Raw genomic sequence first — 72089 nt, 5'->3', positions numbered from 1 at the left:
TATACTGACATCACACAGCAGGCGGACCTCTAGAATTAACTCCTCCGAAATTCGACCGCCGCGGCCGGTATCGAACCCGCATGTGTCGCGTCAGCAGCCGAGCGCCATAGGCATTAAGCTACCGCAACGGCTTAATCCTAATGTGAATATCTAAATGGTTAGTTAGCTAAACATAATGAGAAGGCCGGGAAATTATTGGGAAGTACACACCAACACAAAACCTATCAGCGCAGAAAAATAGCAGTCGTCCTTAGGATGACTTCCCATGAATGAAAAAACGCTTAGTCGCTAGCATGGTGGTCTGGAGATGAGAGATTCTAAATATAATCGAGCCGAATTATAAAAAAACTTGATGGTTGCGTCTATTGCCTTTGTTGTGCATTGCCCTCAAAACCAAACAAAATTACCTAGTGAAACGTTGACATAAAGCGCAAATTCATTCTGAAAAATTGACACAGAAGGCATGCTGACGTCGCAGATGAACTTTTGGCTGTTTTCTCTAGATGTTCACAAAATCTTAATTTTAATCTTTTGTTTCCGCAATATGAATACATAAAGTATTTAGACTTAAAGTTCGATTTTAATCAGCATGATAATGTTTCCTTGGCTTTTCAGCCGAGATCGAAGAAAGCTTTTGTGCCGTTCGACTAATCCCATTCAAAGCTCGGAAAACAGGCCTTGGCATGTTCATGTTTTAGGACTGCGCTTTTGAAATCATTCCATCACAAAGTGCATCTCAGTTATCATCTTAAACTTGAGCGACTCGAAAAAGCGGGCTTGCCGAGCTCCCTGTTAAGATCTGTGGGCGAATCGCCGCTCGATAGCTTCGCCAGACGGCGTAAACAGACACCTTTTCTCATGAGCTACCTAGTCGAAATAAGTTTATGTGGTCCTACCATATCTTCAAAAAATTTCCCACAATCTTAACAAGATCTCTGGTAGATATAGCGTTGATGTGGTCATGTCTGCGCCCTGCAAGCTCTCAAAACTCTTCAATTTTGTGGGGAAGCCGGCTTCAACGCATGTAGTTGGCAGCATGAGGCATTAGAAGAAGTATGTCTCATGCGCAAGTGGGGTGGTTTATAAGATTCCCCTCACCTATGGTCGATTTTATATAGGCCAAATTGGCAGTTGATTAAACATTCGTTTGCAAGAGCATGCGCGTTCCTTGAGTACGCCCGGAGGCCCTGCCCTGACCGTTCACTGTCGCAGTTTTAAAGGCTACTATCCTAAGCTGCAGTGCACATAGATCATAGGAAAAAGAAATGGGCAGTTGGAACGGGAAATTGTAGAGGCTGTTGTCATAATGGAATCAGAGTCAGATAAGTGTGTCAGCACGTCTTTTGTGACCATCTTTGAGAAAGAATTAGCGTTTCCGCCAGCCTTTCAGTAGGTTATTTTTGTTTGGTTTTGCGCAGGTTAGTTTCGTCATCTTTGATTGGTTTTTCTTCCTGCCCCGTATCGATTGCTTTCGTCATGGCTGGCATTGAACTGTTTTCTCATGCTTCATCTTCATTTTAGGATTGCTTGTCAAGTTACGTGCGTTAATGCTCCAGATAAGCTCGCCAGTTTTCTTCAATAAATGTTCAGTTGTCGGTACCGCCCTGTGTTGTCGCCTGCCTTATCCCGTCCTGTTTGCGGTGTTGCTCCTCACGACCTCCTTATCCTATCGTGTAAAATAGCCATTATAGACACGTCACTTGATGGTACGCAGGATTAGCTGCTGGGCTGCAAGAATGCACTACAACGAAACTGGGAGCGCACTACCCTCAATATTGTCAACGCTCGTCCGGAGCCATAATCGCATCTTTTCAGACGATATTAAGCAGTTGGCTGTTGAGAGTGGGCCCCAAATGAAAAAAAAAACGAAAAGCACTTACCACTTTGGTAGGCGTGTATTTGAGTTGTTTTCTCTGTATGTCTTCAGCCGCTTGTCGCAAAGGACCAGCCTCTGCCGCTTCTCTTGGTGGTGCAGCCCATCGGTACATAGTGAAGGAGCTTTTGCACTGAACATGATCAAGCTGCGGGCAGACCATGTTGGATGAATGGGCAGATCACGGTGACATTCAGCGACACAACAGCGGCGAGCCGAGACAATGTAGCAGTGTCGAGTTTGTGTCGGAGCGTCGGATGGAGTCACGCGTCGGTTTCCGTGCAAAATTTGGGAGCGCCGGTAGCCCCGTTACCAGAAATTTAAAATCGAAACTAATGCGCGAATTGGCCGAGGAGCAGAAGTTACACCGGCGCTTGTCGTAAAAATCGTGAGTCCAGCGGCAATTACGTTGACGCTTGCGGCGGACTTTCCTTACTTTAGCCTTAATGCAACACTCGTCTGAACAGAGCCATGGCGTTTATTGCGTTTATGCTTACTATCCTTCCGAACGATCCGTGCGTAGCTCAGGTGCGTTGCTCAGCGCGATTCCTGCGCGATCGTACACGGGCTGCTCATAATCGTTCCGCATCTAACTTTTGATGATCGCGCTTAACAGTCTCTTAAAATCGCTCTTAGGTCTCTGTGGAAACAATTCCTCCTCACCGTGCCTAATATAAGACCTCATGGGGCCCCTATCGGTAGTTAGTGCACGACATTCTTGCTTAAAGATCTCATAAGCTGAAAATAATAGCACTCTCATAGCCAAGCAGGAATCCAAAGCTATCCTGACTAGCTGCATGAAGTCCTCCTCGTTTATCAAAGAAGAACTAAGCTTGCATAGTGCCCACTGCGGCTGAAACTTGGCAGGGCCACAGTCTTCAAACCTGTCAATGACCATGGTATGATCGGAGAAAAAAAAAGGCATAAGATCACACCAAATGCGCTTTTTAAGGACATCTAAGGAAACATAATTTCTATGCAGACATGAATGAGAGACGTGAATGGGTGTATATTTTTGTTAGAACACGTGTAAGGGGGCGGGGATGGTAGTAAAGGCGGTGAAAAGCACGGTCCCCGCATGCAGATTTAACACGAAAGATCAATTAATACAATTAATCGATGGGAACTACACTTGAAAAAGTACACATATTATATTTTTATACCAGACTCTGGTGCTGCTACCAACTATTCTCATTAGCCGTTACAGAGTACTGCACGCTATTCTTTCGGTGCTTTTTATTCCCAGATACGCCTTCAATAGACATAAGCCATAGACATAATCAATAGACATAAGACATAAGCCGCTCTTCCTTTGTTTAGAGTTTCTAGATTTCCTTTCCCAAATCAGTCCTAGGTGATGTTGGCAACTAAATTCAAAAACGCTTTACATCACTGAAGAAGTTACGATGTTATCGAAGTCAGCTATCGAATGCGCGCTGTAAGCACATATCCCGACGAATGTGCTCTCAGATATGAGCAAAAAAGAAGGAACGTATATTTCGCAGACGATTACTTTAAAACGTGCTGTGTATGTATCGGTCAGCCTAACCATCTCGGATGGCAAAGGATAAAATCTAATTCAATCTAAGTGTGTTATTGGGCCCTGGCAGTTGTTGGGCCCAGGTAGTGACTTTGCAGATAACAGTGATTCATGGCTAACCGCAAAGCAGGACCGGCTGTCCCTTCATTTCGGATAGGACTTCAGAGACGTCGTAGCACGGCTGAATATGGGCCGCCCCATGTGTAGTGCACTGCGCGAGCTGCTAAATACAATCACGCTGAAGAAACTGCTGCTGCTCGACGACGAGAATGTGGATTGGCTGCCACGGCTGCGAAACATTCATCCGGCCCATATAGTGAACAACATCATCTGGGCTGTGAGAGCTTCCGAGACAGAGGCAGACCGCCTACATCGCACTGCATGGATTCGATGCTGGCTCGTGCCCCTCGATGACCAGCGTACTTGGAAGTTCCACCGAGTGACGGAAATACCTACGTTACATGGCTGCAATGAGGCGCTCAACCGCATGACGTCTGCCTTGAAACGGTTCACCGAGGACGGCAGCGAACCATCTTATGCTTGTATTGTGCGCGGCAGTGCCGTTTACGCCTGCATGTTGGCGAAAATCAGGGTGAATCATTCCGAGGAACCACAATCTGTCTACGTGTCCATGTGGACCACACAGCCCCTCTTTGCTGTCAGCTGTGCCAATAGATTTCATCGGTGTATTCTAGAGGTTGTTCAGTTGGCCATCCGCAGCGACGTCATCAAAATCGGGGAAATTCGTGCCAGCCCCGAAATGGCCTTCAAGACAGCACTTAGCATCCTGCGCACCCTGGAAAAGGTTCCCGCGCTAGCTAAGGGAAAAAGGTATCCCACCGCTAATCAGCAGCCTCAGGAAAGTTTGGCGGTGGGCTCCCACGAAGAACAAGTGCCTTCAGTTCCAGGCGCCTCAGGTCAGTGGTACCATCACTTACTTATTACGACTGAAATATTTTTTCACCAAAATTCTTGTACTGTCGCGGCCAATGTCTGGAAGTGTTCTGCTTGACACACACGTAGTTGTGTGAGAGATACGAATGAAAGGTGTAATCTGCAGTGTTAGCTGCAGTGTACTAAAGTTCGCAAAACATATCAGAAAAGAAATGTTTAGTAAGGGTTACGCGGAAAACTCCGGATGTTTTTTTAATCAATTATAATGTTCGTTTCAAGCAAATAACCTTCAAGTCACACTGCTTTATTTTGCAAATTTGCATCGTCTTTCTTGTTGCTAGGCACCAAATGTTGCAGTCGTGTTAGCTGAACTCCATTTTGCCTGATCACCTAGCGTTCAATGAAATGCGTTCAATAGCACTGAGCTTCACTTTCTAAGTTTAGAGCATATTGGCAAGCCAAGTGCGCTGTTCACCTTCTTCAAGTAACGAACAACAGCCATTATGGGTCACTCAGCCATGTTCTGGGCTAGTGGTTTATCTATTTTTGAAGTTTGAAAGAAATTCAACTTGGCGCTAATAAATGCACACAAAAAATACAAAAGAGACAAGGAGACAACGGACAAGCGCCGTTTGTTTTGTATGTGTGAATTTATTTGCGGCAAAAGAATTTTTTCCAAGCTTCAAAAAATTTTGGCTGACTGTTAGCTTTTCTTGAGGTCTCCGGCATAGTATTTTGGGGTCTCAAGTACAATCAAGAAATATACCGGTAGAACAGGGCACCGCCGGTTGCGATGTCGAGGCATATCAGTCTAAACGCGCGAGTGACGTCACGTTTTGATATTGAAAAGGATGCGGAAGAAGAAATAACGGATCATCCCCCATCTGGCGACCGCAGTGCGTCTAGCACATGTGGTTTCAACAACGAACGGAAATCACTGACAAAAAATGGCGAAAACACAAATCGGCTTGTCATGCAAATTCAGTGCTATAGCCTAAACAGACATCGAGCCACTTAGGCGGAATATTTTCATTACATAATGCAAGGGTTTGTGGTAATGCGCACTGTATTGTACTGTTTACCGAACGGAATAAATTACAGCGGGCACTCAAGCGTGGATGCTTGTGCGCTATGTGTGCGAATGTATTATCTCATTGCGAGCTCTGTTGCCTGGTTCATTAAAGATTTATTCGTCCTTAATAAAACACCTACTAATTAGCATAGAATCGTAAGAAAACTTTTGCACTAGGGTAGCCTTTAATCTGTAAGAAATAACACGGTTTTGAGGCCATGCGCTGCTGCTCCCTACAAAATCTTGACGTGCGTAATTGAATTCCGCGCAAATTGTGAAAATATTATATTTTGTAGGAATAGGATAATAAGGCGCATTATCTGAATTTGGGCTGCATTTGTTCGCGCGTATGTGCGTGCAGTCGTCCTTAAAAGTGAGAGACCACAGGAATGGCGGAGGTTGCAATTTTTCACTGTATAAAGGCATGCATGGCACCAGTGTGTGGATAGAAAGCTTAACGTATCTTCCCAGGAATCCATTGCATGTCTTGAAAACAGGGGCTGCATAGATAGAAAACACGGGCACGCACTTATCTCACCTAGCGGCGTCTCGCCACTTTTGCGCAGTTCTGTACTTCCATGAATCCTACTTTGTGGCGTGCGGCCCAGCAGCCCACCATGTTGTGGGCAAAATGCCAGGAGTGTGCACCTGGCAGGCCGTCAACTACGCAAAGCATTTAGGTTTTACGAAGTGTTTACCCAAAGGTCGGTAGGGTAAAGTCCTTAAAGGGAAGGCATTATTTGCACACGCCTTCCGGGTGAAGGCCCTCAAGCCAAAGGCCTTACGAGTAAAAACATTTAGATTAAAGCCATTTTGCGCGTAAGGACCTGAAGTACAAACCGTAACAAGTGCTACTGCACGATATTCGTGCTAGCTGCGCTAAACCGTCAGCAATTTTTTCCTTGTTTTTTGTAAACATCAATGCCTTATCGTTTACTGCTTTGGTCATACCAGAGCATGGTGAAGTCACTGAGGAATTTCATGCCATGGAGGGCCACGGATACAGGCTTTCCTGCTAATGTAATTTATAATGCTATCACAGTAATAACTAGAAAATTTCCCATGGGTGTTCTAAGGCTTCCGAATTTCACTGACGCTCAGCCGTGCTCCAGCCTCGCAAACGTGATCTTTGCAATGGATCGAATTTAGCCTGTCGGTCAATAGGAGAGATGATGCAAATATAGCAAAAATGGCTTGTAAGAGAAAAACGTATAATCATTGGAAAAAGTTTCAGACTACTGCGGTCCTCCTCTCCGCGCTGCCTTACCTGTCAGCATTATGGCTGACTCTACCTGTCGTTTCCCGCTATGCAATGTCATCTTTGTACCGGTGGTCACCTCCGCAACATTGGTGTTAAAAGTGATAATCTTAACTTCTGCGCATTGCTAACGCAAACTTTGAAAGCACTGTGAGCTAACACTCGTGAACAATTGAAAACAAATATTTTCATTACGGGTTGAAGCACTACCATCCAAATGGGGGCGGGTCCCAGAAATAAGACTCCAGCCTTTTTCATGTGCAAAGGCTGTAGCTCGCTTTCGTGCATCATGTGACCGCGGTGAGCCCTGTTTCTTGCCCTCCTGGATCCGGAGAGGCGGGACAATTAATGCCGTATTTTCGGCACTTTTCTAATAATTCTAGAAAAAACTACTGCGGCTCGACTAAGCCCGGTTAACAAGCGGAAGTTTGCTATGCGTGTGTTATGCTGTGCTTCTAAGCCAGGCTAGTTCAACCACTTCTTCCGTCGCCGGAATAGAACTCGTGGCGGAGGCAGAAGCAGCAGCGGCTGTCTTCGAAGCTCTTCGCTGCCGCCTATTGGCATCTTTCGATAGCCGTGGAGCCCGTCTTGGAATACATAATAGCAGGTTTTAAAAAGCATGCTCAACCACCGAAAAGCTTGTGTCCATTAGACAAGCATTAACGCCGAGACAAGACTGTCTAGCAGCATGTTTTTATATAGAGAGTTTCTTACACTAAATGGAGGTTTGGGATTCTACGTCACCTTCGACATTCGCTGGAATATGCTGATATGCATAAGCAGCTTTTTGTCCAACCGTTAATTTTCGTCCAGGTGCCACCCTTCCAAGGAACTTCATTCAAGACAACAGTGTACCTCAGGGGTGCATTTTAAGTATAGCAGTTCCCAATCCCATTCTCAAAACTCCCTTTTCTCGTTCTCTTGTTCTTCTTTATATTTTCTTTCTTTCCTGACGGCAATGGTTAATCTTGTACGGTGTAACTACTGTGAATTGCCGCATATTTTGCTTTAGCAGAGGTGTACATCTGTCGTTGGTATGACTTGCTTTTATGTTCCAGCGGCGTCCCCTCGGCTCTAAGGAGCGTGGCTGGCACCATGGCCGTTGAACACATATTGTTATGTCTACCTCCTTTCAAATGGTCGTCTTATGATAAGAAGGCGCAACGACACAACCTGAATTTAAAAAAAAAATGTTTCCCACACTACCACGGAGTGCATAAGGAACAAATATAAAAGCCAGCAAGATAAATATCTCAATTCTTTGTTTCGAAAGTTCTCACAGATTCCTTGGGTGGAAATACAATGTGGCAGCATTAGCTAGCGGAGACGTTTTCCAAGAATTCCCCTATATCACTCGGATATCAAAGCTTGCAAGCATCGAAGCATCGATGTTGACATCTCTGTCTCTCTAACACCACATAGATCGTTAAATGTAGTACGGGGTGCCACCTCGGGCAACGATTTTCTTCACTTGACAGAAGAACATATGGTCGTTGTACTGTAAGATTGTCGTTAACATATGCGGCCTCAAAATACGCAAAAGAAGGAAATTCCCACGAAACGCTTGGTCCGGATATTTAATTCCTCCATCCAGTCTGAGACAATGGAGCTACGGCAAGCAAAAATCTCTGTCCGACCATACATTCCTAACTCTAGACGCTGCTTCAAACGCCAAAGGTCGCACCCAGTGACGCTGACGCAGGACCGCCCGGGTCTTTGGCAGACGCAGCGAGAGCTGCTTTGCCAACCCCGAAAAAGGGCCCGCCGGCTAACAAATCAAAAATCAGCAAGGCTTCCCTCGTCCTTGAGAAGGCCACACCATCTCTTCCCGCGGGCTCCCCGGGGAACTCACCCGCCTCCATCGATTGAGGCGATGGACTCAAGTCAGAGCCGCCTCCGCCGCTGTGGTGGTCGAGATCTCTTGAGCGAGAAAACTGTCTGCGGCGCAGCTCTGGTTGAACCCGGAGTGGCGCAATGTCTAAGCAGGCCGAGTGGAACTCGCTCAGTCGAATTGCAAAGTCATTCTTTGACCGCTGCGTTTCGCTGGGCGTTGCTTCTTCATCTTTGTCCCTGGTCATGTATTCACTCTCTCCCCCTGATGGTTTCGCCGGTGCGCTGCGCAGCCGGAACCTCAACTATGGCCACGGCTCCACCAAGCTGAACACTCGAAATGCTATCGTAATGTAGGCGCACGACGCGCACACCAGCTGCGTGCTCTGACGTCACTCCGCGCATGCGCACAACTGACGAGGCGTGCGGCGTCTGCTCCGCTGTCGGCGCAGCACTGAGGTGCGCGGGGTGCACACTAGCTGCGGGCTTTGACGTCATTCAGCGCATGCGCGCAGCTGGCGGAATATTGGTCCCAAGGCTCAGCGGGAAGCCACGATGACCTCGCGAAGTGGCTGGCGTTGTGAAGCTGTCCCTACAAAATGGGCCAATAACGAGCCCCGAACTAATAGGGACATAGGTACTGAGTACATCCCTTCAATGTATTCGTGGCGTTACTTATCCACTGGAAGCGCCGTGGAATAATAAAAAGAAACTATAGTGATGCAAGATACCTTTTAGATTTTCTGCCGCCTGTAGCGTTGTGTCTACAGGAGAGCAACGTTGGTCCTGCACATAAAATTGATGATTATGACAAAGTACGCCAGTGTGAATTGAAGCAGTCGGGTAGGCTATGTGGAGACGTTGCTGTTGTTATGCAGAATAGTGCTGTAAGCCGCGAAATCATGCTTCAAACGAAATATGGAACTGTTGCAGTTACCTTTCTTAATTTTAAAACAAATACCTTATGTTCTCTACATCTTCCACAACATCTCACCTTAAAACTGCATGAGCTGGATGAACTTTTTCAGCAATTAACCGAGTTATATCTTTTAGCAGGTTATTTTAATGCCCTCTGTGGTTTTTGGCGAGGAGAACAGATTGACAGCAAAGTTCGAGTTCTAGACAATTTTCTTCTGTGCAACAACGTTTGTTTGCTCAATACAGGAAAACAAATTATTGCTCTCCATACTCAGGAAAAATGAGCTGCGTAAACCTGTATTTTAGCTCTCCCTCCGTTTCTCCCGATTTCAAGTGGGGCGTTCTTGATAACACACAGGGAAGCGATCACCTTCCAGTAGTAATTTATTTGCGAACACCGCCATCAATTATCCCAGGTAAACGACGTCGTTGAAAGCTGCACGTAGACTGGGAGGTGTTTCAGGAAAACGCTGCTCTTGAAAAATTGTTTGCTGGTCATCTCAGCGTTAAAGAATTGAATGAAACGTTTACACCGTTTATCATTACTACGGCGCCCGTGTGCCTCCTCCGTTGTGCGTGCTGTAACCTTTGCTGCTCCTGCAGATATGCAATGACAAATAGCCCGCCACATCGCTCTTGCAATGGCACGCCTAGATATGCATCAGTGCTCGGGATTGGTTGTACGCAACTACAAGGTGTGATATAACAAAGAATGTACACGGGTGAAAAAAGAGCAAATTATGCCAAGGGAATTTTTGCTGGTACTCTTCACAACAGAGCCATATCAAGTTTAGAAAGGCGAGAGCCAATGCACAAAGTATCCATCGCAATGCAGCGAGAGCTTTCTGGAAAAATAGCATATTGTCCATAAACAGTTCAATCACATCCAGAAAAATGTGGGCGCAACTTCGTACATAAGATAAAAACTTGTTCCTTTTCATAAATACTTTACTCACAGTCCTTGATACAGAGAGCAAGAATAAAGGAAAAACCAGACGTGCTATGTGATCATTTCTCAAGTGTTTCAACTTCCCCATCGAACACAAAATCACTTTTCGAATACGAAAATCTGCATGGAAGTGTAGACTTCCCGCAAGTTGTAGCAAATATGAACGACTCAATGATAATTTACAATCTAAAAAATAGGCATAATTCTCTCTGCCGGAAAACAGACAGCTCGTCGCCTTCATAAACTATTTTGCGTAACGCTGGCGCATTTTTTCTAACGTTCTTGGAAGCCTTCTTCAAAACTTTTAAACAAATTTAGGACACTAGGAAAATTTCCGGAAGCTTGGAGTAATGCCAGTTTGGTACCATACCTGAAACCGGTAAAGCAGCCAACACCCCCTAGTAGGTATAGGCAATAGCTTTAAATAGCTGGCTCGCCAAGTATATTGAAATCGTTTTAAATCTGAGGCTAACTTTCGAGCTTGAATCTCGCGAAAGCCTTGCGTGGGCCTAGGTTCGATTCCCTCAAGTAACATTACTTATGAGAAATTGATACTTTACGGGTGTGTTTTAAATACGATTCTCTTTGTAGTGAAATTTAATTCTTTAGCTAAAAGAACCCGAAAATAAGTTAAGCACTCAGCTTACGTTAACGATCTCTAGATAGCCTACACGTCACCAAATATATCAGTATGAAAGAGAGAAGTACAGTTGATCAAAATAAACTGACAACATGGCAGACAGAACCATTCCGACCCCCCCCCCCCCAAGAAAAACATCACTGTCATGTTCTCTCTCAAAGGAGGCGTACAGTACAACCTGTCTTCCTTTTAAAAGAAACAGAATTATCAGTATCAGTACACAAAATTTTGGGCATAATTTTCAATGAAAAGCTCGCATTCCTTTCACAAATTAGGAAAACAGTGAAGAAAGCTTCGCGACCCTTAAATGTTACAAATGTGCTTTGACGAAAACGATGGGCATCCGACAGGAGATGTCTTTTGCTCCATTATCATTCTCTAGTACGATCCTGCCTAGAATATGGAGCATCGTATATGGGTCTCTGAGACCATTACACCTAAAATCTCGACCGCATGCATAACCCTGGTTTACTTGTGTCGATTCAATGCACGGGGTAACTAACGCTAAAGACAAGGGCAGAAGAGAGGTGGACAACGTGAACACTCGACATCTACTGTTTTTATTTCAGACAGACAAATTCAATATATAAGTAAAACTGGTACAATATTTCACACCCTAAAGTGCATTTGCAACGGCACCTTCCGGTTCAGGAAGTGTAATTCTTTGGATGAAAACAATAAGAATGGGGTGCCTACTCACGACTGTCTGCTCTGTAAATGAGAAAGCTTCCAGTAGTTCACGTTCCTTCTATTTTTATCTTTTAAAAAGTGACCCGCGTTTGATTATATATCGGAGTACAATCATCCTCACAAACCTTCCAATGCACCGCCAAGTGTCACGAACCTGATAGTGCCTCGACAGATAGCCTGTGCTCCATTAGCGAAACATACTTACAACCTCCAGTTTGGCCGAAGTAGCAATTCCCGGATGACAACGAATTCTGTAGAACACACTCGTCTTGCAAGTCACACACGGCATTTGATGTTTTATCGGACAAAGGATTTTTTTATTAAGGCAACATTCACAGCCTTGCATAGTGTGCAGAGTTTGCGTGGTGCAGGAAGCATGACTCGGGCCTTGCCTTTATCTGCCAACTTCTTTGGGCAATTTGCCAGCTGGCGGATATATAGAAGTTCCACGCATCTAGCCCGCTCATTAGCTTTTGCCTCAGTCATCGTTGCCTGTTTCCCAGCGTGAGGACCGGCCTTCAGCAACGGATGTCACGAGCTGCCTAGAGAAACCTGCCTTCGTCATGCGATATGTCTGCAGGCAAACACTTTAAATCACCTTGCTAGAGCAGGACTTCTTTAGGGCAGCACGAAGGAATTTCTTGGTGATAACTCTTTGTACTAACTTAGAATGGCTTGAAATAAAATTTAAAAATTACTTTTTACTCCTTCGCTGGACACCTATAGCAAACGCGTGCGTCCATCAGCAGAACCCAAACGTCCATGATGAGTAAGCTGCCATCTTTAGAAAGCTCGTGGATGGAATTGAGAACCCAGGCGCAAGACAAATACATACAAGGTTCGTTCGACTAGAACATCTTTTCTGCCATTCTGAGTAGCTTGTGCAACTAAGATTCCCAAGTAGCGTAGCTTTCCGCTTTAAATACCTTACGTCTCTCAACTGGCGTGAACAAAAAATATCTCACATAAAGTCACTATGTCGAAATAAATGAGGTCATACTTACTCACAGAGCCATGCCCACATGCACATATCTGCTAAAGATCCGTTCCCTGCACAACGCCTCCTTTATCCCACAGTTACAAAGTGGACCTCCAAATTACTGTTAAACAACAAAACCCTGTCAATCAGACCTCTGGTGCTCCGCTTCCCGGATAGTTGCCAAAGCTTAGGGATATTAAATACCCTTCATGGTGTCATCTCAAGGCACGACCCACTGCCCCCATGGTACAGCCTTCCCAGTGTATGACATCACGTTTTCACAATTCCAAAAAGATATCCAACCATCACACCTGCACATACTACAGTAATAGCCGCCGCGGTGGCAGAGTGGCTATGGCGCTCGGCTGCCGGCCCGAAAGACGCGGGTTCGATCCCGGCCGCGGCGGTCGAATTTCGATGGAGGCGAAATTCTAGAGGCCCGTGTGCTGTGCGTTGTCAGTGCACGTAAAAGAACCCCAGGTGGTAGAAATTTCCGGAGCCCTTCACTACGGCGTCTCTCATAGCCTGAGTCGCTTTGGGACGTTAAACCCCCATAAACATCAAACATACTACAGTAATACTAGACACTACAAGAAAAAATATTCGAACTACATAGAATTTTGCACTGATGGCTCAAACAAGGAAGGATATGTCGGAAGCGTGGTTTTAAAAGGAAGCTGACGAAAAATAGTAAGTCAGGCTTCCTAACTGCGCATCCCTCTTTGCTGCCGAATGTTAAGCATTCTCTATAGCTGTAGGCAAAATAGAATTTGAGAGGTCACTGCGGCGACCCGCATTGGGACAATGCGAAAGGAAACGCGTCAAAGCGCACATGATCACACAACGAGATACCGCACCATTCGACGCATAGGAAAGAAACCCGAGGCGACGCGCACGAACGTTGCAGAAGGTTCTTTCTACGCGCCAACGCTCACCCCATCGTGGCGCCACCCTCTCCTCTGACGACAGGGTAACCCTCACTCAAACCCAGTGTCATGAGGTCAAGCGTTACCGTGGCAGACCCGTTGGCAACATCTCCTGTCACTCCAGTAACATATTCGTTTTCAAATTTTGCACAGGTGCTGCTTTCCCGTCCGACTACTATATTACTCTTCAGGCTATTCAACCGTCGAGCGCAACTTGCTTTAATTATTTTATAATCACTCTATATTACTTAAACTTTTTTCACCTAATTTTATCTCGTCAAACGCCATTCAATTCATTTCCAACAACTACACTGTCTATTTTTCCACACAAGTGTTTTCACGGTTTTCTCAACTAACTATATAAACGCTTGCGGTATTCCGAAGGTTTTTCGACATTTTTGTCGCTAATGTATAAACTAATCAACCTACTAACACAATGTCATCTTATCAACTAATCAACCTCTCGACATATAGAATGCCGGGAGAGGGTTGGCTTGCAAGCGCCAAAAATAGAAAATAAACAGAGGGAGGCTGAGAAAAAATAAACAAAAAGAATATAATAGAACTATAGGGAAACTCTCCTGAATAAAACCTAGAAGATTAGTTTGGATCGATTCGAAAAGTATGGGGGGGGAGAGCGGAATCGCCGAATCTACCATGAGTGAACTGTGCCGTTGCTGAAGCCTAGTTGAGTAGCGCCAAACTACCGTAAATTTGTAACCCTCATGTAGTCAATGAAATATTTATATGCAATTTCAAGAAAAAGTTGGCGGGGAATGGCTTAAAGGTGCCATGTCAGCGAGAAGTGATCTATCGTTCTGGGTTGATAGCATAATGGGCACGTGGTTGAGGGTAAGGACGAGATCAATGGTAGTCTCATGTGGTGCTACGGACTTGAAACTTCGTCCTTTGCTCATAAAATAATCCCTGAGCTGAATTTAGACGTCTTTTTTACGTTTATTGTTGTGTATTGACAGCGCAAGAATTAATATTTACAAGGGAACAGCAGCCTCAGTTGACTCATATACGACCACGCTGCTTAGTCTTCAATAGGGCCTCCAGATTTCGGAGATTTCATTATTTTATATGAAATATTTAGGCGCTGGTATATGTTTCGGTGGTGGAGTTTATTTCCAAGAAACAAGGGAGGTTTATTGTGAGGTTCGGCCTTAGATACTTATACGCCACTAAGCCCACCACGAACTATCACGAATAACGCTAGTATTTGTACCCTTGCATGCGATGAGGGAGATCAAGAAAGTTTTTTTTTAAAACAATGCAAGAGAGGAATTTGCGCCAGCCGACGGCGACAGCAAAGTTCGCGCAGTGTCTATATCCCTTTCGTGCCTTCTAGAATATGTCAGCCAGTTGAAAGGCTGCTAAGATTTGTTGGTGAAGTGCCCATTAACGAAAGTACTATCAAAATACTGGGACTTTCTTGCTGTTTTGAACCCTGGCGGCCTCTAAACTTAGTGATTTTAATAGGAATCACTGGGCATGAAAAATTAGCCCTCTTCAGGAAAGATATTAAGTGCCTGGGAACCTTCGAAGATGTGAGAAGTTTTTTTTAATGTGTTTAGGCGCTATGCAGATCCTTGTAGATCATTTAATACAGCAGTGGGTAGTAAGCGCTTAGCGACATTGCGATCATTCAAACATCCCACCTAAAATATGCTCTATATAGGATAAAGTGCGGCGAACGATCCTATTACTTACATTCTCACTGACGCATCAGCTTTGAGGAAAGTGCTGTGAAGACGGCAGAGGTCGTTTGTTTTTGCTTTTTTCCACCTCAAATCGTGACACACTCAAATTTTTGGCGTGATTCCTTGTAGAAATATGCTGCTCGCAAAAAATGTACCCGCAACGCATACGCACAAACTGCGGTCGGTTTCGGGTGTGGCCTTTGACAAAAACATTTTGTCCTCATAACCTTGTTACAGCTGATGCAGAACAATTCGCCTCCAAACAGCCAGCAAACTTCAGTTGCCCCGAGTGCTGGGAAGACTTCAACTCTCAACAGGATCAAGAAAGGCACTACTCACATGTGCATCTTGGAAATATGAAGAAGCAGCACTTCTGCTCCCATTGCCCTTACTGGAGCTTCACCAGGTCAGCCGTGTTTAGTTTTTTACACCTTCCATGATAAATTTTGGGGTGGTAACAATACAAAAAATGCACTTTATATGAAACACATATTTTACATCTTCATCAGAAACCTTCATCAATGCCCAAACTAGCAGCTGTGTAAATGACGAAACAGAAATTTCTTCGCGAATGCATTGCCTGTAGACATCTCAAATTTTTTAATGATCAGAATTTACTTTCGATAACTTTTTTTCTCATGAATGTGGAGCACAAGGTGTAATTTTTAGATCATTTTTGAGAATGTCTGTTGTCGCTGCATGGCTTTCTAACATCACTAGCGTTTAAGTAAGTTATTGCCATAACAAAAATTTTTCAGCCAGTTGCTTGGGGTTCCCTTCATAGTTGGTGTGGCTTTAACGTCCCAAAGAGATTCAGGCTGAGGGATGCCGTAGTGTAGGGTTGCGGAAATTTAGACCACTTGAGGTTGATAAACGTGCACTTCCATCCAACAGTACAGGTGCCCCTGGCGTTTAACCTCCGAAATTCGACCACCGCGGCCAGGATCGAGCCCGCATCTTTCGGGCCAGCAGCGAAGCGCATTAATCATTGAGCCACCGCGGCGGCCTATATATATTTAATATTCATCAACATTATCATCATCATCACCCTGACTTCGCGCATTGGAGGGCATAGGCCTCTCTCGTCTCTGCAATTAAACCTGTCCTTTGACAGTAAGGCACACACGACGCCTGCAAACTTCCTCATTTCATTCGCCCTCCTAGCTTTCTGCAGCCCCCTGATACGCAAGTTTTCTTTTGCAATCCACTCCGCTACACTTAAGGACCAGCGGTTATCTTGCCTTCGCGTGAAATGCCCCTGCCGAAACGCATTTCTTCGTAGTTTCTAATAGGATGCCAATAACGCGTTTTGTTCCCTCACGCGCTCTGTCCGCTTCCGGATGCTTAACGTTACAACTATCTTTTCTCTTTCCATGGGCCCCGCAGGGGGGCGCCTGCAGCTTGGAGGCGTCGCGACGGTGAGTGGCGACACCGCGGGTTCCCGAGCATCCGCAGGGACATCCCCGCAAGGGGATGATGGTGAACTGTGCATCACCACGGACCCGAGCACCCGCGCCTCGCCGTGCGTGGCATCGCCGTGTCCGGGGAAAAGGGGATCCTGGTGGTTGAGCCGATGCCGAGAGTTTGGACCCTTAAGGCCCCTCGGCGGAGGCAACACACCACTTTGGCCCCAGCTTCCTGTAGACGGCACCTCCGGCCTGACCCGAACGGGGGAAATCGGCAGTCGTCTTTTCCTTATCCTCCCCTCCATCTTTTACTTTCCTATCATCTTTCTTACAACTCTCCTGTCTCCTCCTCCTTCCTTGGTTTTTTCCTTTTTCCTGGCGGCTAGGGTTAACCCTGTGTGGCGAACCATCCTGGGTTTCTTCATATTCGGTTATAGCAATGGTGTACAGCTGGCGTGGGCAGGACTTGTTTTCAAGTTCCTGTCCTGTCCCCTAGTTGGGCTCCATGGTGGGCGGCTGGCACCAAGGCCGAAGAACAAAATTTTTTATGGCTTCCTCCCTGCTTATTAATGATCGCCCTCTGAAAAGAGGACGGACCGATGTCACAACACAGTTTTTCAGCAAAAAGAAGACAACTTTTCCGAAGTACCACATCGTCCACAGTAAAGAAACAGAAAAGCCAGCCAGACAAATATCCCCGTTCCTTGTTTCAAGAGTTCTTTCAGAATCCCTGGGCCCTCAGTACAAAGTCACAAAGTTGGCTTGTGGTGACCTCCTCCTCGAACTGCTCGACATAACTCAGATTTCAAAGCTTGCAAACATTGAAACTTTTGGCGATATTCCTGTCTCTGTTACACCACACAGATCATTGAACACAGTACGTGGTGTCATCTCAGATAATGATTTCCTGCACCTAACGTAGGAACAGATGCTTGAAGGACTGAACCCTCAGAATGTTACCAACGTCCACAGAATTACAATCCGCAAAGACAAAGAGATTCCGACAAAACACCTGGTCCTGACGTTTGCCTCATGCACCCTACCCGAGTCAATCGAGGTAGGCTATGCAAAAATCTCCGTTCGCCCTTATATCCCCAACCCTAGACGCTGTTTCAAATGCCAGAAGTTCGGTCACGGCTCCCAGAGCTGCCGCGGCCGCAACACCTGTGCTAAATGTGCCTCCAATGACCACCAATCAGACGGCTGCGACGCCGCGCCACGCTGTGCAAACTGCGAAGGCGAGCACGCTGCTTACTCAAGGTCTTGTCCTGCCTGGAAAAAAGAAAAGGAAATCATTACAATAAAGACAAAGATAATATCACTTTTAAAGAGGCAAGAAAGCGTTATGCAATGTCGCAAGGCACTTTCTCCTTAACACCCCACACAAACTTCGCCGATGTGGTGCGCGGGCGCGGCGCATCACACCGGTCTCAGGCACCTGCCCAGTTCACACCTAGTGAGGCTGAGGCAGGGCCATGCGCGCCCCTGGCAGATGCAGCGAGAGCTGCTATGCCACCCCCAACAACGGGCCGGCCGTTCTCCAAGTCGGCAGCCCGCAAGGCTTCCCCCGTTCGGGAGAAGTCTACCCCCCCCCCTGCCCGCGGGTTCCCCGCGGAACTCCAGCGCCTCCATGGAGGCGATGGATACAAGTCAAAGCTCGCCTCGGTCGCAACGGCGACGGGGCTCTCTTGACCGGAAAAAAGAAAAAACCACGATAACAGGCCCTCAACAAGGAGGGACCTGAGGTCTCAAAACACTCCTCCTTAAAATAATCATGGCGTTCCTTATCCACTGGAACTGCCCTGAAATTTTAAATAACTACAGCGATGCAACAGATCTCCTACGCTCTGTCTCCTGTAGCACTGTGCCTTCAGGAGACCAATTTGGGACCTTTACAAAAAAATATTTTTAAGAATTATAAAGTCTTTCTTCGTGACCGTGAGCAGGCAGATAGGCTCTCTGGAGGTGTTGCTGTCGTTGTTAAGAGCGGTGTTGCAACACGTGAAATCCAGCTGCAGACGAATTATGAAGCCATTGCAGTCACCGTCATTAGCTTTAAAACAATTACCATATGTTCAGTATACCTTCAGCCACACCTCACAGTAACACTTCATGACCTAGAATCACTTTTTAATCAGCTACCAGAGCCATATCTGGTAGTTGGGGATTTTAATGCACACTCCCCTTTCTGGGGGAGTGAACAGACAGACACTAGGGGCCGTATATTAGAAGATTTTATTCTGTGCAATAATGTTTGCCTACTCAATACAGGCAAACCCACATATTGGTCTCCAGCCTCAGGAAAGATGAGTTGCATAGATTTATCTTTTAGCTCTTCTTCCGTTTTTACCGATTTTAAGTGGGATGTTCTCGATAACCCGTACGGAAGCGATCATCTTCCGGTAGTGATTAACTTTTCATCGCCACCATCAGTCATCCCTAGTAAACCACGCCGTTGGAAACTACACCTAGCCGACTGGCAACTATTTAGAGAAAAGGCTAGCCTGGAGAAATTATTTTCAAACAGTCTTAACGTTGACGAACTGAATGAAATTTTTACAAGCTGCATTATTGATGCTGCGTGCCAAGCTATTCCGCAATCGTCAGGAATAGTACGACAAAACAACAAGGTATGGTACACGCAGGAATGCCGGGAAGCAAAAAAGAAGCAAAAAAAAGCTTGGGGAGTTTTTCGAAGATACCCAACTCAAGATAACCTCATCAACTTTAAAAAGACGAGAGCAAAAGCTCGGTACATCCGCCGAAATGCCGAAAGAACATCATGGAGAAGCTACGTATCATGCATAAATAGTTCAGTTACGTCCAAAAAAATGTGGGAACAAGTCCACAAGTTTAACAGAAGCTTTTCTCCTTACACAATTCCTTTCTTAACAGCTCCAGGTACACAGACAAATATAGAGGAACAGGCAGACATCTTGAGAGAACATTTCTCAAACATTTCTAGTTCTTCACACTACACAGAAACATTTTTAAAGCATAAACATGCAGAGGAGAAACATAGACTTCCGACAACGGGCTGCACAAAAGAACCGTACAATGGTTTAATAACACTCCAAGAAATAAACGAAGTTCTCTCGGCCGGAAAAAAGACAGCACCTGGCCCTGACAATATACATTACGAAATGCTAGCACATCTTTCCCAGCCATCTGTGGAGGCGCTCTTGAAGTTTTTTAACCAAGTGTGGGTGCTCGGAAGATTGCCGAAAGCCTGGAAGAAAGCAGTTATTGTACCATTCCTGAAATCTGGAAAACAACCAACATCCCCTACTAGCTACAGGCCGATAGCCCTTACCAGCTGCCTTGCCAAATCATTCGAAAGTGTGCTGAATAAAAGACTAACTTTTCTGATTGAATCTCTTGAGCTTATTGACATCCATCAGTGCGGTTTTAAGAAAGCATGCTCAACAACAGACCACTTAACTCGCCTGGAACATACTGTCCGAGAGGCTTTTATACACAGACAGCACTGTCTTGTCGTCTTTTTTGACCTCGAGAAAGCATACGACACCACCTGGAGGTTCGGCATCCTTCGTGACTTAGCAGATCTTGGCATCCGTGGCAGGATGTTGAACTGCCTGAAGGACTTCCTTTCCGACCGCTCATTTCAAGTGCGCCTAGGATCAACCGTGTCCAGGGGCTTCGTTCAAGAGAACGGGGTTCCTCAGGGGTGTATTTTGAGCGCGACATTGTTTGTTATTAAAGTAAATTCCTTAGCCAAAGTAATACCGAAGGCCATTATGTATTCCGTCTATGTTGACGATCTGCAAATAGCCTGCACATCCTCAAACCTGGTAACATGCGAGAGACAAATACAGCTGACAATGGATAAACTGGTGACCTGGGCAGACGAGAACGGTTTCCGGTTTTCCACACAGAAAACCGTGGCCATCCTTTTCTCTATTAAGCGAGGCTTACAGGCTGACCCATTTATACACCTGAACAAAACACAGCTGCCGGTGAAAAATGAGCACAAATTCCTAGGCGTAACCTTTGAAAAAAAGCTCACTTTCCTGCCTCACATAAATGCACTGAAAAAGAAAGCCTCGCGATCCCTCAACATACTCAAAGTACTGTCACGAAAACATTGGGGTGCCGACAGGACATGCCTTCTAAAAATTTACCGCTCTGTAGTACGCTCTACCCTTGATTATGGATGTATAGTGTATGGGTCAGCGAGACCATCATACCTTAAACGACTAGATACAGTGCATAACTTGGGTTTGCGTCTCTCCACTGGTGCTTACAGGACATCACCCATTAACAGTCTTTATGTAGAAACCAACGAACCGTCACTCGAGGACCGAAGAACCATGCTCACGTGCTCGTACGTTTTAAAAATCCGTTCGCTTCGCAAACACCTATGTTACCCCATAGTCACAAAGTGGCCATCAAGAACACTTTTTAACAACAAACCACAAGCTATCAGGCCACTCCTCCTGCGTTTTGAAGAGATGTGTCAAAACCTCGGAGTACTGGACACATTACCTGCCATTGCTCGAAGACGAGCTCCACTGCCTCCATGGCACAATTTTCCGGCAATCTGTGATTTTACCCTTACGGAGTTCCAAAGAAAAACAAACTCCAAAACAACATATAGTACAGGAATTCCTTGCACTCGAAGAAAAATACAGTAGTTTTACGGACTTTTACACTGACGGTTCAAAAACGAATGTTTACGTAGGAAGCGCAGTGGTGCGAGGAAATTCGGAGACAGCAATGCGACTTACACAGTGCGCATCCATCTTCAGCGCAGAATGTTACGCAGTATGTGTGGCAACAAAAACAATATTCAATGAGAACCTCAAAAACACTATTATTTACACAGACTCTTTAAGTGTACTTACAGCCCTCCACTCTAGAAACGCAACCACTCCCATACTTGGGGACATCATACACAACACTGTAACAGCAACAGCTCGAGGACAAAACATTAAACTCTGCTGGGTCCCGAGCCACGTCGGAATAAAAGGAAATGAGAGAGCAGATTTGTGTGCCGCTCAAGCTCGGGGCAAGGAAATAAAAAAAGTAGATATAGCCTTTAATGACTGCATGAAATTAGTTCAACAGAAATTAAGACAAAAATGGCAGTCGCGTTGGAACAGCGAAGTGAATAATAAACTGCACTTTGTAAAACCAGTTTTGGGTGAATTTAAGTCATGTGTGCACCAGGAACGTTTTAAAGAAGTGGTTTTATGCCGTCTGCGAATAGGCCACACGCACCTCACGCACAACTTCCTGCTAACAAAACAAGATAAACCTGCTTGCGAGGAATGCGGAGAAGAACTTACTGTTAACCTCATTCTATTCTCATGTGTGAAACTAGAAAAACTAAGAAAAAAGTACTTCACTCAATTTTATCATGAATACATTCCTTTTCACCCAACATTGCTCTTAGCTTATAATGCCATTGTTAACATACCCTCCGTTTTTAGCTTTTTAAAAGCAGCGGGCGTCCTCGAAAAACTGTAATTTTTGAACCACTGGTTCCCTTTATTACATGATACACCTCAGCCACTTTCTCATTCCTGAGAAGTAGGCTGAGGCTTTTTATTTGATTGGTTGGGAGCCTCAGGATCCTTGCCTATCCAAGGATAGCCGCTAAGGCTGCCTGACCTTCTTTAAGGCTTTTACCATTAGCGATTTCCAAATTTCTTCTCTTCTTTTACTAGGCAGCACAATGTTTTTAGGTCATCTACGCCATCGGCATTTTTTGATATTCGTAAACATTCTACAGAAAGCCAATTCTACACCTTGAGTTTGGCGCATGATGGCCTTAGCTGCCTATGTGCCATAAAACCCAACACACAACACAACAATCTTTCCATGGCTCGCTGCGTTGTCGATAACGTAAGCTGAACCCTTTCCGTTAGCCTCCACGTTTCTGCCCTTTAGGTGAGTACCGGTGAAATACAATTGTTTTACACTTTTCTCATGAGAGATATTGGTGAACTGTCATTCATATACTGAAATAACCTGCCATTTGCCCTGCATCCCATTTTTCTCCTTCTAGCGCAATTCTTTCTCACGATTTGTATCAGCTGTCTCTATCTCTCCAAAGTAGACGTATTCCGTTACCCCTTCCAGAAGCTTGCTGTCAGTTGTCAACCGCTGTTTCCTGGCCAGACTGTTGAAAATTACTTTGGTTTTCTGCCTGTTACCTTTTAGACCGGTTGTTCAGCTCTGCCTGTGAAGCTCATTGATCATGAATTGCCGTTTACCTCCTGAGTGACTCAGCAAGGCATTGTCATCCGCGAATTTCAGAATATTTAAGCATTTTCTGTTAACTCTTATCCTGAACTGTTCCAAATTCATGCCAAGGAACACCTCTTGTAAACAAGCGGATAATAACATTGCCATGAATGTGTGTCCTTTGCCTGACGCCCTTACTGATTGGAATACTATTGCTTACTTTATTGAGGACTATGGTAGTTGTCCAGTTCCTATATATATCTTGCAGTATTTTGACACAAGGCTCTTCTACACCCTGGTTCAGCAATTTCTGTGTGACTGCTGAGGTTTTCACTTAGTCGAAAGCTACCGCCTAATCAATGAAGGCAATATACATAGGTTGATTACATTGTGGGCATTTCTCGGTCACCTCATTGATAGTGTGAATATGATCTATTGTGGAATATCTTTTACGAAATCCTGCCTGATGATTTGGTGGATTGGAGTCTAAGTTTTCATGACTCTATTAAGAATTGCCTTTTCCCTTTCGTCTCCTTCATATGAATTAAGATAATGTTTCCTTCTTCCAAGCTTCTTGTACGTTCGAGGCTTTAAGGCAATGCGTACAGAGGGCGGCTAATTTTTCTAGCACAATCCCCCCTCCAACTTTCTACAGATCTGCTGCGCCCGATTCAAACCAGCTGCTCTTCGCGGTTGCAATGCTCCTAAGGCTTTTTTTACTCCCTCATTCGTTACTGGCAGGATGACGCATTGCTCTTCGCTGTCATTAACTTTATGAATATATTGGCTACTGTATAGATTTGTGCAGAAGTTCTCGGCTATATTGACTATCTTATTCATATCTCTAATGGGATTGCCCTGCTTGTCCCTTAACGCAAAAACCTAGTTTTTACTTATGCCTACTTTCTTCTTCACTGCTTTTAGGCTACATCCGTCCTATAGAGCATGATCGATTCTCTCCTTATTAAAATTCTTACGTCGGCGACTTTGCCCTTATTTATAAGCCTAAATATCTCTGCTACTTTTATTCTGTCTGAAGGTATAGACGCCCTCAAGCTTTGGCGTTTCTTAATCAGATCTTTCATATCCTGAGATGGCTTGCCGCTATCGTGTCAAAGCCATCCCAATGCCTACCACTGCTGCGCACCCCGTATTGACATCTGTCAGATTATCCTTTATTGGATGAACATTTGGATATTTCTTCCTGATTTGAAGCTGAATATCTGTTCTGCAGCAATATTCCAAATTCCTCTATTTTCCCTCTTACCTCCAACTCGCTAATGGACTTTTTCTTTACTTGCTTCTTCCGTTGCTTCTTCAAGTGTAAGCTTATTCGTGACCTTACAATTCTGCGGTCGCTACAACGCACCTTCCCGCGGACGTCCACATCCTGAACGACGCCAGGTTCAGCGCATAATATGAATTCAATTTCATGTTTAGTCTCGTCTTTAGGGCTCTTCCAGGTCCAATTTCAGTTCTCTCGTTTGGGGAAGACGGTATTCATGATCTGTAAATTATACCTATCTGCGAACTCTACCCATAAATATCCCCTGGTATTCCTTGAAGCTATCTCACAGTCGCCTACCACGTGGTCACAAGACTCTTCTTGCCTGCTGTCACATTGAAGTCGCCCATCAGTACAATTTACTGTCTCCGTACTTTGCTCATTGCCGATTCCACGTCTCAATAGAAACTTTTAACGGTCTGGTCACCATCGCTTGATGTATGCGCGTGGGCCTGCACCACTTTCAGCTTGTACTTCCTATTGAGCCTAATTACCATAGCTGCCACCCTTTCCAGCATACTATCCTAGAATTCTTGTGCGTTGCCAGCTAGAGCTATAATGAATACTCCCTTTCCTGTTTTCCTTAAATATTAGCTGTCGGTGTGTATTTATTTCGGCATGATTCCTAATGCGAGTTAATAGAGTCCATGCGGTTCATAATTAATAAATATCAATAGATTTAGTATACTGAGCTCGGCGATGAACTGAAACATGGAGATTATCGCAATAAGTACAAGGTGATTCTCCACACTCAAAGCATAATCCAGAAGATTGCGTTTTTTGCTGGAAGAGATGCTAAACTTCTACTGATATGCGTAATGTTAGCTGCTTTGCTCTCCCCGCAATATGCACTACACGGGATTCCTAAACTCGTTTTGATTTCTCTATTTGGTCTCGCAACAGCGCAAAGACCTCTTTTTAATCCTCTCCAATAGTTGTCGTCCACGTAAGTAAATGGACAACAGCGCCAAGCAGGGCAGCGGCTGCGGGCCTCATCACAGCGCTTTTAAGTCCTGCCACTCGCTAGGTGACGGGGTGCGCTGAGTGACGACGAGTTTAGCTTTCGTAACGAGTGCCTGCCAGGATTTATAAATTTCTAGTTTAAAATCCGGCTCCTCTGCTGCTGAAGGCTGGGGCAAACAGGAGAGGGCATCACCTGTTGTCGAGCGCATCGCGCTGTAGAGGAGTAAGCGGGTGGTGCAAGGCATCAAACCGCAGCACTGCATGTGAATGAACGGGGATCCGTTAAGTTTTTGTAGTGTATTTATAGTGCTCTGGAGCTGAAAAATTTGTGCCTATCGCCTGCAACCACCGCTGCTCGATTTTATGCAGCGCAGCCATGGTGCCGTGACGCGCACTTTCACAAGACGGTGCGATAAGTTAGAGTCGGCGAGCTTTGCTGCGGGAGCTGATTGTCTTCCCATATAGTCCTCTCCACTTTGGCTCTGCAATAGGTTTCATATTCTAATCAGGGAGTCCTTTAAACTTCTTTTTTTGGATGCTATAATAGGCACTTTCTTATGAAATTTTCATTTCAATTCATTACCTTTTCTGCAGTACCTTCAATAAGCAAGCATTACCAAAACCACATGAATAAACTGGACGCCTCTTAGACAAATTTATGAGCACTGGATAGCATGTTGCCTAAAGCTGGCTTAGAGAACTGATGCTGATGCGTACTGCGTCTCCGCATGAAAGATCTCTAGGAAGTTTGGCCGGCATCAACTGTTTACCACAAGACTTTAAGCGCCCTGGCTATACACTGAAAGCCTCCAAGTGTAATGTTTTTTTTTTTTTTGGGGGAGGGGGGGATGGGTTGGAAGAAACTGTACCATGAACTATTTTTAACCGTCGTCGTTTATCTCCGGAGCTTCTAGTTTTATATAATTCCTTATAGCTTGAATGTTTTCGTTCAAAAAGAAGCATTTACTCGGCCATTTATTTCTTGGTCCCCTTTTACTTCCTTACTTTAGGGACAGTTTCCCGCTTCGTTCCAGTCAGCGAACTGATCCGCATACCTTAATTATCAAAATGGTCATAAACAGAACCTCGTTGCAAGTAAGACTGATATCTAAGCAGAAAAGTACTATGCTAGCAACTAATCATATGCTCTATGTTATGCTGGGGTTTTCATTTGCCGAACTCATACTTTTTTCCCAAATTTCAGCCCGACACTGTTATCACGTCGCTGCGCGGTCTTAAGCTTTGAACATCATAGTGAAGTTTAAGTGTTCAAGAGCATGTACTCAGCATAAAGGAAGTACTATGTAATCCCTCGGCTGCACATTTTCATTGCCAAATTATTAAAGTGAATTAAAGAGCATTAGTTTATTTCATCAAAAACACAATAAAATGAATTTTTTTCGATAAGAGTATTTCTCTCTTGTGTAGACACATGCAACTTCAGCAGTTCATGACGCCGTAAAGAACACTTCAGTTGGAAAACCGGCACTCGCATCTTTTCCACTTTCTGATTGCGCTTTTGCAGGTCACTACTGGAGATGCACATACAATCTCACAGAGCAGACTGCAGTTCCTCCAGCAAGATCTCCTCCGCTCAGTCTGCGAAAGAGACCGCTCCAGATGAAGAATATACATTCAGGCCTATACACACATGTCGGCCATGCGGTGAATGCTTTCCCACGGGTCCGCTTCTGCTTCGGCACCAGGAACACTGTTCTTCGGTACGGCAGATTTCCTGTCAATACTGCGGGTTATTGGTCCCCGACAAGTCCACTCTTGATAATCATGTTTTGTTGCACACTACATAGCTTAAATCAATTCTATGTTTCCAATGTGTACTACCGACATTTTGTATCAGCCTGCAATGGTAATGGATTTTACAGTTCTTTAATTCTGGCATGTGCTCGCCGTGTGCGACGAGCTCGAAAATTATTAAGGAAGAAAATAGCATGCTGCCTACGAATGTTACACGCCGATAGTCAAACCACCACTGGCTTGGGATTGCGAAAAATTGGAGACATATTACAATTTCGATATTAGACTTTTATCTAAGCAACGCAAGGCCGCTGCAGGGCCCCAAGAGTTGGGGGAACGGTTTCATGATCGGCATATGATTAGTGTGGATTTCCTCAGTTGCATATTTACCAGTGGATGCTAAGGAGTAAGTTCTTGGATGCCGGTGAAAACGAGGGAAAACTGATAAAACAAATGAGAATGAATAACGCTTGAACCTAATGGCTACCAGACTATGAAGATATACTCACGACGAAGACGAAGCTCCATTAAAATCATCTGATTGCCTTTAGAAATCGCACCTCATTCTTCGACTCGCCGCAACATAAGAATGTGTTTTTAGTTCGTGGTTTGGTTTAATGCTCTCCTAATGAGCAACAGAGAACTGACCAAAATTTCTGCTGTACCATAGAACCGAAAGTGGATTCGCAATCGACGTATGCGCTCTTGGTTTCTTCCTATGATAATCTTTCTTAAGCTGATGTTATGTAATTGCCGCAAATAAATAGATGATGTCCTGACCAGTGTGTTTCTTTCGTTATTAGAGAAGTTCAACGCCAGTCATGGATTCAAAATTCCAGATTTGTTGTTGGAAAAGAATACAGCCTTGCCTCCCAAACTCAGGACTGTACAGGATGCATTGAAAGATGATTACAAATTAACGAAATCTTAACAGCAAAATAAGTGCCTTGGTTTATATACGGTGCGAGATCTTAGTAATAACACGAGAAAACGCACATTTTTAATCACGCTGGTAAACAAATTATACAGCAGCAAAAAAAAATCTGTTTTGCAACAGAAATTCTTTCAGTCTGTTGTTAAAAACGTGCAAAGATAATCAGGCTTAAAATGGAAATGTATTACCCCAATGTGAAATGCCTGAGATAGGTGGTGTGATTTTGCCGTAGTCAGTGTGGATTTTATGGACTAGGAAATTATTTCCAGGTTAAATCTAGGAGCTGCTGATGGCCAACAATATAAGAATGATAAAAGATATATGCTAATCCGTAATTTAATACATTCAAGAACATGATGGTATGGAAATAGTAGATAACGTGGTGGAATGATGGCGTGTTGTCATCTAATAATAAGGAAAGACCATTATTTAAAATAGAGCTGCGTCTGATGGTGCGGATGGCCTGGTTTTGCAAATGTATGGACGATAAGTGCCTATGACAATTAAGTGCTTCCCTTTGCAACAATACCGAAACTTGCTTGACTATGTACGACTGCACTATTCACTGATAAAAGTATGTTACATAAGCGTTCAACGTAACATTTATTTATGTTCCATTCATAAGTTCATATTGTCACGGGTGGTATAGCTCGGTTGGATACGTCAAAGTAGGTGACTGCAGCGGACGTCAGTAGCAGTCCCAAAAGCGGAGCATTCGCAGTCAGACACTTCGGCTTCTTTTTTTCTAAGGCCAGCTCGCGCGCGCATTCCGCGCTATCGTGGTTCTAGTAGAACGGCGACGATGAATGGGCGGTGTCATTACTCCCCGGCAAAAAGAAGCATCGTCCCGATGCAGGGAGTGAGTGGAGAGATCGGAAGGACTGAACGGGGTTAGTGGGCGAGGCTACCGATCGTGATAAGGCTTCAGGCGGACCACGTGAACCACTTCGGGGCACGAGGACCGTCGGGACTTCTGAAATCCATCGGGAATGACCTCGTAGTTGAGGTCGCCCAATGACCTGATCACGCGGTATGGTCCGAAGTAGCGATGGAGGAGTTTTTCGCTCAGTCCTCGTCGCCGTATGGGGAACCACACCCACACACGGTCGCCAGGCGCATAATGGACGTCGTGACGGCGCCGATTGTAGCGATCTGCATCTCGAAGTTGTTGGTCCTGAATTCGAACTTTGGCCAGTTGGCGAGCAGCTTCGGCGCGTTCCAGGAACGTGTAGGTATCAGTGTGAAGGCTAGAGTCGTGCAGATGTGGTAACATTGCGTCGAGCATCGTCGTCACTGCACGGCCGTAGACGAGTTGGAATGGGGACATCTGCGTTGTTTCTTGCATGGCCGTATTGTAGGCGAAGGTGACATAAGGAAGCACTTCGTCCCACGTTTTGTGTTCAATATCGACGTACATGGAAATCATGTCAGGAAGGGTTCGGTTCAGTCTTTCAGTCAACCCGTTCGTTTGAGGGTGGTACGACGTTGTTCGGCGGTGGTCGGTATGACTGTAAACCAAGATCTCCTGCAGCAGCTCAGCCATGAACGCAGGGCCTCAGTGATCAGCACTTCAGGTGCCCCATGGCGGAGTACGATCTGATGCACGAAGAACTTAGCGACTTCTAAAGCGGTGCCGCTGGGTAGAGCTGACGTTTCTGCATAGCGGGTAAGGTAGTCCGTCGCGACAATTATCCATTTGTTGCCAGAGTTCGAACGTGGGAACGGACCCAGCATGTCCATTCCTATTCGTTGGAAGGGCCTTGTCGGTGGTCTAATGGGCATCAAGAACCCAGCTTGTTTGGTTGACGGTACCTTGCGACGCTGACAGGCTCGGTACGTTCTGACGTAGTGAGTGACATCAGCACGGAGACGAGGCTAGTAGTAATTCTCTTGGATTCGGGCTAGCGTACGGGCTATGCCCAAATGTCCAGAAGTGGGTTCGTGATGGGAGGCTTGGAGGATTTCATTGCGCAGGCTAGGCGGTACGACGATTAGGTATTGCGTATTGTTTGGAGCGAAATTTTTCTTGACCAGAAGACCATTGCGGATGCATAAAGATTTCAACACGCGCCTGAAAGCGCGTGGGGCGGTCGTGTTGCTGCCGTTGAGAAATTCCATTACGTCTCGAAGTTCGAGGTCGGCGCATTGTTGGTCAGCGAGGCAGGAGGCGCTGAGAGCAGTCAGTAAGATGTCATCATTACAGGCGTCGGTAGAAGGATCTACTGGGGCGCGGGACAGACAATCGGCGTCAGAGTGCTTGCGCCCGGATTTGTACACGACAGTCATGTCGTATTCCTGGAGCCGCAGACTCCATCGGACGAGGCGAGCGGACGGGTCTTTAAGGCTTGCGAGCCAGCATAAGGCATGATGATCGGTCACCACCTTAAAATGTTTGCCGTAAAGGTACGGTCGGAATTTCGAAGTGGCCCATACAATGGCAACGCATTCTTTCTCGGTAGCGGAATAGTTTGATTCGGCTGGTGACAAACATCGACTTGCGTAAGCGATGACCCGTTCTTGACCTGCTTGGATCTGGACCAGGACAGCACCTAAGCTGATGTTGCTGGCATCAGTATGGAGCTCCGTGTCGGCGTTTACGTCGAAGTGAGCCAGAACGGGAGGCGCCTGCAGGATGCTTTGAAGGCTGCGGAATGCATTTTCGTGCGCTGCCTCCCATGGGAAAGGTGTGCCCGACCTTGTTAGGCGCGTCAGCGGCTCGGCAATGCGAGCAAAATCTTTCACGAAGCGACGGAAATACGCGCACAATCCAAGAAAACGGCGGACAGCTTTCAGGTCTTGCGGTGGCGGAAAATGGGCAATAGCTGTTGTTTTTACAGGATCAGGCTGAACACCGGCTTGATTCACAACGTGCCCTAAGAACTTCAGCTCTGTATACGCAAAGTGGCATTTCTCATTTTTGAGCGTGAGTCCAGAAGACCTTATTGCTTGTAGGACCAATTCGAGGCGGTGAAGATGCTCCTGGAAAGTCGGGGCGAAGACGACAACATCGTCAAGATAGACGGAACACGTCTACCATTTTAAATCGGCAAGGACGGTATCCATGAGGCGTTGGAAAGTTGCCGGTGCAGAGCACAGTCCAAAGGGCATCGCCGTAAATGCATACAGGCCATCTGGAGTAATAAAAGCTGTTTTTTTCACGGTCCCGCTCATCGACCTCAATTTGCCAGTAACCTGACTTGAGGTCCATCGAAGAAAAGTATTTAGCGCTACAAAGGCGACCCAGAGCGTCGCCGATCCGGGGGAGAGGATAGACATCCTCTTTGGCGATTTTGTTTAAGCGACGATAGTCTACACAGAACCGCAATGTTCCGTCTTTCTTCACAAGGACGACTGGCGCTGCCCAAGGACTCCGGGAAGGACGAATTACGTCGTCGCGGAGCATTTCCTTGACTTGGCGGCCAATAGCGTCGCGTTCAGCGGAAGACACTCGGTAGGGGGACTGTCGGAGAGGGTGCACGTTATCGTCCGTAATAATGCGATGCTTCGCTAGGTGAGTTCGTCCAACACACGATGATACCGAGAAGATGTCGCCGTAGCGCAGAAGAAGATCTTTAACTTGTTGTTGCTGCGTCGGGGAGAGTGCTGGATTGACGTCGAACGTGAAACCAGTGACAGGGCTCTGCTCTTGCGACAACGACATTGTGGAAATACTGGGTGTGCTGCTGACATAGGCGATGGCATCAACGTGAGCCACAACGGTTCCCACGTTCAGATGTTGGTGTGCACCACCGAAATTGGTTATCAGCACTTCTGTTTCTCCGTCGACGAGATTAACGACTCCTCTGTCGACAGCAAGCCTTTTGGCAAAAAGCAAGATCTGGTTGCCTTCCGCGACGCCTTCGCAATTCCGCACAGTCTTCGCGCCGACAGAAACCATAATACTCGAACGAGGTGGGATGGTGACGTGGTCATCCAGGATGCAAAGTGCGGTCGGATGGTCTGAATCTCTGTGTATTGCGTTCTCTGTGGAGACCCACACGGCCTTTGACTGGAGGTCGATGACCGCTCCATTCTCGGTCAAGAAATCCATCCCGAGAATGACGTCACGTGAACAATGTTCGAGTATAACGAACGTTGCCAGGTAGGTTGCGCCTTGAACTGCTACTCTTGATGTGCAAGTCCCGGTCGGTGTAACTAAGTGACCCCCGGCTGTACGAATCTGTGGGCCCATCCACGGAGTGGTGACTTTTTTCAGAGTGGCGGCGAAATTTCCACTGAGAAGAGTAATCCGCCCCTGTGCCGACGAGTGCAGTGACGTCTGTTCCGTCGAGGGAAATGCTCAGGTTTGCTGTCGTAGACGGCGTGTGAGCGGTACGGCGCGGTGTTCGGTCACGGCTGCGGTGCGGCGCGGGTTCATTTCGATACGTCAGGTGGCATTCCCGTCGAGTCGGCGTTTCACCGTGTTGGACGGCATTCGGTCGTGGCATCGGGTGGCCACCTAGTTGCGGCGTAGAAGGGTCTGTTACATTTCGTCGGTGAGCAACCTCCCCCTCAAAGGTTGCTGCTTTTAGTTTTCCTGGCGGGGCTTGGCGACCTTCCCCGAGGAAAGTCACCGTAAGACCGACGACGTGGGGATGGCGACCTGCGGGTCCCACCGGCAGATTCGGCCAGATAATCGTTGATTTCTCTGGGTCGCTGCCCAGGCTGCGTACGTGGTGCATCTGCAGGGAACCCCGGCAGGCCCATCTGACGATACCTGCAGTTGCGGTACAGGTGGCCCGGCTAACCGCAGTGATAGCAGAGAGGACGGTAGTTGGGAGTGCGCCAGATGTCACTTTTACGGGGATACGATGGAGCAGGACGAGCAGGTGGGGGCGGCCGAAAAGAGGCCGGGGTTTCCTGAAGACGAGTCGGCGGCGGTTGTGCGCGACGAGCAACAGCGGCGTGTGTCATTTGCGGTGGGGCTGTGGACGGCTGAAAGGGAGCTTGTGTTGTAAGCGCCTGTTGCACCTCTTCCCGAATAACCTCGGATAGAGCAGTAACCGTTGGCGCAGGCGGCGTAGCCGGGAACAGCTTTTGGAGCTCCTCGCGAACGATAGCTCGTACGGTTTCGCGAAGCATGTGGGTGTTACTGATGTCCGTGGTTGCCGCAGTCATGGCCAAAGGTTGACGCTCGTATTGCCGCAACCGCATATCGAGTGTCTTTTCCATGGTGGTTGCCTGCGACAGAAACTTTGCGACCGTGCTCGGTGGATTGCGAACCAGTTCGGCAAAGATTTGCTCCTTGACACCTCGCATAAGGTGCCGGAGTTTCTTCTGCTCTGTCATGTCCGGGTCAGCTCGACGAAATAACTTTCCCATCTCTTCGAAGTATACCAGTATGCTTTCATTTGGTAGCTGGGTTCGGGACTGAAGGAGCAGATCGGCCCGTTCTCTTCGAATCACCGTGGTGAAATCCTTCAGGAACTGGTCTTTAAATACGTTCCACGTCGTTATGGACGACTCCCGGTTCTCGAACCACGTACGAGCTGCGCCCTCCAGCGAAAAGAACACGTGTTGAAGCTTGGAGTCTTTCGCCCATCTGTTGTACCGGGCCACGCGTTCAAATTTCTCCAGCCAGTCTTCCGGGTCTTCGCCTGGAGAACCTTGGAAGATCGGTGGCTCCCGAGGCTGCTGCAGCACAACAGAAGGTGAACTAATAGTCGTCTGCATGCCTATTTCGGGCTGGACGGTCGTCGACGATGGCGCTGAATGAACCGCTTGGGTTGAGCGAGACTCCAGAAGCCCAAACTCGGGTTGAAGGCCTTGGAGCCGGCGGCTGCCGTGGTGTACAGGCGTCACCTCGATGGCAGATGACCCTCGAGGACTTGAATCCCTGCTTGCTGGGGGAGTCCGAGGCATGGAATGCGTTACCCAGCGCCCTCCACCAGATGTCACGGGTGGTACAGCTCGGTTGGATACGTCAAAGTAGGTGACTGCAGCGGACGTCTGTAGCAGTCCCAAAAGCGGAGCATTCGCAGCCAGACACTTCGGCTTCTTTTTTTCTAAGGCCAGCTCGCGCGCGCATTCCGCGCTCTCGTGGTTCTAGTAGAACGACGACGATGAATGGGCGGTGTCAATATAACAAAATAGAATATGCTCACTGAATACGCTGCTTCCACTTGCAATTTTTTACTGTGTTTCAAGGACGGCATAATTTCAAGATTAAAAAGTCGCAATGAAACATTTAAAATAGAATGAAAGAAATGCATGCAACCATTATTGAGTGCGACCGATGGGCTTTGCTTCAAGCTATCTCTGAATGTACACGCATCAGCTTTTGAAACATTAAGAAATATTTCCGCCATACTCTAGGGCGATACGTCCCGTAGGAGTACTTTCAAGGCAGGTGACCTGGGACAGAAACACCCAAGTGTTTTATGTTCAATTCAAAGAGGTAAGCTTTTGGCAGGAATTGGCCTTTGTTTTTCCCTTTGCCCAAGGTGTGTTTACGGTGTAATAACCTGAAAAGAAACTCTTAATAATTCACATAAAAACAGCTGTCAAAAGGTAAAGGAGACTGGCCTAAAGGAATCATATTCTTAGCGGTAAGAAACAGACACAACACCAAGCTACACACCCACAGGACACCCGCTAGACTTCAACTGTCTTTACTGAACACTTGTACGACATAAATATGTATCGCTGAGCACATGCAGGTGCCTCGTCATTTGCATCAGCTCTAACTACGCCCTCCCCACTCCTGCAAGGCATACGGTTGCGAAGATAAACAATCTCTTTTTCGGCCAACGCCAGGGAGGGAGTGCTTACACACATGTCGCCCGCTTCTTGAATACGAAAGGCTTCGATAATTTTCCTTTCTTTTTTGTCGGCTCCCACATGCATCACAGACGTTGCGTCATATACTGGGATACAGCCTTTACAACTTCTGCAATGCTTCACCAATTCAGCTCCACCGGCCTGTGACGAAACATCCCTTCTATGCTCTCTAATCCTGTCGTTGACACACCTTCCGGTCTGGCCTATATATACCTTGCCACAGGCAAGTGGAATGGTGTACACCACTCCCGTTCGGCAGGTTACAAACTTCAATTGGTGCTTTTTGCTGCAACACGGCTTCTTCGTTTCTGTGACTGCTGAACATAATCTTACCAGCTTTTCAGGGGCTGTCAACAGAACACCAACACCACACTTCTGGGCAACTTTTTTGAGGCGGTGGGATAGACTGTGGACGTACGGGATTGCGACCCGCCGCTTAAGCCTTTCTTCACCTGCCTTCACTTTGGCACCACCAAGCTCCCTTAGTAAAGCTTCGACCACCGCATTAACCGATTCTAGAGGGTAGTCCGCCTTGTCCAAACGGTCAACCTGCTCTTGCAGACTGGCTTCCATGTTATGCGGGCACGACTTCTGCAGAGCCGCACGCAGGCTGTTCATCACAATTCCGCGCTTCACTACCTTCGAATGAGCCGAAGCATAATTTAAACCCTGTTTTTTGGATCTCGGCTTATATGCCCAGCACGTACGCTCACCCGTGATGCATAGGGACACTTCTAGAAACTGGATAGTGCCATTCACTGGAAGTTCATGAGTGAACCTAAGCCCATCTGCACATCTGTGAAAACATCTAAAATACCAGATACAGAAGAGGCACTTTCCTGGAGGCTATTCAACTTTACAATCACCAGATAATCGTCAACATATCTGAAACATTTCACAACACTCTTATCTAAACCCTTAGCAATGCGCTTGTCACAATGGGCTAAGAATATATCACTAAGCATAGGCGCTAAACAAGACCCGATACATATTCCATCCTTCTGAATAAAATAGTCATCTCTGAAACACACCACAGTTGCTTTCAAATAAAAGGATTGCAATTCCAAAAAACTGTTTACTGACAAACCGCAAGCGTTCTGGAAGTCTACCGTGCCCCCGTTTTCTATGAGGTCACGGACAGCATCGATTAGTTGTGGCTGCGGAATGCTGTAGAACAAATCTACTACGTCAATAGAGAATGCAAAGTTACCACATGGTGTTTCGTGCTGCTCTTTTAGGTAATCAACCACTTCCATCGCATTCCTGACCCTAATGGGATCAACTACTGTTAGAAGCTTAAGTTGTTTTATGCATGAACCTTGAAAGCAACCCTTGCCAGGATCCCTGCTCAGAAACAATGGCTCGAAGGGGCAGTCCTTGCTTATGTGTTTTAACTAAAAAATAGATTCTTAAACTATTCTCCTCAGCCCTGTCCACCTGTTTTTTCAGCGCAACCAAGTTAAGCTCCTCACATAAAACCAAGCCTTCTTTCTTTAATTTCGCAACTCTCTTTTCGAATGGACCGAAGTTCTTACATATAGCCTCTTTCGCTTTTTTTCAGAAACATATCATTTGGCAGTACTACAAATCCCCCTTCTTTATCAGCTGTTAGCAAAGCAAGCTATTTGTTCTTTAGATATTCGGTTGTACTTCGTAGTATTTGTGCAGTGCTCTTAGCAGGCTTCTTTCTATCTAGTACACAGTCCATGCCCTCTGAAATACACCGCTGTTTTTCTTCAGGCGCAACATTATCTGCAATCTTCCTAACCATAGACACAAGACTTACAGGTTTATCTTTGGGCTCCACACTGAACTTCGGACCGCAGCGCAAAACCTTTTCAACATCCTCTGGCAACTCTTCATTTATCAGCAGGGTTACATTCTTATTCTCTTCAGCACACCCATCTCGTTTCTTCCAGGCCAGAAGGCTCGGGAGACACTGTTTCCAAAGGAATTCAGTACCCACAGCTATCTCCTGGAACCAGGATCGCAGCATGGATCCATTGGTGTACTCTCAGCTTGACCGGGTCGCCGCACAAACACGCAGGCATACTTGGTGGAACCGAATCTGTCTCCACAAATCTGCGCGAAGCACCTTGACCATTCTTCTTGCAAGGCCAACGGAAGGTTGGCAGGGCAGGAACATCCGCTGAACCTCCAGGGGCACCAATCCATTCTTCAATCCATTCTTCAGGGCGAACGACATAATCCTTGCACGGCAGGTGGAAACAGCGATGAGGTTGATATACATAACATGAGGATGAGAACACAACGGCGAAAGGACAGGGCCCAAGGACCTAGACATAAACTTCGTTAAAACATTAAGTTGGGCTAGTTGGTAACGGCTTAAAGGAATCATATTCTTAGCGGTAAGAAACAGACACAACACCAAGCTACACACACATCAGACAGTCACCAGACTTGATATCAGACAGTCCGGTTTGAAACTAAAAGCTGAAACACATTGCAAATAGAATAACCAAATACAATTAGGGAAAGCCGGGTTTAGAAAGAATGGCACCGCAAATTTGCTACCTAAAATCCCATAGCTGAACAAACGCACCAAGGTGAGAGAATGAGCTCCGGTCTGAAAGAGAGTCATCACTAGTTCCATGGGTAGAGCAAGCAAAACATTTTCGCATTCCTACACAAGTATATCTCATATAATCTTGTTTTTCAACATAGGTCATTTTACCCCAAATGAAATGCGGGTGAGTACAGAGTCTTGCTGTGCAATCGTGGCTACTACGAGTGTATATAGAAATACCAATTTTAATATTTTAGACAATGCTCTCACCTACCTTACTGAAGCTAGTTAAAATTGAAAGAAACAGATAAGATGTCCCCTGAAGTCGCTGCTGGGAAAAAACTCCATGAATTCCATTAGTTAAATTTATTACAGAGGTTAAAATTTGCAAACATATAAAGAAGTTTTTAATCTGAAATTTTGCGCACCGTAATACATCACGAGCATCAATGAACGGAACCACGTGGCTGATCTGATGGAAACACTACAATACTAAATGCTTCTTGATAAATTCAGCGTTTAGCTTTAGGCATCCACACAGATGCCCCTAAACGAAAAATGCAGCGCATGTTCGATGCAGCGCATGCCAGCCACCCACCACTCGTGGTGGGTGGCGGGCACCATGACCGAAAAACAATTTTTTTATGGCTCCACTCTATTCCAAACCTGATCGCTCTCTAAAAAGCGGGCGAAACGAGGGAGACAATTTTTTCAAAGGAGAAAGATATCATTTCCAAAGTTTCATGTCTTTCATAGCCAAGCAGAAAAAAAGTAGCTGAAAGGGGGTTTGTGCAGAAATAAGTCAAGAAAAAGAGTTCACGGCGGGCGACACAAAATGGCGAGCAGGACGTCGGGCAGCGCCGACGGCCAGTCCAAAAATCCAAGCGATCTCGTGCAGCGCGGCGATGCTTTGTCTTTCATCGGTGCCTCGTCTTCTTCGGCACTTGGTCAGTAATCTGTCTATGCGGCTTTAGGCGTGGCCGTCATGGTTAGTTACAACTGCCCCGGGAAAGAAGAGGAGCCACCCTGGCGACCTACGGCGATGACAAGAGGAGCGGGTCGTAGTAGGTCTTCAGGCGGCTGACGTGGACGGTTTCTCGGCCGGGATGGCGCAAGTCCCAAGAGAGGTTGAGCGGCTCCACGATGTAATTCACAGGCGACGTTTGCTGGACGACGCAATAAGGGCCGTGGTATTCTGTACGAAATTTTGACGACAATCCTGGGGGTGTGCCTGGAAACCAGAGATAAACTAGGGATCCTATCGGAAAAACGTGCTGCCTGTTATCGTTATCGTGACGATGCTTTTGGCAGCCTTGGGATGCCGAGGTGAAAGAGCGCGCCAACTGGCGGCATTCCTCCCCATGCTTTGCGACTTCGGATAGGGGCGTCCACTCGGAGGCGTCAGGTGTGTATGGCAAGATGGTATACATCGTGGAGGACGGCTCACGCCCATATAGCAGGAAGAAAGGGGTAAAACCGGTGGTTGACTGCGTGGTGGTGTTGTACGCGTACGTCACGAAAGGAAGGACAGCTTGCCAGTTGGTCTGATCCTCTGCTACGTACATCCTGAGCATGTCTCCGAGAGTACGATTGAAGCGCTCGGTCATCCCGTTAGTTTGGAGATGGTAGGCAGTGGTGGTCCAATGTATGATGCGACATTCGGTAAGCAGAGCTTCAATGACGTCGGTAAGGAAGACGGGCCTCTGTCACTTAGGATCTGGCGCGGCTCGCCGTGGCGAAGAACAAAATGGCGCAGCAGGAACATCGCAGCTTCGAGGGCAGTAGCAGCAGGAAGGGCGGATGTCTCGGCATACCGGGTGAGGTGGTCGACGTCGACGATAATCCAGCGGTTCCCAGAGACCGTATAGGGAAGCGGACGGTAAAGGTCCACGCCAACACGATCGAAGAGACGTCCCGGGGAAGGGAGTGGTTGCAACGGGCCGGTCACACGAGATGCGGAGGTCTTCCGCCGCTCACAGGCGATGCAAGATCGGACGTATTTCCGAACATAGCCGTACATGCCGCGCCAATCTTGCGCAGCGCGGTGACGCTTCGTCTTTCATCGGCGCCTCATCTTTATCGGCGTTTGATCAGTGATCTGCCTATGCGACATCAGGCGCGGCCGTCATGGTTCGCTAAAAAGCAAACCTTATGACCCAGTTTTTGGTAGCAAAGTGCCTGAGATATATTTTGGGCCTTGGGCACAAGGTATCAAAATTAGCCAGCGGCAACTTGCTGCTCGAGCTACTTGACACCGTCCAGTGTTCAAAGCTTGCAAACATCGTGCAAACATTGTATCTATAGGGTAAATTCCTATCTCCGCCATGTCACACCGACCTCTAAACACAGTCACTGGCGTCACATCTGATCCACCTTTCTGAAAAAAAAAATGCTTGAAGGCCTTGCCAACCAAGATGTCAAAAATGTTCAGAGGATAAAGATCCGGAAGTATAACAAGTAAATAGACACGAAACGCCTGACCCTCACTTTCAACACCACCAAACTGTCTGAAAGCATTGAAGTCGGCTACTTGAAAATATTTGTAAAACCATATGTTCCCAACCCACGCAGATGTTATAATTGCCAGAGGTTCGCACACAGCTCACGGGTTTGTCGCAGCCGCAAAACGTGCGCAAAACGTGCTCCGAAGGATCACCATTCTGATTAATGTGACGCAACCCTGCGTTTCGCAAACTGTAAAGGAGGCCATGCTGCATACTCTAGTGCGTGTCCGTCATGGAAAAGGAAAAAAAGTGATAATTTCCATAAAGACCAAGGAAAACATTTTATTCAAACAAGCGAGGAGGCGTTTTTCGCTTAAAAACACATTCTCCTTTATAGCAAAAAGCACCTTTTTGCTCAGATGGTGCGCAGGGGCGTAGTACCACACAGCACTCCGGCACCTGCCGAGGCCGCTTCTACCGAGCCGAAGGCAGGGCCATCCAGGACCAAGGCAGGGACAGCAAAAGCTGCTATGCCACCCCCCAAGCAGGGAGCTCCGGTCCATGGGTCGCCATCCCGCGCGGGGAGGTCTGTAACGCACACACTCGCGGCGAAGCCGCCGTACTCCAGCACCTCTAGTGAGGTGGTGGACACAACTCATTTGCCCCCGATGCAGCGGCGGCAAAGCTCTCTTGAGCGCAATAAAAGAGATCCCTATAACAGTCCCTATGATGGTCCCTATAAAGTCCCTATAACAGGCCCAAAGGACGAACAAACCTAGTTTCTAAAGCCTTTCCCCATTTAACCTACAATCATGGCATTTCGTGTTCAATGTAACTGTCGTGAAATTTTAAACAACCACACGGACGTACCGATTATTATAACTTCATTCCCCTCGGTAGCCTTCTGTCTCCAGGAGACTAACTTGGAGCCACAGAAACAAATATTTTTAAAAACTACCAAGTCTTTCACTGCGACCGAGCGAACTCAAACAGGCTCTCTGAAGGTGCCGCTGTTGTGGTCCAGGTGGATGTTGCCACCCAGAGAATCGACCTTAAAATGTCATATGAAGCCGCTGCTGTCATTGTCCCCTATTTTAAAACAATAATATTATGTTACATATACGTTGAGCCTCACCTAGCCATCACACTTCCCGAATTAGAAGTTCTTTTATTAGAACTTCAGGAACAATACCTATTAGTCGGGGATTTTAATGCCCACTCTTCGTTTCGCGGAAGTGAACAAACGGATATCAGAGCCTGAATTTTAGAAGATTTTATCCCGTGCAAAATTGTCTGCCTCATGAACAAAGGAAAACGTACTTTTGTCCAAGCAGCGGAAAATGAGCATCCTTGATTTATCTTTTTGTTCATCATCTATTTTTAACGATTTTAAATGGGACATTTTAGAAAATCTCTATGGCAGCGATGATCTCCCGGTCATAATAAGCCTGTCATCCTCACCAGCAGTCATCCCGACAAAACCATACTGTTGAAAGTTACATTTATCTAACTGGGAATTGTTTAGAGAAAAGTCCAGTTTAGAGAAAATTGCTTCAGGAAATCTCGGCATAGAAGAAATAAATGAAGCATTCACATCATGCGTCTTTACTGCCGCACACTTAATCCCAAAATCATCAGGTGTGGTCTACCAGAACCACGAAATATGGTACGCCCGTGAATGCAAGGAGGCAAAAAAAGACGAAATAAAGTGTGGGGAGTCTTTCCGGAATGCCCAAAACGCGAGAACCTTATCCTTTTCAAAAAGGCGAGAGCACAAGCATGGCATACTCTGCGCAATGCCGGAAAAACACCCTGGAGATCTTATGTGCCTTCTATCAACTCCATCGAAGAAAATATGGGAGCAAGTTCGAAAATTAAATGGTAGCCACTCACCTTTCACAGGTCCTTTTTTGACAACACCCGGAACACAAACAATTATAGGAGAACATGCAGACGTATTGGGAGAGCACTTTCCTGTAGTTACAAGTTCATCACACAATAGCCAGTCATTTCTGAAATGCAAAAGAACGGCCGAAAAACACAGCGCTTGTCCTGCCTTTCTCCCGCATTTGCTGCGCTGTTCACCCACCATGAATGCTTTCCAACACGCCAAAATCTCAGCTTTACTTAGGCTCCCATCAAGTGGAGGTGTAAATGCAAACTATATTTGTCTAATTACCCTCCAAGAAATGAAGTACTGTATGCGGGCAAAAAAACTGCTCCAGGAAACGACCAGACACACTACGAAATGCTTGGTCATCTCTCCCAGGCTGCCATAGAGGCGCTCTTGAATTTTTTGAACAAAATATTCAAACCAGGAAAAAATACCTAAGGAGTGGAAGAAAGCCGTCATAGTACTACTCCTGAAACCTGAGAAACCACCAACTTCCCCAAGTAGCTATAGGCCGACAGCTCTCACAATCTGTCTCGCGAAATCTTTTTAAATTGTCCTTAATATAAGATTAACATTTGTCCTTGAATCCCGCGAACTTCTTGACGGCCATCAATGCGGGTATAGAAAGGGGTGCTCTACGGCAGACCATTTAGTGCGCCGCAGAAATACATTAAGAGAAGCTTTTATACACGAACAGCACTGTCGGGCCGTTTTCTTCGATATGGAGAAAGCGTATGATGCAACCTGTAGGTTTGTGATCCTGCGCGACCTAGGGCACCTAGGCATCCGTGGAAGGATGTTGAACTTCCGGAATGACTTCCTTTCTGACCGCTCATTTCGAGTACGTCTGGGATCAAACGTTTCTTCGTTAAAGAGAGCGGGGTTCCTCAGGCGTGTATTTATAGCACAACACTGTAATTGTAAAGATGAATTCTATGAGCAAACAAAAAAACCCAAAGTCCATGGTGTACTCAGTCTAAGTAGATGACCTTCAAATAGTTTGTACATCATCAGTAATAGCAACATACGAGAGACTAACACAGTTAACAATAACCAAACTAGAGACATGGGCAGACAAAAATGCATTCCAGTTATCCACACAGAAAACAGTGGGCGTGCTGATTTCACTAAAACGAGGTCAACAATCCAACCCCAGTTTATATGTACACACAATCGAGCTGCCTACATAAAATGAGGTAAAATTTCTGGGCATCTCTTTTGACAAAAAGCTCACATTCCTACCTCATATTAATGCTCTAGAAAATAAAACCTCCTATTCCTTGAACATACTTAAAGTACTTTCTTGAAAACAATGAGGCTCTGACAGCATATGCCTTTTACAAATGTATCGGTCTGTTCGTTCTACCTTAGATTACGGATGCATAGTTTATTAGTTAGCGAGTTCATCGTGTGTTAAACGACTGGATCTAGTACATAATTTCATTGGTTTATAGGACGTCACCCATAAACAGTCTGTATGTAGAAACTAAAGAACCATCACTTACAGACAGAAGAACGATGCTAACGTGTTCACACATTCTAAAAATCTTTTCGCTCCCTAAACATATCTGTCACCAAACAGCATTAAAGTGTCCATCTAGAACACTTTTTAGCAACAAACCACAGAATACTAAGACACTGCTCTTGCAATTTGAAGAGATGTGCCTAAACCTCGGCCGACTGGACACATTACCTGACATTCAACCGAAGACGCGATCCGCTGCATCTATGGCATCATTTTCCTACAATCTGCGATTTTACTCTTACACAGTTCTGTACATCTGAGGTAAAATTCAAGTAATGAATAAAAATTGCCCACACTAAGGCCAGCAGAGTTGTGAAATGCAATGAACCCATTAGATTCAATACACTCCAGTACGGATTTGAAAAAGTCACTATACGGAACTGAAAAGAATAAATCTTCAACGTCCACAGAAAACGAATATTCAATAGAAGACTAGTCTTTTCAAAAGGCTGTAACCTCTGCATAATTCATGGTGGTGAAGATATCGAACGCTTCCACTCCTTCCAATATCTTCTGAAGAATTTTGCTCAACTTTTGCTGCCAAGAGGTCCGCTGACTAACAATAGTTCTAAAAGGCATGTCTGGCTTTTGGGTTTTCACCATAAACAACACGTCAAGCGATCTTTTCTTGTAATCACTGATTCCATTGGCCAGCGCGGAGAGCTGCAGCTGCAGAGCTGTTTGTTGAGGAGGGTTGTTAGTTTTTGTATTGGTTCATCTTTTCATTTTGCGTTCTTTTTAGGTTTCTGACTGCCTTTGCTTCATATGTTTTACTCTGCTTTTGCCAAGTGATGGCCCCCTCCTTTTCGTTTCAAATTCCTTTTTATCAAAATCTGTTAGTTTATTCGCAGGGGTTAAAGGTTTCTTTTCTGTTATCCTGATGTTGGTGCTTTTTGTTCTACGTGCTGCGTTTGGAGCGATAATGCGACGAGTCTCACGTTTCAGCTGAATGTTTTAATATGCCACTTTCACGTGTAATAAACAGTTGGAAGAGTGCCCATGTGGTGCCTTTTTCCTGTTAGTGTCCTTGTAGAGCCGCAGTTTATTTCATCTAGCCCCAACTCGCCCCTCAGGCCGTTATTCAGACTGCGTAACGCTCGCGAGTTTCAAAGATCCTCTTGTCTCAAGCGTTAGCTCGCTTGCGGGGTAACTAGTTGCGGTACTACTTAACCGGTACGGCTAGTGTTTGTGTTGCTGTGTCGGCAGCGTGCCATGTTAGCCAGGAATCGTCTGCACCGAGATCGACGGATGAAAAACCGCCGTGTTTGCGCCGAAGAGCTCGATGTTTCTTCTGTACAAGCGGAAGTTCATCGAATATACCATGCGCAGCGACACCAGGTAGGGGTCGTTGCCGAATCTGCTACAAAACAATACTTACAGATTCCAACAGTTGGGAGTGTGTGCTGAAAAGACGCCAGGATCATGTTTCATGGAAAAACAGCCGATCCAATTCTGGTTGGCACGTACGTGATGTGTGTGCACATCGCGGTGTATCAGCGGCTTTAGCGTTACGCTGCTGATCCTAAGATCGCGGGGTATTAGATGATGTTGTGAATGAAGGTAAATAACGGGGCTGGGCACATTCCTGTGTTTAGAGGAGAAGCACTGACGGGGCGCGCGATAACTTGTGGGCGTTTACTGTATCTCTTCTCCCTCGAAAAGAGGCCGCCTCTGTCGGGATTTGATCCCGAGGCCTTGGGATGAACCGCGAAAGCAAGAGCTACTGAACTACCAGGGCGGGTCTATAAGAAGCATATGCTCAGAAAGAACACTAAGACAAACCAAACATTTAATATAATATAATTATTAGTGTCTATGATCAAGATAGAAAAATGGACTGCAAGCTTGCGCATTGCCTCATGAGAGACTCAGATAAATTGCTCCACGCGGAAAAATTCTGCAATGCTGAGGAATATAAATGGCACAGTATGTATAGTCCCAATTTTTTCTTCATAGAAAATAGCCAAATGTGTGTTGCTTTGTCGTGTAGAAACTACAATATATTGTGCCCAGTAAACCATTCCAAAGAGAGCTCTTATTTCTCCCAAGCATCTCTATAAATGGTTCAATTGTTAGATAGTTGAATGGCGCAATGGTGTAACACAGATTACATTAAGCAACAAAACATCCTTTGGCTTGACAGTCACCAGGAAAAAAACAGCAATACAACTATGCCTACAGTATCAATGAATCAACGCTTTCAAGGGTCTCTGAACATAAATTCCTGGGGTTAACTATAGCTTCTGACCTCAGATGGGACGCGAATTTCGCCAATGTTACCTCTGCTGCCTTGCGAAAGCTGTTCTTCCTTAGAAGATCGTTACGTCTGGCCTCTAAAAACACCAAGCTTTTCGCATACGCCACCCTCGTAAGGCCAATTTTAGAATACGCAAGCACTGTTTGGTTCACGCAATCAATCACTAACATCACTCGGCTTGAGAGGGTGCAACGAATAGCTCTCAGGTTCACACATAACAAATACAAACTCTCTGAGTCCCCTACCGATTTTGCCGCATCATCTGGCCTTCCATCACTACTATCACTTCCATCACTTCCATCACTACTAATGTAAATTGCTTATTAGCTTGATTCTTTTTTTCTGCTGCTTAATAAGTTTTTTTCTTTATGCGATAGATTAATCTAAGTATTATTATCCCACTGATTAGCACAAGACATTAAAAAAAATTAAAAACATTCCCCTATGCACCTTGGTTTCGGTGACTGTTGGCTTCCTTCATAAGTTTCTCAAACGAGCCCCTCATTTTCTTTACCTTGCCTGCTAATAGCTTCCCGAGGGTCTCGGTTCTGACAGTCTTGATGCCATAGCTAGCATAAAAGGGCTCTCGCACAGTTTCCGCCCTCGCCGTTAGATGACGTTCCACGTCACACTTGCGGTATTACAGCATGTGCTACGTCCGCCGCTACGGACGAGGGACGCGCTGTTGAACACTCTCAAGGTTCGCTTACACACAATAATAAATATAAATGCCCACGAGAGCAGCAGATTGGACAGCCGTCGCCGTAGCTCAGTTGGTAGAGCACCGGACGCGATATTCAGAGGTAGTGGGTTCGGATCCCATGCGCGGCATGGTTGTTTCTTCTGCTGCTTAATAAGTAACTTTCTTTGAGCGATAGATTAATCCAAGTATTATTATCAGACTGATTACCACAACACATTAAAACAAGTATAAAGCAGTCTCCTATGCACCTTGGCTTCGGTGACTGTAGGCTCCGTTCATAAGTTTGTACAACAAGCCCCTCATTTCATTTACCTTGTCTGCTAATATAAATAAATACATATATGTCTTGAATCATCAGAAATTAGCTCAGTGGTCAAGGAAATTTTTCAAGCTGGATCTATTCATTTCCGGTAGAAACAGCACGAACGGACGAAGGATCTAGAAAAACAACACACAGACAAGCGCTGACTCGCCACTACATTTTTCGTTCAGAAAAACAGTTATAGCTAACAATGACATGCGCGAAAATGTTCCAGCGCACACGCCCAGAGTACTATCTTAGGGCCACATCATAGGCAAATGTCTAAAAACACGTACACCCCGATACAGCACAGCCGTGACAACCAAAAAGCACGAAAAAAATACAAATCACTGAAACAGATATCGTGTTGTCCAAGGAAGCAATATATTTAGTGACTAGCAATAACAATGACTGGCTAACTTATTCATCTTTCTATTTCGAATATGGTACGATTCCAATAACTCTCTTGTTGTTTTGTCTCTACGACGAAAATAAATGCGCATGCGTGCGACTTCAGGTCTGAACACTTTCCCGTTTTCTTTCCCGCGATCTTGGCAGTGGTCCTTTAGATGAGAATAGGTGTTCCTTAAGCCGAATATCAATGCAGAGCCCGGTCTGACCGATATAAACTTTATTGCCCTAAAGGGGAAGCTCATAGGTCAATAGCCCCCTCCCCTTCAATCTGTGTTGCTCAGAAAACTCTACATGCATGTGGAACAGTCCCGCAACCTTTTTCTAATCATGAACCGTTCCGAGTACGTACGGAATAACTGCATCTTTAATTTCTTTCTTTTCTGTTTAACCCTTCTTACAGAAATAACTAACATAGTATTGCACGGGTAGGAAAAAAAATCGATATTTCTTACACTCCTCAAAGTCTCAGGAATCGTTTGCGAGAGATAGAATCATTCTGTTTTCTTGCGTTTCGAAGTTACGAAGAGCTGAGTGATGCTAATCGCAGAAGATGTGAATGGTCAGAAAACGAACCCTAAAGTTTATGGCCTCTTCGCTTTTGCTTTGGTCAAAGAATTGCTGCACTTAAATCAAAGAAATCCTCAAAAGAAATTACCTCTCAAATTTCGACGACCACAGATCTAAAAAGCGTAATTTATAAATTTGTACAGAATATTTTGCTACAATTTTTCGTCAGAAAACAGAAGAGCCCATGGCTAGGAAAGGAAGGGGAGAAGCCGGCCTAGCTTATGCGTGATCTTGCGGCTAAAAACAGGGCTTAAGCGAGACAGAGGAGAATGGGGACACGACGCTGCCCCTAGTTTTCGCACTGCGCGACACGTGTGTCAACTAGCACGGTGAGCGCATGTCTCCTCTGCCGAAACAATGCCAGCACTTCCCCTCACTACTGTACCGAAGTAAAAACGTTCCGGCAAGTGCCGAGTGTCAAAGGGTTATTTTATTTAATGCCTAGCGTAGAAATCAACGGCGTAAACGCTTTCTGCTTACTACTAACCATATTTAAAATACACAGTGGCGAACTATTTCTCTGAATGCGCCTCACGTGGCCAAGGCGAGCTCGTGTACCTCGATAAATTACTAAGTTGAAAGCATCAACTATTCTGTGATGCGCAGAAACTGAAAACGCGCCTACATGCCTTGAAAATTCGCGCTCAACACCACTTTGCGACGCCACTCCCTGGCCTTTGCCTGCCAGGAACCCGCTAGCGACAGCAGCGCCACCTTGTTTATTTGCGAACATGCAGGAGGTCTATATATTGGATTTTGAGAACCTGGCTGCTGCCACTTTCAAATATAAAAGCATTTGGTACCCAGAGCGCCTTGGATCTTTCCTATTTCTGAAATTATGTGCGATGAATTTGTTGAAATATAAACTCCACACAATGGTCGTTCATTTGCTAAGTACCTGTTAAGTATTTGTTAAGTGTCTGATAAGAAACACAGGTGCAGTCATAAAAGGTAAATTATATATTTGTCTTTATGATTAAGCAAATGAAGTGTGCAAAATATGGCTTGAAGCATTAATGCCAGCTGCCAAGAATACTGTTCATTGTTTCGATGCGCCATGTATTGTTTGCTCTTTGGTTGATGCCCTTTTTGTGCCTTCTTAATAAAATTAAAAACTTCTCACTATCACACATGCTCAATAAAGGCTTAAGCAGTCCTCACCAGTTTAAGAGAGTCTTTCCTGGTTGTTTTCTTTCCATGTTTCTCATTCAGCAGTTAATCCTTATAATTTGCTCGCGCCCACCAAAGATTCATTGATACTATTTGTAGCTGGTTTGCCTGATAAAGAATAGAGAGTTTCTGGCGAAGTCGAAATTTAATGAGTCTAATGGTCTCATATGTCTTTAGAATTCAAAGCAACGTAAACATGGAGCCCATTACACAATTATGTAATGCGTTTAGAAAAATTTAACTCGTGTAGAAAATTCTTCAGCTAATGATTTCTAGCTTTTTTGGTGTTTGGATTTTAAGCTGATTTTAGTCTTTTTGAGTTTATAGCATGCATGATCGTAATATTGAATTTTTTTCACGGAAGTCGAGGAGTTTTAAAACGACTGGTCGCGCCTTACTTATTTTCTTATTGCCATCTCTGTGGCATCTTTCGACACCACTCCCTGATAAACCTTGTTCTAGAAAAAAACACCATCAATTATTTCCTTTTCCAGTTCCTCGCTAGTCTCCTCGCTACGCTTTTTTATGCCGTAAATGACCCGGTTATTTCTCCTGCATCTCTTTTCTAAATCGTCTGCCTGTTTCCTAACTGTACTAAGCTTCTCCAGAACTTCCGCTGCTGCCGATTCCATGTTTTTACCTTCATGGCTAAAATATTTAGGCGCGACAACTGTTTCTCCATACCATCAATTCGCTCAGTGAAACCGGAAAGTTATTCTCTGTTATCTTTTGAGACGCCTACAGGAACTTCATTGTTGAATTAATCTTGCTGTGGCCTTCTAGCAATTTAGATAGCATTAGAATTTAAACCGGCCCATGATTTGTTTCAACACCGCCACAAGACAACAGATCATTTGATAACGCAATCACGCGAGAAAGAAAACGCTGTACACACAGTGGGTAGAGTAGCAGTTCTAGCAAGCGATCGTCACTGCTGTGGCAAGGAGCAGATTTGAAATCCCTAACCTGGATAGCAAAGCAAAATGAATTGCTTAGCATGCTGCCTCCTTTGCTGCTGCCATTACCACTATTGTAAAATGGATTGCTAAAGTCAGCACGTTGCTGTGCCTGTGTACAAAAACTAATGTACGCCAAGAGTATTTCGAAAACAATTCAGTAGCGTTCACCACGATAATTGCAATAAGGGCTAAGCACAGAATAGACTCGGAACAAGGAAATTTTATAGGTTGCTTAATTACCATTACCGGTGGCACTGTTATTGCAATGGGTCTTCAGAATTTCGCTCCTTCGAATCTTCCACCATTTCCGGCGGTTCAATACATGTTCGTCTGATCACGCTTTCACGTGCGCGGCTGGAAGATGATGAAGACCACGCTTTAAAACTACAGGAGAAGAAGAAGAAGAAGAAAACTACAGCGTGAGAGACTACCTCAATTTGTGTTTACTGAGCGTATTTTGTCTAGAATTACAGTCTCGCTTAGGTCTGTGCAAAGCGTCATCAGTCTGCAGGCTGCACCAGCTGTTTGCTTCGACCATATGCGGCCGCTGTATGCAAAGCACTTAACCGCCAACATTCTAAACGGTCTCCTGGAGAAATAACTGTTTCAGTATCCGAGGCATGCTGCAATTTTCACAGATGCCTCTCAGCAAAGCGAAACGCCAGCAGTAGGTGTTTATTCCCACACACTAGATTGGAATTATTCTCTCCGGGTCCCTGATAATACACCAATTTTCGCTGCTGAATTTCTCGCTATTGGGTTGGCCGTTCAAAAAATTCCCAGCAATATTTCTCAACTTGTCATTCACTCGGACTGCCTCTCAGTCTTGGCTGCACTATAACTTTTGAAAACTAGTCTCCTGTACCGATCCCCAATGTACTTTGTGTCACGTCGTGTCCTAGAGGTGCGCTTTCAGTGGATGCCAGGGCACTGTGGCATTACTTCAAATTCGATGGCCGATTTCTTAGCGAAATCAGCCATCAATGGGCCTGTTTCTCGTGTCGTTTAGAACCTCACCTTTCTGACCACGTCCCGTTATGAACGTTTCCAAATACACCATTACCTGAGCCATGAACCCATCCTTGGTAAATTGGATTTCGATCATTTGAAATTCCCCTGGAACATACGTTCCTGCGCATCAAGACGATGCGAGGTTTCCATGACGCTGTGGCGCTGTAGGATTCCTCGCCTTAATCTATATTTATGCCGTTCTGGGTTCACGGCGTCGAATCCATGTGCGTCATGCATGTACGTTGAAACGATAGATCATTTCATCCTCTACTGCCGGCGGTTTGCACGGCAGAGAATGCAGTTTTTGGAAAATGATCTGGCTCAATTAGTTCTGCCGTTTACTCTTCCCGTCCTCCTCCCCTTCGGTGCAACCGTCAAATGGCATGCCATTAGGGAGGTGTGTCAGCTTCTCCACAAATATTTCATTGCAACCCGGAGATTTTTGAGTTAACTTCTCAATGCCTTTACTTTCCTCTCAAAGTTTCTTTCTGATTAATTATTTAAAATTGAGTTATTCTACTCGCACCGCTTTGCTTTCTTGATTTTGATTCCGATTTCCTGAAGCTCTATCAAAATTCGTGATTTTCTTTTTCTCTCAGAGTCCCCTCAATTTATTAGCCGCTTGAGATAAACCTGGATGAGATTTTCCCGGTTTGAATCTGCACCAAACCCTAGCCTATCCCCCACCGTGGGTATGTGCCGTCGTATTTGAGGCAGCAACAACAACATCAGCGACTGACTGAGGGGTTCGCTGACTTGTCCTTGCTGGCTGCTGCTCTCTCTCTGGCTGCTCCTGAGCGATTGGCTGAGGTTTGGGTGGCTTCTCGTTTTATGGGCTTTAAGCATGCGGTACGGCAGTAAGCCCGGTCTATGTCTACCCAGTCTCCCGGCCATGGGAGCTCCCCCTGGTCGGCTTCTCTATCTCCTGATCTCCTGCCTTTCGAAGCTTTTTTGGGCAGCGGCGTCGGCAGTATCCCTATTGTGCTGGTGCCTCAGGATGGCGGTGCAATCAAGATGACCAACCGTGGAGCTGTTCGGGCTGCTCTCCAGTCAGCTACTTCTCATTATGAGTCAATTTCAGAGGTGGGTCAGTTCTGACGCGGCGGGATTCTGAGTAGATCGCCAGACCTCGACTGTGTCAGAGAATTACTAAAGGCCTCATCCTATGCCTTGCTTCGGGTAAGTTTATGTATCCCTTCACATCTGGGCTGCACGAAAGGTATCGTTCGAGACGTGGACTCTTCCCTGTCTACAGCAGAGACTTGAGTTTTTGTCTGCAGCAGATGTTGTTGCTGTGCACCGCTGTACCCGGGATGTGAGCAACATGCGGGTTCCTCCCGAGTATGTGATTGTAATTTTTGTCGGAACTTCCTGCCTCTCCGAAATCAAGGCATAGCCTCTAATTTTTCGGGTGGACCCTTTCTCATCTAGGCCTCTGCAGTGCAACAACTGCTGGCGCTACGGCCATAGCACCGGCTGTAGCAAATCGAAATTGCGGTGTTGCAACTGTGGGGATGATCGCGCAACGAGCGCCTGTGCAGATCAGAGCGAGAAGTGTTGCCTTTGCAATGGGTCCCACTCTGCAAACTACTCTAATTGTCCCTCCCGAGCGCAGGAAATCCAAATTCTGGAGATAATTGAGAGAAAACGCTGTTCGCACCGTGACGCTATTACAGTTTTGAAAGAACGTGCTCACGGTTATGCAAGTGTGACCGCACGTCAAGGAGTCATGTTAGACTCGACGCTGTCCCAGGCAATTGCGGCTGCTGTTGAGGCTTCAACGTCTAAAATGGTAGAAAGGATTGTCGCAAATGTATCAGAGTGCCTTACAAACGTTCTAGCGACTCAGCTTGCACATGCCGTACAAGCGGGCTTGGCCACTCTCTCGACAGCAATTACTTCCACTCTTACCCGGTCTACAATTCCTGAAGCATCTCAGCTCCAGGAACGTACTACAGCCCCTTCTGCGGTACTTACCTCGGGTACTTCTAGTAACGATGGTATCATCTATGATTCCGAGATGATGTAGCCTGGTGCGTGGGTTCTCAAGCGCAGCGGGTCCCCCATTTCTCATTCGTCGTCATCTCCACGTACCCAGCCCAAATCAAAGAAGCAACAGCTTGGCACACAGCCCAAGGATACCATTTTGGGGCAGACAGTTGCTGCTGCTAGGCATTCGCAACCATAGCGTCGTTGCCAGTTCTACAGTAGAACTGTCGCTCTATTCTTTCAGCTTCCACAGATATATTCTGCATTTCTACCCAGCTTAATCCGGATGTCATAATTATGTAAAAACCTGGCTTTCAACCGACAAACATTTTCTTTTTAAAAAATACAGTTCATTTCACCTAGATCGCCACTCAAGAGGAGGTTGTTCACTAACCTTAGTGTCTTCAAGATTTTACCTCAGGGCCAAAGCATCTTTTCAACAAATGTCTCCTGACTGTGAGATTTTGGCATTAGACTTTGTACTTCCTGGGTGCTCTCCATTTTCCGTAGCAAATAATTATTTGCCCTCAGGAGTACAGGATATAAGACCTCTTGACTTGTTAATCGCTAACTGTAAATACCCAGTTCTCGTGGCTGTCGACTTCAATTCTCACAATGTGTCGTGGGTTTTCAGGACTAATCTATGCGGCAAGCGTCTTTGAGACTTTGTTTCTGATCACAACGTGATGTGTTTAAATTCAGGATCGTCCACTTACGTTCGCACACAGACTCAAACTGTTTTAGATCTCACGTTGATTATTCATAGCATTGGCATAACAGATTGGTCGATTGTTGATTGTGGCACCTCAAGTGACCATATGCCTGTTCATTTTGATATTGTATGTCGTGTAACTCCAGCGCCTTCTGAGTTGCGGTCACATGTAACCTATGACAGATTTCAGACGGCGTTGCACTCTGCCCTCGCGTCAGTGTCTAATGTCGCTGAGGCCCACCAGTCAACAAGCGTATGTCTGGCTATAGAAGAATGCCGGAAAAAGTCGGAGTTGTGCGGCCAAGAAAAGTAATTTCTTCTACCTGGTGGAATGCGGACTGTACAAGAAATTACAGGCGGAGGAAGGCAGGAACGAAAAAGCTTATTCATAGCCAATGCCCACATAACTGTAATAATTATAAATTTGTTGTAGCCACTTTTAAACGCACAGTTTTTCGTGCGAAGGAAAAATATTACTCAGAACATTTCGATTATCATTAGAAATCGGGCAACCGACGTGCACTATTCGGCTTTCTACGGTCTATAAAACTGCTCACGTCATCTAGTAATTTACAGTCACAAGTTATGTCACCTAATGAAGCTATCCAGGCGGTTGAGTTAATAACCACGGGTCTGCAAAAGCGGGTTTGGTCTCTACTGCCTTTGCGACCAACGTTGTTCGCGTCAGTGGTGCCAAATAATAAAGCCTCACAAGTTAATCTACCGCAGCTTTCCCAAGTTGTACAGAGATTACCAGCGGCTGCTGCTGGCCCTGATAGTGTCACTACAAAGATGCCCAAGATTCTCTATGAGGAGTCTCCCAACTCCTTAGTTCACCTCATAAACTACGCTATCAAACAAGCTTGGATACCACCTGAGCAGAAGCTGGCCAAGGTGATTCCTTTACTCAAAAATCAGGTTGGAGGCTGTGAATTGGATAATATTAGGCCAGTTTCTTTGACATCAAACGTGGTAAAATAAATAGAAAGGGTGTTCCTAATTCACGTGTCAGCCTTCGTGGAAAGCAAAAATATACTCAATCCATGTCAACTAGGATTCCAGCCACGATGTTCGGTATGGAATGCGCATGCTGATCATGAGAGCAGAATTCTCCTTGCACGTCGTCAACGCCAGGTCGCGGCTTTGGTTACGTTAGACGTTGCCAAAGCTTACGACAGTGTAGTACACTCCATCCTAATGCATAGGCTACAGTCTCTTCAGTTTCTGTATATAAAGTTGCTTGGATATCTGCATTTCTTTATAACATAGAATTCTTTTGCCTCCATACCGGTGTGCATTCTGAGAGGTACAAACAAACGAGAGGTGTACTGCAAGGAGCTGTTCTCTGCCCTGTGCTATTTAATATTCTATTGAGCTCAATATCTCTCCTTCGCCATGTACGCACTTACGTCTGGGTGGACAAAATTGAGTTTTTTCCAGCTGCGCCATATATACATTCTCTGCATGGTCTGTTACAGTCATATCTGAGTACACTTGAGCACTGACTGAGCAGCTTAAGTTAAATGTTAGCAAGTGCGCAATCCTTGTTTTCCCTCTACAGAATCGTGTATAGTGGTCTCTCTCACTTGCCAGTTACAACCAATACCGCAGGTTCAATTCCTAAAATACCTGGGGATGGGTTATGACGAGAAACTCATCTGGCGACCCCACATTGACCACGTCACTGTGAAAGGGGCTCGTGCAGTGGGTATGTTACGTAGATTATGTAGTCACCGGTACGACATGCGAACAGATGAGCTAATAATGACTCACAAAATGTATATCAGGCCAAGTTTAGAATTTGGATCTGTATTGTTTTCAGGCTCGGCTGCATACAAACTTCGTCCTCTCATCCTTTTGGAGAGGGAAGTACTTATGACGTGCTTCGGCCTCCCAAAATCTGTGCCTATCAATGTTCTTTACCTTGAAGCCCGCATTCCCCCTCTCTTATCTCGCCTTCAATTTTTAACTGTGCGGACTCAGCTAAGAATCTAATAATGTCATTTTCACCGTTCAAAAAGCATTTTCCGTTGCCAGCCGACATTCTTTTTTAGTGCCCTCTGGTCTCATTTCCATACCTCACAGGTAGTGTTTGTGCAAAGTTTACTTGAGCCTTTAGAAGTGAAAATTTATGACATCCTTCCTGCGCTATGCAGAGGGCTCGCTGTCAACATAGTTTTCGACGGTAGTTTCCCCCAAAATGGCAATCATTTGCCACCCTTTATTCTAAATGGTCCACTAGACGATCATCTAAGAATCCTATCTACTAAATTGCAATAGCAACCGACTCATCGCAGTGCAATCAATAGGCAGGTGTGGGAATATTATTTTGGCATTTAGACTGGGCCTTTTCAGTGCGCCTTCCAGATTTCACCCCTATTTTTCAAGCAAAGTTTCTGGCAGTAGTACTTGGCCTGCGCAAGTTACAGCCCTCTATTACCGCAGTGGGAGTAAATACCGATTCTTTATCTCCGTGTCCGTCTCTCGCCGTGCATGTTGTCCCACTTTCAACGCATTCTTGTCCCTGCTTCCTCTTTATTTCAGTCTTGTTCATTTAGTATAGGTTCCCGGTCACAGCAGTGTGGCAGTTAATGAGATTGCTGATACGCTCGCCAATGCTTCCCAAAGTGGCCCCGTGTTGCCAATCATCCCGGCTACAGCGTATATTACAGCATGTAGGTTTTTGTGACGTGCGTTTTTAAGCACGCAAGACAAAAACAACACTTGTAACATTGTCGGATTATCAGCACCTCAGATATTCTTGGAACAGGCAAGTTTGTCGATCTCGGCAGCTTGAAGTGTCTCTGACGAGGCTGCGGTGCCGTATTCCTCCTCTAAATTTCTATTTACATAGGTCGGGTTTGGCGCTCTCTTTCCTTTGTGCATTTTGCTTTGAGCCTGAATCAGAGCATTTTTTGCCCTATTGTCGCCGATACACCTCTTTGAGAAGAAGGTTGCTAGAGCAGCCCTTGGAGCCCCTTGGCCTTAGTTTAATCAGCCCGCTCTTGCTATCATTTGGTGCCACCACATTTTGGTTCAGCCACAGATCTGTTTATTTCGCTGTTCTAAATTTCCTGCTAGAATCTCCCCGCCTGCCATGCTAAGGGTTACAAAATTTTCTTTCCTCTCAGTTATTACAATTTGACCTAATAATTCTGTTCCAGTCTCGCTCTTCAGGCAGTCAGCGGCGAGTGCATTGCCCAACACTAACACGTTGTATTCGAACAGGCGGTGACCTTGATGCGGCCCCCGTGACGCCCCGGACCGTGCTATCACCTTCATCAGCGCAGACCATTCTGCCGACTCTGGCGACAAGCAGCTAACTCGTCTGAAAACCAGAGATCAATGGCAAGCTACTTAAGCCTGCGGGCAGCGGAAAGCCCGTGCAGTCAGCGGCGAGTGCGTTGCCCAACGCTAACACGTTGTATTCCAACAGGTAGAGTCTCGTTTTTGGCTGGTATCTTTTGTGTTTTGAATTTGCAGCTGACTGCACACTGTGCTCGCCTTCCCTGTATGATGTTGACAGAGTGTATTACTTGCAACCAGGCACTGCCCGATGGTGTAAAATTCAAGACCTGTATAACTTATGTTTTCTTACCATTCGGGTCAAAATTGCTCTGGAATTGCCCCTAGCACATTTAACACAATGGGCACAGCAAAATTAGATGTATGGGTATTCAAGACATGTAGAGCGGCAAGAAAACGCACAGGCGATTCCAGCTCTCACCCTGATGCTGCCGAGGTCTATGAAAGTACGGGCATGACATCGGCATTGATTTTGAAACTACAGTATATCGAAAAGAGCCTACAATTCTTACCGGACCTTCATACGAAGGTTGATTCGCTGCTCCTTCTTAGAATAAAAGTGACCACATTAACCAAAACAGTCCAAAATTGGAAAGCTCTGTGACTTTTTTATTACAACAGTACGATTCTGTTCTCGAAGAAACGAAAGCAACCAAGGAACAAACGGCTTCTCAAGATGCAGAAATATCCGCCCTCAGAGCAACTGTCCAGAAGCAAGCCGAACAGTTAGACCGGATGCAAGCCTAACTATATGACAGTGAACAGTACAGTCGTAAAGTGAACATATAAATCCAAGGACTCAAAGTGGAGTCGGGTGAAAATCTTAAGGAATTCCTGGGTGACATCGCTGAAAGGCTAGACGTCCAAAATTTTTCTCTGCCAGAGGTTGCAGCAATACATCGGCTACAATGCAGGCGCGACGCTATTCCTAGGATTCTTGGGCGCTTCACTTCTATTGCTTCCAGAAGAAAGCTGCTCGAAGCCCTCAGGAAGCTTGAAAATATTTGCGAGCCTGGAAAGCGACAAACGATATTTTTCAACGAGAACTTGACAAAGCTGAACCGAAATCTATTCTGGCATTGAAGGATCAGGGCAAAACTAAATGGATTGCCGTTTGCTTGGGTTAAACGGGGCAAGATATATGTAAAATGTCTGAAAGCTCGTCCCTTCTCGTAATAAATAAACCAGCAGACTTCGATCTAATCATGTAATAATTCCCATGGACAGCACATGCTGCCAGATCCCGAACTTTAGGTCTTTCAAGGACACATTTTGCCAGAGCTCAGATAATGAATTTACTGTCGTAAACACCAATGTCAGAAGCCTTCGAAAACACTGGGAAGACTTTAAGCTAGTTGCCATATCAGGAATCGGGTTTGTTGATGTATTTGTCTCGACGGAAATCAATGTTACAGATGCGTGCATGCATACGTTTTCAGTGCAGGGTTATCAGTGCCATTTTGTGACGCGGCCTCGGCGATGAGGGGGCGGAATCGCCATCTTTGTAAGAGACACGTTTGACGTTGCACGTTTAGACGTGAACTTCACTCATGCGGAATGCTTTGGACCGACGATAACTTGTGGTGCTCGGTGGTTATGGTTGGTAGCTCTATATCGGCCATCTTGCAACAGTGTTACTCGTTTATTGCTGGAACTCGAGGAAACGTTGAACTTATAGAATTCAGTGCAAGAATTATATTTAGTGGAATACTTAAATTAAAAATACCTTGTGTCCTGCAGTGGACTCCGTATCCGACTACCAGTCCCTCCTGTTCTCACACGGTGTTTCAAATACAATTACCGCTCCTACCCGTGAAGAAATACTTGCAGACCACCTAACAATATCTTGTCTAGACCACATCGCTTTACGTGCCCATAACTACTCATTTGCTTGTTGCATTATTTTGCAACGTTTTTCGGACCATTATCTTGTCGCTTGTCGTTCGTCTCCATCGTTTCCTGCTCCAGCTGCTCTTAGAACGACCACATCGAATAATTTAATCTGCATCACTGTAACTGACAAGAGGGCCTTAGACTTCATTACCAGTTTTAATTAAACGGCCATAAATGAATCTAGTTCTTCAGAAAAGGTGTATAATATCTTCGGCGACCAAATAAAAGTCCGAAAATATTTCAAAGCACATCGTAATGAAAAAGCGCATGAAGGATTGCAACTGGTTGACTGCAGATATAATGCGTGCCATTTCCTATAGAGACATGCTCTGGAAACGGTGTACACATGCCTCAAAAAATAAACTCCGATGTCTCGAGTACAAAGCCGCAAGAAATAGGGTAGTTGCTTTAATAAGATCCACGAAGCGCCAGTACTTTTTCGAAAAATTTCACCAGACATCAAAGAACCCCGCAAAAACATGGTCACTAAAAAATTATCTTCGGGGCAAGGACGCTGCAAACATTTCCCCAATTTCGTTTTTTCCAGGCGATTCGGTCGAGGTCGTAGATAAGTTCAAACAACTGTTTGCACTGGCTTCCGAGAATGCATCTTCATGCCAGGCCGTCCAATACACGTTTAAAGATTCTGTATCAGCGTCCGCTTTGCTACCTAGATTTTCAGAAAATGACCTTCACCAAACAATTTTCAGCTTCAGCACAATAAGCCTCCTAGTATCGACGGTTTATCCGCGAATCTGCTACACAGGAACTTTCCAGCAATATCCAATATGCTGCTCTTCATGCTAAACGGTTTTCTCGATACCGCGTTTATCCCTAAGGAACTTAAAACTACGATTCTTAAGCCGTTTTATAAAGGTTTTATAAAGAAGGGAAAACGGATGAGATGGAAAACTATCGGCCTATTTCAATCCTACCAATACTTTCTCACATCATTAAAAAATTTCCATTGAAATCCATGTCGTCGTTTGTTAAAAATTTTTCATTTCTTTCAACTCGACAGTTTGGTTTTGTAGCCGGTCGTGGTACGGTAACCCTTCTAGAAGAGTTCTCTGATGAACTATTTTCAACTTTGGACAAAAATTTTGTTTAGCGTGGCTTTATTCATGGACATGTCAAAAGTGTCGAGACAGTTCATCACGGGATTCCATTAAAAAACAATATACCAGCGGTTTTAGCGGGCCATTTTACGATGTTATCAAAAGCTATCTCACCGAACGATCACAAGTACTTGTCTTAGAATAAATCAAAAACTCAAGTTCGTAATCTTCCACTGAAGGCCGTAGTTCCTCATGGTTCTATACTATCACCTCTACTTTTCAATATATTGTAAGCACTGTGAGTGACCTTCATCTTCATCTCAGCGTAATCATCATCGGTCATCGGGTCGTGCGAAGAAGACGAAGTGTTGCTAAGCTGTGACTAGTCGGTAGCTGCTGCTTCGGCCTACCTGAAGTAAAAAGGTGAATTTGCTGGTGCGTTCTTCTGCCTCACAAGTGGTGGAGGTGACTCCTGATCCCAGCGTCCTCAACGCGGCACCCCCTGGAGCTCCGTTCCGGTCGTGTTCTTGGCGGCACATCAACCGCCATGGCGCAGTCACATCCCCCTGCTCTCACCGTTCCGGCGCCTGTAGCTACCGATGGGCATCCCACGGCTGCCCATGCCACCTCTGCACCACTGACGTCCCAAGGTGCACTTGCTCAGCACCATTTGACCCACCCAACTTGGTCAGTTACCTCACGTCAGCGCGACCCTCCGGTTTTCGCCGGTCTCCGCGGTGACGACGTCGAAGACTGGCTACAGCAGTACGATCGGGTGAGCGCTTTTAACGGTTGGGACGCTTCTATGAAGCTACTCAACGTCTCATTCTACCTGAGTGACGTGGCTAAGACGTGGTTCCTCAACCATGAGGACGCCATTCCTGACTGGCCTCAATTCACGACACAGATCCGCCAGATATTTGGAACTGTTGGTGCTGGTCCGACCTCTTTTCAAAAGAAGCTAGAGACCCGTGTGCAGCTTCCAGGAGAGACATACACATCATACATTGAGGACGTACTCGCCCTTTGCCGGCGAGTTAACAATGGCATGGTCGAGGCTGAACGTGTCGGACATATTTTAAAAGGAATTGGCTCTTTTGCCTACGCAGCTCTAGCTGCCCAAAATCCCGTCACGGTGGCAGACATTCGTGCCACTTGCCAGCGACTTGACTATCTACAGTCGCGCCGCCTCAACAACACCTGGGATCCGAGCCAAATTCCCGAAACTGATCTGCGCACCATCATACGATCTATAATACGGGAAGAGCTCCACAATGATATTTCGTCGGTTCCTGCCTTCTCACGCCCACCTGCTCAATCTACTGGGTTGCGTGGCATTATCAAGGAGGAGCTTACTTCACTCAATCGTCCCATGGCTACAGAACCACCAGCCCCTCCCTACGTTCCGACGTATGCTGAAGTCACTGCGGCTCCTCCTCCTTGTCCTCCTGTCCATCACGCGCCCGTCCCACCCAGCCTCGCCGCCCTGTCCCCGCGACCACCGGTGTATGGTAATTGGCGGCCTCTCCCACCTCGTCCAGTATGTTTCTACTGCGGAATCCGCGGCCATGTAACACGCGTTTGTCGCCGACGACTGCGAGATGAGCGTGCGAGCTATGGGTACGTTCGACGTGACGACGCCTACCAGCTTCCTCCTCGCCAGTACTACACCGATAATGACCTCCGTCCCTCTTCCTCCCCGTCGACTTCTCCTGACCGGTCTAGGACAGCACGGCCATCGCGTCGTCGCTCCCCGTCACCCTTTCGCCGGACTTCGTCGCCCCTTCGCCCTCCATCTTCAGCTTCTGCCCGCCAAACGGAAAACTAACCTGTGCAGTTTCCGGAGGTAAAACTGCACCGCCTGTCGTCGCTCCAATTCCTCCTCTGCTCCCATCAAACATGTTGACTGTATTCCTTGAGGGACATGAACTGGAAGCTTTAATTGATACCGGCGCCGCTATTTCTATTATGAAACTTGACTTGTGTTTAAAACTGCGAAAAGTGCGCACACCTTATACCGGTCCTCCTTTACGTGCTGCAAATGGACAGAATATTAACCCTTGTGGAGCGTGTACAGCCCGAGTCACCATTGATGGCATCTTGCACTTCATTGAGTTTGCTGTCCTATCCTCCTGTGTCCATCAACTCATCTTCGGCTGGGATTTCCTCCAAAACGCCTCAGCAGTCATTACGTGTTCCCCTCCCACTATTGAAGTCACTGAATGCAACATTCTTGCCGATAGAGAACCACTTTCTTCCCGTGTAGTTATGCTTGCCGATCACGTCCTCTATCCGGGCAACGAAGATATTCTATCTGTGACTTCTGACGCCGTCACCGATGGCGACGTCCTGATTACACCCAGCCCTCGTCTCCTGTCAAGAGGTATTATCATCATCGTGTCCCTTCTTCGCTTCTCCAGCGGTTCTTCTCTTCTCGCCGCATTCAACACCACATCAGAGCCCATTCTTCTGCGACGCGACTCTACTGTTGCATCAATTGCTTCCGCCCAGCCTGTCACACTTCTTCCCATTTCCACCTCCGATCGCTCTGATTCATCCCCTGCCTCGCTCAGTGCAGCACTTCGCCACACGATCAGCACCGACCTGACAACAGACCAGACAGACGCATTGCTCGCTGTATTGAACAAGCACGCAGACTCGTTCGACGTCAATTCCGGCACACTGGGTCAAACCGCTGCAGCAACGCATCGCATACTCACCGACGGATCAAGCATAGTTAGACGCCGGCCTTATCGTGTTTCTCCAACCGAGCGCAAAGTTATTCAGGAAAATGTTGCTGACATGCTTGCACGCAACATCATACGCCCATCGTCTAGTTCCTGGTCATCGCCTGTTGTGCTAGTGCAAAAAAAAGACGGTTCGGTTCGTTTTTGTGTAGATTACCGTGCTCTAAACAGAATAACTCGTAAGGATGTGTATCCCCTCCCTCGAATTGACGACGCCCTCGATTGTTTGCAAGGTGCCCAATTTTTCTCCAGCCTTGACTTAAGATCAGGCTACTGGCAGATCCCCATGAATGAAGATGATAAAGAGAAGACCGCCTTTGCAACACCGGACGGTTTATACGAATTCAATGTAATGCCTTTTGGACTCTGCAACGCTCCTGCTACATTCGAGCGTATGATTGACACAGTTCTCCGCGGCCTCAAATGGAAAACATGTCTCTGTTACTTAGATGACATCGTCATTTTTTCTTCGTCATTTCCTGATCACCTTACTCGTCTCGATGCAGTTTTGACAGCACTTTCCAGCGCGGGCCTACAGCTAAACACGAAGAAATGCCGTTTTGCATCAAAATCCATTAAAGTTCTTGGCCATCTCGTAAGCAGCGAAGGAATTAAGCCTGACCCTGAAAAAATCGCTGCTGCGCTGCACTTTCCCCGTCCAACTCGGGTCAAAGATCTCCGCAGTTTCCTCGGCTTGGCATCATACTTCCGCAGATTCATCCGCAATTTCGCCTCTATTGCCTCACCTTTACATGCGCTTCTTCACAACGACACGCCTTTCATCTGGTCTCCTGCTTGCGAAGAAGCATTTGAAACTCTGAAGCGTGCTCTGACTTCGGGTCCCGTCCTCTGCCATTTTGATGATAAAGCACCGACAATTTTGCACACCGACGCCAGTAGCCATGGCATTGGCGCTGTCCTTCTGCAACGCCAAAACACCTCTACAGAAAATGTTGTTGCCTATGCGAGCCGAACTCTGACTTCTGCGGAACAAAACTACACTATTACCGAACAAGAATGTCTCGCCGTCGTCTGGGCTGTTCAGAAGTTTCGTCCTTACCTGTACGGCCGTCACTTCACAGTCGTCACTGACCACCACGCCCTATGCTGGTTATCCACTTTGAAAAATCTGTCCGGTCGTCTCGGGCGGTGGATCCTCCGCCTTCAAGAGTACGACTTTACTGTCACTTACAAATCGGGCAAGAAGCACAAGGACGCCGACGCTCTCTCTCGTTGCCCTATTGCTTTGCCGTCGCAACCCATGTCCTCGCATTCCTCTCCTGTCCCAACGGAGTCAAGCCATTTAAACCCTACAGTTATGCAGTCTTTGAGCGCCGCCTCTATTGCTCCCATGCCAGATATACACTGCAATCTTGCTCACCACCAGAGTGCTGACCCTTACTGTCAAAAGCTGATTGATAGTCTCAGCGGTGTTCTTAGACCTCCAAATGCCCGTCTCCGTCGTCGGCTCAAAAATTTCAAGTTACAGGATGGCACATTATTTTGGCACAACTACAGCCCACTGGGCCACACATGGGTTCCCGTAATTCCTTCTTCCCTGCGTCCTCAAGTTCTACAAGCCTTCCACGACGACCCCACCGCAGGTCACCTTGGGTACCACAAAACCTATGACCGCATCAAACGTCGTTTCTTCTGGCCTGGCCTTTCAACCTCAGTATTAAAATACGTAGCGTCTTGCATCCCTTGTCAACGACGCAAGCGGTCTACGTCGCCTCCTGCCGGTCTCTTGCAACCTCTCCCATGTCCTTCCACACCTTTCGAAGTCGTCGGAATCGACTTGTATGGACCCCTGCCCTTGACTCCAGCTGGCAACCGCTGGGTCGTTACTGCCGTTGACCACCTCACCCGATACGCTGAAACCGCAGCACTTCCTTCCGGCTCCGCTTCCGAAATCGCCAACTTCTTCCTCCACACCATACTTCTTCGCCACGGCGCCCCTCGCCTCCTCCTTAGCGATCGTGGCAAGTCGTTCCTCTCCACCGTCCTCGCCGCAGTGCTTCATGCTTCAGGCACGGTGCATAAAACTACATCTCCTTACCACCCTCAGACCAATGGCCTCACAGAACGCTTTCATCGCACCCTTTCTGATATGCTATCCACCTACATTCACCCTCAGCACAACAACTGGGACTCTTTACTCCCCTTTGTAACCTTCGCCTACAACACTGCCGTTCAACGAACCACCACCTACTCTCCGTTTTTTCTTGTTTATGCCCGCCATCCTACCTTCTCCCTCGAAGCATCTTTCTTCACAGCTTCTACTCCTTCTGCCGCGCCTTCCCACGAACAGTTCGTGTCTCGTATCGCCCACTGCCGTGATCGTGCCCGCCTTCAAACTGAAGCCACTCAAGCTTCCAGGAAAAGCACGTATGATGCGACTCATCGCTCAGTGTCTTTCCGCCCTGGAGACGAAGTGCTACTCTGGACACCTACTCGCATCCCCGGCCTGTGTGAAAAGTTTCTGAGCCGTTTTATTGGCCCGTACACGGTTCTGGAACAAACTTCCCCTGTAAACTATCTCATCACACCTGCATCGCCTGTTCGCGATCGTCGGTGTCGCGGCACCGAGATTGTGCACGTGTCGCGCTTGAAACCCTTTAACCGCCGACCTTAAGATTTAATTTGCGACCAGGATGGTCGCTTTCGTTCGGGAGGGGGAATGTTGTAAGCACTGTGAGTGACCTTCATCTTCATCTCAGCGTAATCATCATCGGTCATCGGGTCGTGCGAAGAAGACGAAGTGTTGCTAAGCTGTGACTAGTCGGTAGCTGCTGCTTCGGCCTACCTGAAGTAAAAAGGTGAATTTGCTGGTGCGTTCTTCTGCCTCACAATATTTATTAATGCTTTATCTAGGGTTGTTTCAAATGGTTTAATATTTCACTACGCTGACGACACTGTTCTGCTCTCAAACTTCTCGAATCTCCAAGGTAATATAGACAAAACAACGACTTTGTTCGCTGATAGTCATTTAAAAGTTAACGCCTCAAAAACCCAAATCGTTTGCTACAGATCCCCTTTCAAATTAACTGCAATAGACGCGCCGCTTTTTCTACACAGTCACAACTGTCATTCCTGTCGATGCGTGCCAATTACCTACGTGAACTCGGTAAGATAACTGGGAGTATTCTTCGACAGTGATATGTCGTGGCACACTTGGCTATCACACGTTTGCGATAAGCTCAGGAGCGCTGCGTGGTTATTTTTCAACATCAAATGTAACGTACCATTTCAAGTAAATAAAAAACGATAGTACATGCTTTGGTCTACAGCGCTCTTCGATATGGTATTATCGTCTTTGCTTTTTGCCCCACCCGATGGCAAAACCGCGTGGATTCTTTAAGGAACATACTAAGAAATATAGCCTACAATATTCCGTCACTCAAAGATCATAACATCTTCTCGGCGCTTGGCTTGCCGTGCTTCTGGTCTTTGTGCAAACTGTGGTGTTACGGCGTTTTTGGTTTAGTGATTTTAAAACATGCTTCACAACCACAAGAAGCCTTCATAATAGCGTTCGCTTTTGTGGTGCTGCGCTCCTCAACAAGATATGGTGAACCTAGACGCTGTGTTTATGTGCCGAAAATTCTGAACGATTTGCCAAATGAGGCATTCTCGATTACATCAAAAAAGGCATTGAAACACATTACTTGTTCATTGTAACGCGGTTGCTTCAATACTTCTAATATGCATTGGTCAACATCTCTGAAATATGTACATCTTATCTTATTGGTATTTATCCTTGTCTCGTGATTTTTTCCATGTTACGCTTCTTATTTGTTAGTAGTCCTGCATTTACCTCGTTATGCGTAGATACTGATATCAATATTGCACACTCGTCCGCTGATTTTGCCGGGCCAAGTCCTTCAAGCCATTGATGGCTTTGACAGGCCCGTTTCTAGTGGTTTGTATTCTTTTGTGCAATAAATTTATTATTATTATTATTATTATTATTATTTTGAAATCAAAACTTTCATCCCTTTTCTGTTCATGCGGAAGAAGCCTCCGGTGTTGCTTTCCCGCGTGCCTTGCATTTTAATTACCTGAGTACAGGTGAATAGTCACCCGATTCTTGGCCGATCCCCCCTGTTGGTAGGAGCCATCTTTTGATAGGCTAAAGAGAACAACAACAACGACTGACACTGTCAACACAACTCTCGTGTACTCGGCTACGTGACGAAGACGACGACATTGTAAGCGCAGCACGAGAGCTTGGCAGTTCGTACAGGCGGAATGTTAGGATTTCTCCCAGCTGATTGTTCAAATTAGGGAAGGGTATAAACCGTTGGCGAAGGGTATAAGCCGTTGGCGATGGGATGATAAGCAGCAGTACTAATTCGGGAGCCGTTGGGAAGGGTATGAACAGTTGGCGAAGGGTATAAGCCGTCGGCGATGGGATGGTAAGAAGCAGCTTTAATTCGGGAAGTTGTAGGTAAAGTTATAAGTTTATTAAAAAGTGAAGATTCAAACTGGGTTCCATGGTCACTGGTGATATTGGAGGGATCCCCGTACCGAGGGACCCAGCAGGATACGAAGGTTCTCGCGATGGTGTGTCACTGGTGGCTTCAGGCAGAGGGGACGCTTCCTGCCAGCGAGTAAGCCGATCGATGCAAGATATAAGACGTTAATGTCCAGCGGAAGGCGTCCAGGGCCCCAATATATCAAATAAAAGTGTCAAACGTGCTCATGGTGGAGGGAGCTCAAGGGAGATGCGGGTGTCCTTAAGTTTTAGACAGCTGGCAAGCCGGACAGGTGTCGCAAAATTCGGCGCATTTTAGAAAGGGCGCAGCGCGCAAGCAATCGCGCCCGCGCGCTGTAAAAATAAAAAACAGCGACGAAGGATCTCCGGAGAGCTCGTAACTTGCGTGTGCGGCTGCCCTTTCCACTCAGCTCGCCGGCGCGGCGCAAAAGTAAATATAGCCACGCGCGGCGTCGATTTTTCTAGAATGTCGGAGTAGTTTCTACTCGTTATCGACGGAAAGGAGGGTAACCTTGTCACCGCTAAAGTGATACCCTGTACCTTTCGCTCTCGCAACGGCATCTTCGCATGCGAGAAGGAACCAGAAACTTGTGGAAGGTTGTCTTCTCGCTAGATCATTGGGGTCGAGCGCCCGGTGCGCGAAGGAGAAGGAGTTTCTGCAGTTGAAGCTACGTGTATGTGCGCGCCTGCCTTGGCGCGTAGAACAAACAGACGCAGACTGCGCCTATAAATGAGATGCTTCAACCACTTTCTATTAACCCGAGCCGCCGTTTAAGCTTCCGAGAAGCACGCCCGCTCGACTCCCGGGAGAACACCACTCGTCCAGCCTCGTCCACTCGTCCAACGTGCGCCAGTCTGCGAATCGGCGCCGATGCGCTCCTCAGGCCGTCGGACTGTCGCAGTGCCCGGTGAACAAATTGTGTTTTGTTTATTTGTCTCTCTGTATTTTGTGCACATTGTGTGCAAACATTCTGCTGAATTGTAATCTCTCTCAGGTGTTACTTTGCGCGATTTGCATTGTATTTGTAAATCACTTTGTATTCACTCGTACCTAAGACTGCGAAATCCTCAGTATCGTCTCTTTGCTGTGTAAACTTTGTTTTGTTTTGTGAACCTTTGACTCCGACCCATTCTCTTTCTTGCGAACGGCGAAAGCTTGGCACCAAACGACCAACCCCCTTGTCACTTGGTAGCTGGTCTCCAGCTGAGCTTGCCACGATGAGTCGAGGGCATCTCCTTTGTGACCGAGACCGCCAACCCCACATGCTCTAAGGGTGTCTGGGAGCGCACGCAAAAGTGCGCGAAGTGGTTACATATTCTGGCGTCCATGACTGGACATTTGGTGCTTTGTAAGCGCACAGAACGGAGAAAGAGCCGGAAGGAGTTTAAGAAGAGGTCGGAAACGAGTGTATAGCAGCAGAACGATATTGTGAGGTGCCGCGTTGAAGCGGTTATTGAGGTTCACTGTGTAGATGTAGTCTGCATTGAGAAGTTCAGTATCCGACAATTGACTTGAAGGAACAATTTGAGGTCGGCGTCCAGATGGGATGTCGGGGGCTGAACTGAGGAAATGGGAGAAACAGAGAGAAAAAGAGGCTCGAGAAGAAGCCGAAAAGGAGAGATAGAGGGTTAAAAGGAGGGACAGAAGGCTCTAGAAGAAGCCGAAAAGGAGAGGGTTGAAAAGGAGAGACAGAAGGCTCGAGAAGAAGCCGAAAAGAAGAGAGAGGGTTTAGAAAGAGAGAGACAATTCGAACACGAAAAACAAATGCTTGCCATGAAGCTCGAGCTCCAACGTGCAGCGAACTACTCAGCCGAAGTCCATAGCACTAGAGAAGAAGGCAGCGGCCTGCGTATAGACGCCAGCAGATTGCTTCCCAGGTTTGATGAAAAAAGGGACTCACTCGACACGTTTTTAAGGCGATTCGAAGGAATCGTGGGAAGTCGGAATTCGTCAGACGGTGATTGTGCTACCGTTTTTAGCACATGTCTCAGCGGCGAAGCTCTAAGCGTATTCGGGCGACTATCTCCGGACGATGGTGCAAAGCTACAGCAAGGTAAAGGCCGCTTTTCATAAGCGATTCCGACACACCAACCAGGAATTCCGAGATAAATTCAGAGCAGGGAAGCCCACAGATTGCGAAACGGCTACCCAGTATGCGGCAACATTAAGTCACAACTTTTATGGGTGGATAGAACTTTCAGAAATTGCACAGGAATACAGTGAACTTTGCGAGCTACTCATGAAGGAACAATTCCTGAGTAGCTGTCACCGGAGCTTGTCACTGTACCTGAAGGAAAGGAGGACCTGACAATGACAGTGTTGCGAGACACGAGAATGCTCTCTGCGAAATGCTAGATCTTGCAGATCAATTTCTTGATGCTCAAGAAGGAACGAATCTGACCAAGGTAAAGAATATGAATTGGAAGAGCGCAGGGAAAACCAGCAGCCATGATTCCCGATTTAGCCCAAAGGCTTCACCAAAGTGCTACCAGTGCAACAAGTCAGGCCACTACGCGTCTAATTGCTGCAACAGCGCTACGAACAGTAGCCCAACAGCTTGTTTTAAGTGCGGCCAGAAGGGGCACAGAGCCGCGGTTTGTCAGAACCCAAGCAAGCCTCTTCCCCAGGTATTGTGCGTACGGGCCTCCTCAGGCCACACCCTGGAGGAAGAAGATGAAAATGGCTTTGTAGAACTAAAGAACGGCAAGAAGGTACCATTCGTGAACGCCGTAGTGAATCTGCTGCCAGAAGCCTAAATGAACAGAATGCCTGTCCTGGAAGGGAAGATAAGAGAAAAAACAATTACATTGTTGCGAGACACGAGAAGCAGGTATGGAATAATAAAACGCAGATTAGTGAGAGATAAGGATCTCGCTTGAGAGAAGAGCCTCGAGCGGCTAGTGGACGGCTTGTTTCAGCGCTTGCCGAAAGCTGAAGTAGAGGTGTGGACTCCGTACTAAATCGAAAAACTAACTTACCTGTGCATGGAGCGCCCCATATACGGGCTGACATTAGGAAATATAAAGGGGGCAGAATTTTTAAAGGGCCAAGTAAGTAGCCACGAGACAAAGAAGTCCGAATCCTCTTTTTCGGAACGGCGCAGTGATCGCCAAGCGAAAAGTAAGTGGCGAAGGATGCGCGAGCGTGCTAGCTCAAGCAAAGGAGCAGGGAAGCCGACAGTCAAGCATGAATAACGGAAGAGTCCCGCGGATGAACATTCTGAAGAAAAACGTTTCCGCAGGAAGGAACGGGACATGCAGCAAAAAGTTGTGCGAAGCCGAAAGAAAAGGCACGGACTGATCATAAGGAAGCAGCGAAATGCGAAAGAAAGACAGCTCAAGAGGAAAATGTGTCCGAAACTCCGGCTAAGCTCTGCTTAGGGCAGGTTGTGGACATATTCATTGTGCTGTTGTGCACATTACTTCAGCTGCATTTCGATCGCACACGAATATTCTGGAATGTGACCAAGCGTGTATTCTTAACAGTCAATATTGTGAGCCTGTTTGCTTTCACTCAGGTACCCTGGAATCCATCGATTGCCTTGTTGTAGTGTGCATGTCTTAGCGCACAATCATTTTCTGAGTCGGAAAATTTATCTTGAATGTGCAGGTTGGGCGAAACAAAGCCCAGGTTGTCCGAGAAAAAGACCCGCGAGTCGAAGAGACTCTTATGGACTGTGAAGGTCCTCACGCGCGCATTACGGAAGCGCAAGTAGGAAATGAATGTGGAAGTGTCGGCTAAAGTATGCATCGCACTTGTGTGCTTTCTGCGTAATGTTATGCTAGTGTGTTGCCGTGTTGCGGCATGAAGCGAATCTTGACAACTGTCAAGTTTCATGTACGTGGAGACATCGTTGTAGTGATGTGTGTATTTTGGCATTCGCCATTGACTTTGTGAACGCAAGCATGTGAGCAAAAATTTTGTGTTTTGTGAATATTTTTGCACAATATTCTTAAAGTAAGGGGCCGTGTCACAAAATTCGGCGCATTTTAGAAAGAAAGGGCGCACTGCGCAAGCAATCGCGCCCGCGCGCTGTAAAAATAAAGTAAAAAACAGCGGGGAAGGATCTCCGAAGAGCGCGTAACTTTGCCTTTGCGGCTGCCCTTTCCACTCAGCTCGCCAGCGCGGCGAAAAAGTAAACATCGCCGCGTGCGGCGTCGATTTCACTAGAATTTTGGAGCAGTTTCTATTCGTTGTCGACGGAAAGGAGGGTAACCTTGTCAGTGCTAAACTGATACCCTCCCCCCTTCGCTCTCGCGCTGGCGTCTTCGCATGCGAAACGGAACCAGAAATTGCTCGAAGTTGGTCTCCGCGCTCGACCAATGGGGTCACGCGCCCGGCGCGAGGAGAAGGAGTTTGCGCAGTTGAAGCTGCGTGTATGTGCGCGCCTGTCTTGGCGCGAAGAACAAACAGACGCGGACTGTGCCTATAAATGAGGGGCTTCAGCCGCTTTCTGTTAGCGCGAGCAGACTTTTAAGCTTCCAAGAAGCGCGCCCGCTCGACTCTCGCGTGAAGACCACTCGCCCAGCAACTGACCGGCGAGGCAACGTCAGCCAGTCTGTGGATCGGCCCCGTCGTGCTCCTCAGGTCGTCAGACTGTCGCAGTGCCCGGTGAACAAATTGGGTTTTGTTAATTTATCTCTCTCTGTATTAGTGCAGTTTAGGTGCAAACATTCTAGTAGAATGGAAAGTTGGGCGAGTTGGTTTGCGTTCATTTTGGGTGAAAAAAAAACAGCGCGAAAGGGACGGAAGACAAACAAGAAGGAAACCACACGGACGACCGCTGACTCACAACTATTTTTTATTCAGAAAAAAACAGACATTTATATTTAAAAAGTCACATGACCTGACGTCACTCGCGCACATGCCCAGAAATACAACAGTCTAAGACTATATCATGAGTCGAGATTAAAACCTTACAACGCGATTTCAGAACTCTGTGATTAACCGAAAAAACACGAGACAGCCAGAAAAAAAAAACAAAGGTACTAAAAAAACAAAACACAAATCACGTGTTGTCAAGAAAAGCGACCTCTTTATCGACCATCAATAAGGAATGCTGACTGGTGCATTCATCCAGTCTTTTTCGAATGTGATATGCCTCAATGAGCTCCCTTGTCGTCTTATCTCTATGGCGGAATAAAATACGTGTGCGGGCGACTAGAGGTCTGCATACTTTCTTATTTTCAATCTTGCATGCTTCGCAGTGCTCTCTTAGATGCGAATAGTTTGAATCTGATAGTGAACGAAGATGCTCCCTAAGTCGAATATTTATACATCGGCCGGTCTGTCCTATATATACTTTTTTACATGAAAGAGGAAGTTCATACACAACTGAACATGCGCACTCTGCACACCTTGATCTAAGGGAAACCAAACAACGAAATGGGCTAATTCTTGATATATTGTCATGGCGGTTCCCTATCATGCGACAAAGCCCCCCCAACTTTTGTGGCGCAGAAAACACCACATTCAAGTCAAATCTGCCCGCCACCTTTTTTAGAT

The sequence above is a fragment of the Amblyomma americanum genome, chromosome 9 (assembly GCF_052857255.1).
Source record: "Amblyomma americanum isolate KBUSLIRL-KWMA chromosome 9, ASM5285725v1, whole genome shotgun sequence".
NCBI classification, from domain to species: Eukaryota; Metazoa; Arthropoda; class Arachnida; order Ixodida; family Ixodidae; genus Amblyomma; species Amblyomma americanum.
This window is presented reverse-complemented; position numbering follows the sequence as displayed.